Source organism: Cryptomeria japonica, chromosome 1 (genome assembly GCF_030272615.1).
Source record: "Cryptomeria japonica chromosome 1, Sugi_1.0, whole genome shotgun sequence".
Classification (NCBI taxonomy): domain Eukaryota; kingdom Viridiplantae; phylum Streptophyta; class Pinopsida; order Cupressales; family Cupressaceae; genus Cryptomeria; species Cryptomeria japonica.
Window position 1 is genome coordinate 251,682,133 of NC_081405.1, and position 72,089 is coordinate 251,754,221.

The 72,089-nt window shown below is 36.3% G+C and overlaps 1 protein-coding gene across 1 annotated transcript; it reads left to right on the forward strand.

Moving 5' to 3' along the window:
* Window positions 1-19,119: 19,119 nt before the first annotated feature.
* On the forward strand, window positions 19,120-20,577 carry LOC131050549 (leucine-rich repeat receptor-like protein kinase PEPR1). The gene has a single exon (XM_059209543.1). The coding sequence runs from the start codon at window positions 19,120-19,122 to the stop codon at window positions 20,575-20,577; it is 1,458 nt and encodes a 485-aa protein (XP_059065526.1).
* Window positions 20,578-72,089: the final 51,512 nt, after the last annotated feature.

Consider the following 72,089-nt stretch of genomic DNA (forward strand, 5'->3'; position numbering starts at 1 on the left):
TATAAGCTCACACCTGACCAAAACAAGGAGGTGGCAAGGCAAGTGCAGGAGTTGTTGGATCAAGGACTGATCAAGAAGAGCATCAGCCCATGTGCAGTCCCAGTAGTGCTAGCATCAAAGAAGGGAGGCAAGTGGAGACTTTGCACTAATTCAAGGGCAATAAATAGGATCACCATAAGGTACATATTTCCTATTCCTAGAATAAAGGATTTGATGGACTATTTAGGAGGTGCCATGTATTTTACCAAGTTGGACCTTAAAATTGGTTATCATCAGATTAGAATTAAGGAGGGTGATGAGTGGAAGACCACTTTTAAGACCATAGAAGGGTTGTATGAATGGCTTGTGATGCCATTTGGACTTACTAATTCCCCAAGCACCTTCATGAGATTGATGAATGAGGTATTAAAGGACTTCATAGGCAGGTTTGTGGTGGTGTGCCTAGATGACATACTCATCTATAGTAGAACCAAGGAGGAGCACCTAAAACATCTGAGGTTAGTCCTAGAGAGGTTGCATGAAGATAAGTTCACAATCAACTTAGAGAAGTGTGACTTTTTGAAGCAAGAGTTGGTCTACTTGGGATTTGTGGTGTCTAAGGGAACCTTGAAGATGGACCCAAGCAAAGTGGAGGCAATCTTGAATTGGCCTGCCCCTAAAACAGGGACTGAAGTTAGGAGTTTCCATGGTTTAGCCCAATTCTACAGAAAGTTTGTGAGGAACTTCAGTGGCATATGTGCACCAGTACTTGACACCATAAAAGGAGGCCTAAAAACCAAATTCAAGTGGATTGAATAGGTTGATAAAGCATTCCAATTATTGAAGTAAGAAGTAACCACAAAACCCATCCCACTCTTACCTACTTTTGACAAGCTATTTACATTGGAATGTGATGCAAGTGGCATTGAAGTAGGGGGTGTTTTGAGTCAAGAGGGAAGGCCAGTGGCATTTTTCAGTGAGAAGCTTAATGAAGCAAAGAAGAAGTACTCAGCCTATGACCTAGAGTTGTATGCACTAGTTTAGTCTCTCAAAAAGTGGAGGCATTACCTACTCCCAAAGGAATTTGTTGTGTTTTGTTGTGTTCACAGATGACCAGGCTTTGAGTTACATCAACACTCAAGAGAAGCTTAAAAATAGACATTTGAAATGGATGGAATACCTCCAATCCTTCACCTTCACCATCAAACACAAAAAGAGGCAACTCAACAAGGTGGCAGATGCTTTAAGTAGGAAGTTGTTGACTGTTCAAGAGTTACAATTGCAGAGCATAGGAATAGAAGATTTCAAGGACCTCTATGAAGTAGATGAAGACTTCTCATCAGCCTACAAGGTTTGCAAGGAGTTTGAGAATCATTTTCATGGTGAGTATGTAGAATACACTCTTCAAAGTGGTCTCTTGTTCAAAGGTAATCAGTTATGTGTGCCTAGAGGATCAAGTAATGTAGGCCTATATCAACCATTACCGGTCCCAAATAGGCCTTGGGAGTGTGTGAGCATGGACTTTGTAGTAGGACTCCCCAAGACAAAGACACATATGGATAGCATCTATGTGGTAGTAGACAGGTTTTCTAAGATGAGCCATTTCATTCCATGTAAAACTACTCATGATGCTAGCTATGTTGCACATCTATTCTTTAAGGAGATTGTAAGGATTCATGGACTCCCACTAAGTATTGTTTTAGATAGGGACAGCAAGTTCATGGGCCATTTTTGGCGAACCTTATGGAAAAGACTAGGGACCAATTTATCATTTAGCTCAGCTTACCATCCACAAACTGATGGTCAAACTGAAGTCATTAATAGGGTGTTAGGCAACTTGTTGAGGTGTCTAACCAAGGAGTATGGGCAGACATGGGATCTAGTCATTCCACAAGCGGAGTATGCCTACAATGACAGTGTAAATAGGACCACTGGAAGGAGTCCTTTTGAGGTTGTCTATGGTAGACATCCAAGGGGTGTGTGTGAACTAAGGGAACTTGGTCCCATGGAGATGAAGAGTGGCCAAGCTAAGGACTTCACTCAAACCATCAAGGAGGTCCAAGAACGGGTCAAGAGAGCCATCCTAGAGTTTACTCAAAAACTGAAAGCTAAAGTGGATGAGAAAAGGAGAGAGGTTCAATTCAAAGTGGGTGACTATGTGATGGTCCATCTGAGCAAAGCTAGAATGCAAAGTGGCAAGCCTACTAAACTACAAATGAAAAGGGTAGGACCTTGTAGAATTCTATCCAAATATGGTGAAAATGCCTACAAGGTGGATCTTCCTTCATATTTGGCTATATCACTAGTCTTTAATGTTGCTGACCTGATACTATGCAAGGGTGAAATAGCAGGACAAACTGAGAATCAAGCCAAGGTACTACAAGAATTGGATGTGAATGCTTTACCTCAAGTGAAGCAACCCATAGCAGAGGAGATCTTGGAGTCAAGGGTGAAAAAGTCTACTAGACACCAGGTCTATGTGGAACACTTGGTGAAGTGGGCAGGTCAACCTGAATCTGAAGCCACTTGGGTTGAAGAGGGTAGGCTCAAGAAACTTGGTATTGACCCAGCTCTCATTTCTCCCTTAGTTCCTTAATTTTGTGCAGAGGGGGAGTATGGTGTAGGAGCACCCTTCTAAGGTCCTCCTCCTTTTGGTTTTTGTTGGTGTTTTGCTTCTTTAAGAAGCCATTGTAAATGTAATAAGAGCCATGAGCTCATTAGTCTTAAATAGGTCCTAGTTTAGGTCATAGGTTCTCTTTTCTTGTGGAGGAGAGGTTATTTGTGCCATTGATAAGTTGGGGGTCCTTTTAGCATGGTGGTGTACATAGGATAACCCAATGTAGGCCTAGGAGTCAAGAAAAGCAACTTTGCAAAAGTTGCTCAAAAGTTGCAAAAAGTTGCATGACAATTTTTCAAAGTTGTCAAGTAACTTTTCCACCTAATAGGTCAAAAACCTTAGCTTAGCATGGAGAACTCTAATTTTGGCACACAGACTGAGGAAAGGATACTATATATAGTTTCAAACCCTAAAATGATCGGTTGGATGTTAGTTTTGGTACGGTCCAAGAAAAGAGACCTTGACTGTGACTATAACTTTGGTTGCCAGTCGGCACAAATGGAGCATTAGAGAGTGATAATGGATTGTTTTGTAGACTAAACTATGTTGAAATCTTTGTGTTGTGTTTACTCTTCCATTTTGAGCAATTATCTTTCGTGTGTTGTGCAGGTTTTGAGTCTTTTGTAAATATTTTGTAAAACACTCTTTCACTGTCTAGTTTTGGACTGTGTTGTGTCAATGGGTTAACAACTCCTATCCCCATTGTGGAATCATCATGAAACCATGGGGAATAGGATTATAAACCATGTACATTACCTTAGAGCAAGAAGGGCCTTTGAAGATGCAGGGAAGCCATCCAAAGACCCACTCCTAGGTGAGACTGGACAGTGCCCAGCTAGGAAGGGTTAAGGTTGCAGAGGTCCATGAGAGAAAGGAAGGTCAGATGAGGATGCACCCTTTGGAGGAGTTGTAGAGGGGTGTGTGGAGCACCATTTATGAGAAGGAGGAGATTCCATCAATCTAGACAAGGTGGTAAAAACACTAAGCCTTCATTGTGACACTAGCATGCCTAAAAACCCTTAAAAACCCCCAAATTCACCTAGGGCAGTGTACGGACACTTGGAGGCCTAAAACCTGGAAAATATTTGAGCTTTTTCCAATTGAACGACAGTCCTTTTGGGGAGTTTCACAATTTGGGTCATCATTTGCAAGAGGGATCCCGGAATGGAGGCCTAATTGGGCTCATTCCTTGTAGCCCTATTTTGCAGGATAGAGGCAAAATTGTGAGATCAGTAATAGATAGGGAGGCATAAAACTCTTGGGGGTACATGAATGGTTGGAAAACTATGCCTAGAACCTATCCTAACCTTGCTAGGACCTAAGAAGGTGTAGGATAAGCCAAACCCTTAAGAGCCTAAATAAGGGTTCTTTTGAATCTGATGAGTAGGTGAGACCTTAGGAGAAGTATTGCAAGTTGTTGGTGGGTGGATTGGGCAAGGTCAGGGGATTCCAAAAGCAAGGGAAGTCCTAGAGACCCTAGGGTGTGGTTAGAACACTTGGTGATCCAAGGAGAGGATCAAGAGCATAGACTAGGCTAGTCTATCCCATACCCATTCCCGTGACATATGTTGGGTCCATTGGTACCCATTGAATGGAGCCTTTCTTGAGTTAATATTTTCCTCTGGCAAGCCAACCAGGCAAAGGAACCCACTTGGGAAGGAGGTGTGGATGCCAAAAGAGATTAACATGCTAGTATTTTTTATCTATAGCCACTTTTTTCAGCTTGTAGCCAAAGCATACCTTGTATTTTCCATCAGAGGAGCCACACCACCTAATAATGTCCTTATCGAGGGAGGGGAAAATAATCCTTTTGTTGAGAATGTCAGTAAATAAGTCCTTCTGAACCTGATCCAAGTCCAACTCATCCAAGGAGTTTCATTTCCATTTAGAGATACCATTTTCTAGGATCGGATAAATGTAATCACAGATATTATTCCCCAAGAGGCAATAGGTTTCCTCCATAAAAGGTTGGAGAGAGGGGTTGTGACATAGGGCAGCTTCACCTGACCAAGAATAAAACCAAAAAGATGCATCCCTGCCATTCCTGACCTCCCAGGTAACTTGATCGCTTATGATTTCCCTACTATCCAAAATAAAATTCCTGATAGCTGAGCCCTAGGAGGGTTGTTTATAGTTAGAATCCTCTTAGGTTCTAGGGAGTCCAGATATTTATGTTTCAGGAGCCTTGCCCATTTTGTTTTCCCACCGCTACTGATTTCCCAAACCAGTTTAGCACCCATTGCTAAATTCATAATTGATATTTGGCTAATACCAGTACCACCTGCCAATTTTGGTTGACAGATCTTTTTCCAAGCTATCAGGGGGAATTTACCTTTATCATTTGACCCATTCCAAAGGAAATTTCTCATTAGAGAAGTCAATTCATCTTCAACCACCACTAGTAACCATAGGCAAGGCATGGAAAAAATCGGTAGCGCTGAAAGGACCGACTTTATCATAGTGAGTTTCCCAGCAGAAGATAGCCATTTGCATTTCCAAGTTGCAAGCTTGGATTTGCACTTATCAATGAGGTGCTTCTAGTAGCGAGCTCTATTACTACCAATGAAAAGCGGGGTACCAAGAAATTTCCCTGAGAAATTAGCAACTTTGAGTTTGAGAATCCTTGGTAATACCGTTTGCAAGTTGAGCGAAGTGTTGACAAAAAAATACTTCAGACTTATGCTAGTTGATTTTCTGACCAAAAGCCAAACAATAATCATCAAGGCAAGTTTTGATTGATCTGGCTTACCACCTACAGGCTGATCTAAATAGAATAGTGTCGTCAGGGAACTGAAGATGAGTCATTTTTTCAACCCCTATTGCCACATTAACTCCAACCCAAAGACCATCTTGGTGGAGAGCTCTTATGGATCGACCTAAAGCTTCGGCCATTATAATAAATAGAAAGGGTAATAATGGATCACCTTGTCTAATACCTCTTGTCGAAGAGAAGAAACCGTGGGATGAACCATTGACCAGAACAAAGAATTTGGGGGAAGAGAGACAACTCGTGACCCAAGTGAGCCATTCCTTGCAGAATCCAAATTTGTTGAGAACATCAAATAAGAAATCACTGTCCTCCATGTCATATGCTTTCAGAATGTCCAATTTTAAAATCATACAGGAATCCTTGGTTTTCCTGGTTGTGTGGAGTGTTTCATGAGAAACAATGATACCTTCTACAATGGATCTTCCAGGGGAAAACCCGCTTTGTTGCTCTGATATGATGTGCTTAAGGAGGGGCTTTAATCTATTGGCTATGATCTTTGTTACAATCTTATATACAGTATTGCATAGAGCAATAGGCCTGAAATCACTCATCTGTTGTGGATTCTGCTTCTTTGGAATTAGAGTCAAAAAGGTGTGATTGATGGCCCCTAACATGGTCATCTTATTTCTTGATTCTTCTACAACAAGGTGTAAATCTCGAGCAATGATATTCCAGTAATGATGGAAGAATGTGACAAAAGAAGCCATCCGGGCCAGGTGTCTTATCTGGCTTCAATTGGAAGGTGGTCTTCCTTACTTCATCTATAGAGATGGGTGCATAGAGAGTTGTATCTTGATTAGCAGAAATGATGGATGGGATTGAGTTCAGAATTTTGGCTCTTGCTTCATGATCGAACTGATGGTCCCCATTCAACAGATAATCAAAGAAACTTACAACATCCTGCGCAATGTCCTCGTAGTTCCTGATAATGACTCCACCCGACCTCATAATATCTGATATTTTGTTTCTGTTTCGATTGGCAATGGCCAACCGGTGGAAGAATTTGGTGTTTTTATCTCCTTCCTTTAACCATAATTCCCTTGATTTTCGTTGCCAGTGGATTTCCTCAAATCTATGGATTTCATTTAGGTCTGATTTGAGAGAATTTTCTTTGATGAATAGATCCTTAGTCATTCTGAAGACGTAACAAAATTAGTTAAATCAACCAATTCTGCCTTAATTCTTAATTTCTCCATATGAATATTCTTGAAGTGGTTGTTATTCCATTCTTTGATCTTAACCTTAATATACTTGAGCTTTTTTTTGAGAATGAGAAGTCTTGAATGATTCCCAAAAATTGGCTCATTTCACCAAGCCGCTATAAGATCATGTAGTTCTACCACTCTGAGCCACATTTTCTCAAACTAAAATGAAGTACCTCCCTCCGCTTGAGCCAAGGCAACCTCTAGATAGATCGGGTAGTGATCTAATCCGATGAGTGATAGAATCGATGATTCTAAGGCTAGATTTTGGCCTAGCCACTCACCAGAAACAAGGAAGCGGTCAAGCCACTCAGCAATATTAGTGAAGCCCAATCTTTGGTTCGACCATGTGAAAATTCCATTTTTCGGAGCAATGTCTAAGAGGTGATTTTTCTCAACAAAGTTCAAGAAGTCTTTTTGGGACGTACCAGTCCTCTGAATACCCCCACTTTTCTTAGTGCCAGAAAGGATCGCATTAAAATCCCCAGCTACCACACAACTATCACTGGTAATATTGTTTATCTTAATGGATAGGAGATCCCAGAGAGCTCGCTTATCACCAGCAGAAGAAGGTCCGTACATATTGAAGAGATTGAAGCTCTCATTACATCCAAGAATAGTGACCAAGCAATGTTGCCAATACTTATCTTCTCCCACAAGTGAGATCTTAACATTCATGGGGTTCCAAATAATTCCCAAGCCACCGAAAGCTCCATCCGATTGCCTAAAAGACCCATTCCACTGTTTTCAAACCCTCATTTTGGCCTCAATCTCAACCTTGGTCCATTTAGTTTCCTGTAGTAGCCAAATATCTCCTTTGGTGTCATCAATCTAGCACTTAATCAAGCACCATTTGTCAAGGGCATTGATACTCTTGACGTTCCAAGATAGGAGTCTCATGACTCCTAGGGAAGGGAATTTCCCTTCCCTAAATTAAGTTTGGTTTGACCACAGGTAGCACCAGCTACTGCTAGCATGACTTTTTTGGACTTACGCCCTCGCACACCTTTTGGTTTAAAATTTGTTTTATCAATAGTCGAATCTAATTTTCCAAAACCTTTTAAGGAACCCTCCATTATCATCTCTAAGTCAAGTTCAAAGTCCTCCTCCCCCTCCGAGGAGGAGGTTTCAATTTCGCCATCTTCTAGTTCAATGCCTATCGGAGAGTGAGTCTGCCCTTCCAACACCCCTATAGTGTCATTCTCCATAGCCTGAGCGAGTGGATTTCCATCTTCAATTGCCAATTAATTCATAGGCACAAAGGGGGAGGGTGGAAGAGAGTCCACTATCTTGGATTCAATGTCTGCCTGAAGGGATTTGGTCTTCTCTAGTAGTGTGAGAAGATCTTGCTGGCTCTCGCTTTGGCCAGAGGAGGGGAAAACTATGATCAAAGGGGTTTCTTCCATTAGCGTAACATTTTCCTTCTCAAGAGTATCGTTGTAGAGGGCATCCCCGATGTCATCAGTAGTGGGAGGTTCCAATTGCAAATTAACCTCAATAGGAGATTGCATACATGAATAATTTCGTAGTATCATAGCCAAGACATCACAGTTAATACTGGTATGATCCAAGGAGAAGCATTTAGGAAAAATATGCAGCTGATCTTCCCTGTTAATCTTCTGAATCCAGATCTTTCCAGCCCCAATAATTTGAACTTCATCAGGGATCTTGTTGATTTGGTTTGTGCTAATACAAATTCTGAGAAAGCTTCCCCATAGTCTATCTTCCAAGATGTCATTTGCTGATACAAAGGTGCCAAGGTTTTTGCATATGTCCTTAACAACATCAATGTGCCAATAATATTAGGGACAATTATACAATCTTATCCATACCTTGCTATCTGGCAAGACATATGGCCGAGGATTGAAATTGGGTTGCCAATCGATGGTGTGAACTTCAATGCCATCTAGGATATATGGACCTCTATTTTTTGCTTTTCACTTCTCCTTGTTGCTCATAAATTCAATCATATAGAAATCATTCGAAAGAATGTTAATATTAATATCCTTTCCCCACTACACTCTACACCAGGATTCAAAGCTGTCCTTAACCCACTTTCCCCCACCCCACTTGATAAAAAGGCAAGACTCAAGCAAATTTGACCGAGCATAATTAATTTTATTCTCATCCAGAAAGATAGTGGGTCTTGTGGTTTTACTTACTGGTTTATGAAAATGGGGCCATTGAGAGAGAGAGAGAGCCTTCTCTCCGATAATCTGGGCATCTTTCAAGATTCGGTCGAGGGTTTTGCTTAATCGGACGGAAGTTAGATCTCCAAAACCTGGCTTGGTCTGCCTTTGAGTTTTCTTGCCTGAATTGCCCATTCCATTTCTATAAATTGCCATGATCAGTTAGGGGAGCCAAAAAAGGGTCGGTATGAGGGATGTCCCTCTTGAGCGTCGCTTCAGAAGTGTTAGGTTTTGGATGCTAGTTTCTAGGGCCCTCGGATACAGGATGGTTAGCCTTGCAGAACCAGCCTTTGTTGTTCCAACTAAAACCATCTGCCTTCCATTTGTGTGGGTCAATAAGGCACAAATTACCACATGAATAGGGGTTTCCATGGTTTAACCATGGATTGGGATATTTGGAGCCCCGAAACCTATCTGTTACCCTAGCTTTAACCGGTTCCTGGACCACTTGCCTTCTACCAGTTTTGATGGGGAAAGCAATATCCGCTTCGTCGCTCCAAGAACCAACCTTTGCGGACTGGGAGCTAGAATACCTCAGATCAGTAGCCCTCTTCTGTTCACCAGCACCTCTCCTGCTACCAACCAGTGTCGCTATTTGGCTCCCGCCAATTCTCTCCATTTCAACCCTCCATGGGAAACCAAAAAAATGAATTATTTTTTAATAAATTTAAATTTATTTAAATGCAAGGGAGATTTTAATTAAATGTAGATTTAATTAAAATGGGAAAGGGGATAATTGATTTTTTTAGTTAAATGTGAATTGAATTAAAATGGCTAGAGGGGGGGGGGGGGAATTTAATTAAATTTCTTAGACAGAAGAAGGGTATATTAATTAAATTTTAATTTAATTAATAGGTGATTAGAAGAATATGGATATTAATTAAATCTTAATTTAATTAATTGGAAGAATTAAGAATAATTAAATGAATAAAATTCACTTAATTGGAAAAAATCCTTGGTGCAAATGACTATTGGTATAGGTATAAATCTTGCAACACTTTGATTTAAGATTTAACTCTTAGTCTTACTTTTCTTTTCTCTAAAAAATATCCTTGACCACTTATGAGTGGCAACATAGAAGCTCTACACATATATATGGTTTCATTTGGCTAGAAGGAGCACCTGATATTGACAAATTGCAATGGTATAACAATCAATCAATACAAAGTGCACTTGATTACATTGATATATATGTCTCTACATAAAAAACCCATGAACACTTGAATCAAGAAACCAAATATTTCATTGATCTATTATTGATGACACTTTCTTGATGGACACGGAAATGATTGTGTTAGCTAAACCTTCCATCGACTGTTGCGATTTGGTCAATCATGTTCAATGCCATACAAAGTGTGCTTCTAAAAAATGTCTTACGAGGAAGGGAGAATCTCTTCCATGTCATTATAAATCCCCTTGGACCATTCAAGAAAACTCAAGGGGCCAAAGCACAATGTTGTGTCACACTTGGGGCTAATTGGAGTAATTCGACCGAATGTTTTTGTTATCATGTGACACCCATTGGCGTAGTCGTGGTGCCTAGATGACACCAAAAGTTCGGTCGAACTATTTTTTATATAAACCTAGTTTGGTTGAATTGAGTTCGACCGAACTATCCTATGTGTCATGTGATGTGGGAGCAAAATCAACATTTTGTCTGCATTCTTGAAACTTTTCACTTCTACTTTATTTTTCTTCAGGAAAAATATGTTTTTACAAAAATCAAAATACCCTTTTGTAAAGATCTAAGTCATGAATCTAGACATATAATTTTTTTAATATTCTGATTAATTTTAATGTTTGTTATTTTTTAAACATTGCAAGTAGGTTTTTTAAGTTCAAAAAGAGGCTTATTTGAAATTAAAAAAAATAAAATAAAATGGTATTAAACATTATTATTAAAAGTAATTTTTACTAGAAGAGAGAATCTTCTCTATAAGGATGTAGTTTTCTTTTTGATAATGCTAAATTTAGTAGACAAAACGTGAAGCCAAATGAAAATTGCCAAATTTAGCTATGTTGGACTTCAAAATATTATTACGAGAAAAATATACATCAAAATTATTTTTTTAGCACTGCATATATATGTCCTCCATTTGGAAAGTTAAAATCAAGAAAAAATAGGTTTTTTTTTCTTTTTTTGATGATGTTGACTAAAACCCCTGATTTTCAACATTTTTTAGCAATAAAAAATCTGTTTTGAATATATAAAAAAAATATAATTTTTTTTTATAGACATTTAAATTTTATTAATATTTCTACATTTGGTCAGTTGACAACATTTTGAAATTCAATTTAGAAATATCTTTTATGTGGTCAAAATTAATATTTTTAGTTGTGTTGGCCACTTCCTTTATAAAAGGGTGACACAACATTGCGCTTTTACCCCAAGTCTTTCTAATACTGAAAATGGCCAACCTAAGCATGCCCCTACTCGCAGTGATGATTGGATAAATATTCACAACCCATTCATACTCTCTATATGGAGGTCCAATGTAGATAGTCAACTTGTTCTCTCAATTGATGTTGTGATCAAATATATTGAAAAACATGCTGCTAAAGTTGAAAACAAATCTGAAACATACCATGGAATGTTGTCTCGCATTTCAACCAACTTTGACTCTATGAGATTTTTCCAAGATCAAGAGGCAATAGAAAGCACAAATAAGAGAGAACAAAATAGATGATAGAAATAAACTATATTCTATCAAGATGAAAAAACTGATCAACTGGATCATCAATCGTTAGATACAATAATTGTCCGTACAAACAAAGTAGATGAGCCTACTTATATAGGAAAGGCTTATGGATATGTGAGCACACAAACATGACATGTGGCTCAATAATAAACAAGGGTAAGTAGGAAATAGGTGTGGGTAGGTAGGAGAAACAATATAATATTCCACATGAGGTGGATCACCCATTGAATGTGGAGTGTAACAACAAGATAAGTCCACAAAAGGTGGAAATTCTCCTACACACACTATCCCAATGTGGCACAAACACCCAAGTGTCTCGTAACCAAACTACTATGAAATGCATTTCCTAAGTAAACTTAAGTAAGGTGTAATAATATCCAAGATGAATGATTATTTACACCAACACCCCCCCTTAAGTGCAACTTAGGGGAATGCACTTAAGTCTACAATGCAACTAAGTAATGCAAGATGGGCCTTGGCTATGAGGCCATGTTAGGAACCCATGCACAAATACAAATGCATGCAAACTAATGCAATGAAATCTCTCACAAAGCGGGGAAAGAGAGAAAAACCCAATGGAAAAAAACCCTCCCCCAAAAGAGAGATGAAAACAATATACAAAGAACTCTCATAGAAGTATGTAAGGAAAAAAACCCCATGTGAGAAAAAAGTCTCCCCCATATGAGAGAAGAAGAAGAGAGATTAGGAAGCCCTCCCTCAATGTGGAATCTGCACCAATGATAGAAGCTCGATGATGAATGAAGAAACTACTCCATGAACATCGAACCACATTCCTCCCCTTAGGAAGAAACAAAACCAAAGGTGTATCCAAAAAGTCTCCCCAAACATGAAGGGAAGATGAAGCAAAAATACTCATGATGAAAGGAATCTCTGAAAACTGCTCAAGTGTTCCCATGTCGATGTTGAAGGTTACCCCCTCTAAAGGTGGTAAACTGCGCCACACTGCTGGAAAAGGCACTCCAAGATCTAGTGGAGATGAATGTAGAACAATGTCCAAAGACTCATATGTCTCCTCAAAAGATAAAGAGACCTCCTCCAAGTGTTGTACAAAAGTATCCACAATCATGTCAACCTCTAAAGATTGATCATGTAGAGAATGCACAAGAGGGTCAGAGTGATCCCTCGTAACAATTGAAGAAGGATCATCTTCATCAAAGAGAAGATGAATGTCATCAATGATGTCTCCCAAATCTATAATGTAGGACTCCACAAACAAACCTGCAATGTTTGTCAAGCAGGCATCCCAATCAACTGAAGCTGGAAGACATGAAATATCTTGCTGCACTGAATCATAAGAAGACAAAATTGTCGCACTAGCTGCATCATTAGGTGCAATAGGTGGTGTGATATCAATAGGAGGAGATGAAATGAAATTCTCAAGAATGGGATCACATGTGAGAATCCCCAAGTTCAAATGCCCGAAGTTCTCTTGAAAATCTGAATCATTAACATAGAAAGAATCAACCTCATCAATAGGACCAAAATCTGAAAAAGAGTACAACTGAGATGCATGATCAACCACCCCAGTCACAATGATAGCTCCGCTCACCAAGTCTCTTATGATAACTGAATCAGGTGTGAACTCCATAGTTTTCCTAGTTGCCCCATGTGTGATTTGATAGATGGAAAGAAGATTATTTGTTAAGTAGGGTACACACAACACATCATTGAAGGAGTTATCCCCAATGGAAATAGATCATTTCCCAATCACATCCATGTATGTATGATTGCCCATCAAAATATGCGGAATGTGGCAAGGCTCAAATGTAGAAAACATAGACTGTGAAGATGCATATGATGAGAAGCCCCTGAATCTAGAAGCCATCTCCTTGAATCATGACTTGTAGTAGCACAAAGAGCTTGTCCCTTTCCTTTATCTGTCCCAAAAGAGTGATCCTTTCCTTTATCCTTGGAAGAAGAAGCCGATGTAGACATTCTAGAGGTAGGTTGACTCTATTCTTCTCAAGAAGATTCTTCAACTCATCAATATCCTTCTTATAACAATGATGCTCATCATGTCCCAACTTCTTGCAATATCCACACAAAAGAATTGTCCTTATATGATTTCCTCTTAGGTGAGAATGGTGAATCACCTTGTTGTGGAGAGGAAGATTGTGCTCCATCTTGTTGTGGTTTTGACTTAGGTTGATTTTGATTCTTTCCTTTTCCTTGATTATTTTGATTCCCTTTGTTAGCCACCAAAGCTTGTGACTTTGAAGATTTGAGAATCCCCATTGTGGTCAACTTAGATTGCTCAAGTATCAACATCTCAGTGAATGAATCAAATGAGGGAGAAGTGTATGAGGAACCTTGAGCTAACCTATGGGTATGAAAGCTAGATACAAAGGCTGCATACTCTAAAGGAAGCTTGTCCAACAAGTTATAAACCAATTGAGCATCCTTTTTGTCAATTCCACAATCCTTTAGCTTTGCTCTTAGCTCAGTTGCTTTTGTGACATAATCTTGGATTGTATCAAAATCCTTGGGATCCAAAGTTGTGAGTTCACTATCAAGCTTGTAGCCCTTAATCTCATCAACTTGACCATACAATTTCTGAAAAATATCCCAAGCCTCTTTAATTGTTGTACACTTATCAATGTGAAAAATGAGGTCATTTGATACATACTTTCTAAGAGTTCCAAGTGCCATAGCATTTTTAGTAACCCATTCAATTTGAGCATTAGGATCAGCCTTAGGATTAGGTGGTGTTGTTATAGTTTCATTTACATATGAATGAGTCATTTTTCCTTTAGTTTACTCCATGCCTTAATCTTCCATGATGCATAATTATGAGGAGTTAAAAGTGGAAATTTAGGAGAATCCATAGCACCAAAATGAAAAAAACACAAGATAGAGAGAGAGAGACATAATCACACAAGACACCCCCCCAAAATACTCAATCAAGAACCCCCCCGCCCCCCAAAATGGTGATTTTGGCACTTTATACTTAGTGCATATACAATGGGCCACTTGCAAAACAAGGCAAAGTGGACTTCTAATTTCAATTTACAACTTCTCAAAATGAGATCTAAGAGACTTCAACAAATACTGCTAGTGATCTAAACTGAGATCCAAGCAAAATACAAGTACCAAATAGGTCAAAAATGACCAAATACTGAAAGTACAATTTCTACTTAAAATCACTGCAAACAAATGGCAGATTATGAAAGTAGACAAAAAATTATGCACTTTAAAAAACAAATGGCACCTGAAGAGGAGTCCATATGAGCCCAAATGAAGCCTCCAAAGTTGTAAAAATTGGGATTTCATGATTTCTGAAAAAACTTGTATCTGAAAAACAGAAAATTCCTGCACCAATGTACAGATCACGAATTTCTACCCCAAACCAAAAAAACTTCCTCGAAAAAAGGAGTTTGGATGAGTGAGATATCACTATTTGAAAATTGCCTGCAAAATTATAATTTCTAGAAAATTTCCGCCACACCTTCAAACTTCAAATGCCTCTAGCTTTGGCCTCCGAAGTCTAATTTGGATGAAACAAAAGGCAAAAATGACTCTCTTGGACCTCCTCAATCCAATGGTGACCTCATATTTGACCCATCAACCTTCAATAATAACCTGCAATAGAAAGCTTCAAAATATACAACCCCAAATAGCATCAAATTTCTCTCAATTGACAAACCAATGACACTCTAATGGCTCTAATTCCATGTGAGATTTTGCCAAGATCAAGAGGCAATGGAAAGCACAAATAAGAGAGTACAAAATAGATGATAGAAAAAAAATGTATTCTATCAAGATGAAAATATTGATCAATTGGATCATCAATTGTTACATACAATTATTGTTCATACAAACAAAGTAGATGAGCCTGCTTATATTGGCAAGGCTTATGGATATGTGAGCACACAAACATGACATGTGGCTCAATAAGAAACAAGGGTAGGTAGGAAATAGGTGTGGGTAGGTAGGAGAAACAATATAATATTCCACATGAGGTGGATCACACACTGAATGTGGAGTGTAACAACAAGATAAGTCCATAAAAGGTGGAAATTCTCCTACACACACTATCCCAATGTGGCACAAACACCCAAGTGTCTCATACCCAAACTACTATGAAATGCATTTCCTAAGTAAACTTAAGTAAGGTGTAATAATATCCAAGATGAATAATTATTTACACCAATAGACTTTGATAAGCCAGGTCTTAATGATTTTCGAAAAATGCTTATTGACAATCTCGTGGACCGATATATCGGTCCTCAAATTACCTCCCATCTTTTTACTATAGATACCACTATCCCTCTCTAGTTGAACATTTGTTTCTTTAAATGTGAACCAAAACAAATTCCAACCTGTATCAATCTCACCCACAACCACAACCACTAAACCAAACTATATTGCAACTTACATTGCACAACCTATACATCTAGAGAGAATGTCTCTTATTGAAGTAACTCAAAAATGGTCCTTCAATGCATCTAAAAAATATTCTCAATGGAAAGAGTGACCTAGAGTAGCCATTGTTCGAGTGTCCCCTTGATTCACATCCATCCCTACAAAGGAGGACAAGTCTTTCCAAGTATTTTTTTGGAGTGAACTAATGTTGTACCACCCATTCCATAATATTCAAATGGATTTTGGCTCATCAAATGATGAAATATAATCACAATGGGAGAGGTTCTCACAAACTACAATCCATGACATGTACAATGGACACCTTCATAAGAAGTCAACAAAACTAATGGTAGCACTCCTCCAAGTGAGCCAAAATAAATGCAAGAAAACTTCCTAAATGAATGGAAAGCCCTATCATATTTATACCCTAGCCTTCCTATTCACCTAGATGAACTTGAGATGCTTGACCAACGTGACATTGACTTAAACCACAATTGGGAAGAACATCAGTTTAGTTGGGAACAACAAGTGATAGCTACTACTTTTATACACTCCTATCAACCAAGATCCATGCCCAACATGTTCTTAATCAGAAGGCCCAATATAACCCGTCTATAAAACAACAAAAGGCATATGATATAGTTATTTCACATCTACATGCCAATACTTTACAACTACCATTGAAAATTATTGTTCAAGGTACTCTAGGTATAGGAAAGTCACACCTGAAAACAAGAATAAATTCTACACTCAAGATATCAACACCAAATGGATAATCTCCATTATTACTCCTTGTACTAACAGGCGTCACAACATTCAACATACAAGTGTCAACAATTCATTCTACCATCCAAATTCCAATCAAAGAAATGGTCCCTCTACAAGGACAAACACTAGCAACCTTCCAAGAAAGCATATACTTCAATCATTACATTCTAATTGATGAAATGAGCTTCACTGGTCCAAAGCTAATAGATTATGTCAATATTAGGTTATGTGAGGCATTCCCTACACATAACCAAATTCCATTTACAAGACGTTGTGTTCTTTGGAGACTTGGGCCAACTTCTACCTATCAAGGACATTCTGATGTATGCTTCAACTTCCTATTGAGGGACACTATGACATAGCTTCACAATAATTGTAACAATGAATAAAATATTTTTTCAAATTAGAGAGCAACCTGCCCAAATTGCTTTTCGTGCACTTCTCTCAAATTTACGAAATGGTCAACCTACAAATGCAGATTGGAAATTTTTAATGTCTCACTCAAATTCCTCACTCACCACTACAAAGCAGTCTATTTTCTTATCATCCGCACATTTATTTGCAACAAATGAAATGGTGTCATTGCATAATAAATGCATGTTATTGTCTAAGGAAAAGCTTACTTCCCTTTCTACTGTTGAACAACTCGGGGGATTCACATCCTCCAATCCAAGATGAAGAACAACTTCAATATAAGATCTTCTTATGTATTGGCCAACATGTTATGTTATGTACAATACAAAATTGTGGGTGAAAATAGGTCTCATGAATGGTGCACTTGGACAAGTCAAAGCAATTGTTTACAACGATGGTGAAAAACCACCTCAACTTCCCTTAATTATTGTTGTCCAATTCAAAAATTATATAGGTCTGACTTGGGATTAAGCCAACCCAAATAATATCCCTGTAACTCCAATAAGTCGTGGTCTCCAACATAATATACCAATAGAAATGGCATGGGGCTTAACAATAAACAAATCACAAGGGCTCACACTTCAAAGAGTGACAATCGACATTGGCAACATTGATCGACAAGGATTGACATTCACAGCTATTTCAAGGGTTCGAGAACTTGCAAATATTTGTATGCATCTTACCTTCACATTCCAAAGATATTCACAAATGAAACAAAGCCCATATGTTGCTTGCCGAAAGGAAGAAAAGGCATTCTTGACAGCATTATCAAATACAAACTCTTGAACCTATCAACCATAACTACAAAAAGCTCTAGGTTTGTTCCATCCTCTATTTCTTCATGCCTACTATTCAATCAATATCTTACCAAGAATGTATTATTGAACATTAGACAATACACTCCAAATAATTGATGCTGGTGATCAATGAATGATCTCTATATGCTAAATTATTAAACTTGTTCAAAATATAGTACAAATTTATTTCGCACTATGTCACTTTGTCAATTATTGTATTGGCCATTGTTCTTCTTTACAGTTTCAAATCAACTACACTCACTAGGAACTTACTTGAATGTGCATTTTCTTCAAAGCTTCCAACGATATTCCAAATGCTTATGTTTATGAAACAATAATGCAAACCATCTCTTCAATTCCACAATCTTTGTAATCAGATTATGCATTTTTTAGATATTTTATTTAGATTACGCATTTTTTACTATTACCCATTTACCTTTCTTTCATCTTTATATACACTACAAATTCTTGCATTTAAATCTCCCTATCCTCCTTTCCAATTACCCCATTTTACTGGGACATGAATTATGGCTATATGATACATTATTGAACTTGTTTCATTTATTAAAATAAACTACTCACACTATGCCACTTTACCATTTAGATTATGCCAATCTTCTCCTATTTCCCTTAATTATTGTCTTTCCTAGTCTTCTTTTATTCGGCGTACCCATTGCACACCAAAGTGCAATTACTAATTCATATATTGTTCATAAAACAATATGACATCTAATAGTGCGCAGCGAATACTTCTTTACATAGTTTGTTAAGAATGGCCAACCAATGCAATGTAAAGTAGTTTGATATTTGTAAACTAAAGTAGTTTAAATAAAATGAAACCATTTCCATACAATCTAGACCCAAATTTTATAAACTAATACCCGAAAAGAAAATTTAGAAGCCCCCTTCAGTAGGAGCACCTTAATTCATAATGCAAGGGTTTTAGGGTCTAAATTATGAAGAGATTGGTCCCATGTAATTGGGGAACAAATGATGCATGCTTGATCCTTTTCAAATTTGTTGTGGAAAAAGTGGAGACCATGCATTTCTTCCTCAGTTTTTCCTAAAGATTCAGAGTCCTATGTGGACCCTTGATGGTAAAAGATCGGTTAATTTTCTCAGCAATATGAGAAATTTCAAGTAGTCCCGCTTCATAGAAGTATCCCAGTTTGAAGGCTTCAAGACTGTTGTGATTCTCACACATAGAAGCAGGATAATGGCGTTGCCTCCCTCCTAAACACACACACTGCTTCTGAAACGGCTAATTGTTCGAAAAAATCAGAATGGGCTTACTTGCAGTCATGGCGTTTATGGTATTAACATTTCAAACACATTCCACTGAAGCAGTTAACAAGGATGGAGCCGTTCTGCTTTCTCTTCTCGACAAGTTCACTGCACCTCCCAAGTTTTTCAGCACTTGGAACTCCTCCGACAAGTACCCCTGCCACTGGAAAGGAGTCACCTGCCATCCTCATCACACGGTGCGTATACTTGATCTTTCTGAAAGCCAACTCTCTGGAACGTTGTCTTCAGGCATCTGTGGCTTACACAATTTGAAAGAACTGGATTTGAGCTTTAACAATCTCTCTGGGACCATTCCTTCTGAGCTAGGAAATTGCACAGAGTTAGAATCTTTAGATCTCTCAAACAATTATCTCCACGGGCAAATCCCTGCCCAACTGGGTAGCATAAAAAATTTAAGAGTTTTGTCAACCTATGATAATTTCCTCAGTGGAAGCATTCCGCTCTCCATTTTTGGCCTTCCCCTGCTGCAAGTGATTTATTTGTCTACCAATAATTTGACAGGAGAGATCCCGTCAAATGTTGGGAATCTCACCCACCTCTCCAAATTATGGTTGGGGGAAAATCTCTTGGTTGGAGAGATACCCTTCTCTATTACCAATTGTGAGCATCTAACAGAACTTTTTGTGCATGAGAATATGCTGATTGGGGAGTTGCCACAATCTCTGGGCCGGCTTTCAAAGTTACAAAATCTGCATGTTACTTCCAATAAGCTTAGAGGTCACATCCCCAAATCACTTGGTGACTGCACAAATCTCATTGAAGTTGAATTGTCGAACAACTCTTTCAGTGGAGAAATACCATGGGAATTCGGCAAGTGCAGCAATCTCACCATATTTTCTGCCACTCAGAATCAGTTTACAGGGCGCATACCATCCTCGCTTGGATCGCTGCACCGCTTGACCCAGCTTTATTTGAACCAGAATTTGCTCTCCGGCGCCATCCCAGCAGAGCTTGGGAATTGCAGTCTTCTGGAGGAACTCAGCTTGCATACAAACAAACTTGAGGGGTTGATTCCTCCCGAGTTGGGTCAACTGGGGCGTTTACAAATTTTGTTCTTATCTGACAATTCATTCATTGGCTCAATTCCTCCCCAGCTTTTCAGGGCAAGGAGCTTACGGGGACTGTATCTCTACAATAACAGTCTCACGGGAAGCATATCCCCAAAAATTTGCAACCTCACGCAGTTACATTACCTATATTTGGAGGAGAACCAGCTATCAGGCCCAATACCCGCAGAACTTGGGAATTGCAGTCTTTTGGAGGGGCTCAGCTTTCGTACAAACTTACTTGAGGGGTTCATTCCTCCCGACTTGGGTCGACTGGAGCATTTACAAGGTTTGTATCTAAACAACAATAGGCTCACTGGAAGCATTCCTCCAGAGATTGTTCAATGCCAGAGCTTGACGAATCTGAGTTTAGGACACAACAATCTAAGTGGCGTTATTCCCTGGTGATTTCAACATCGCAACAGTTGGATTCAACTTACTTTTGTATTTGGTAATTTGCAGCTCATATCATGATTTCTCAAGCGAAAGTTTAGAACTAAGGGATTATATTGTAATCTACTCTTAAAAATAATTAGTTATCTTAAAGTATATAGTCTGCAATGTTCTATAATGTTGAGAAGTTTCTGTAGGACTTAATCGTAAGTAGATTCTCTATTTTGTAATATATAGTTTGCTTCTAAAATTAAAATTTATTTTTTTATTTTTTTATTGATTTATTATGATAATTTATTATCCAAAAATATAATGGAAAATAGAAGAGATTTGAATTAATGTATTGTTTAGATGATTATACAAATATTTATAATCATATAGAAATATTAAATTAAATAATCATATTTTGAAGTTAAAAGATAAGAGCATTCTTTTGATAATATTTCTAAGTTATGCCACTCATTTAACATTTTAAGATATTTAGAGAGAAGTAAATTATCTTAAAATGATTTTTGTTGAAATACCAATGTTGTGTAGGTTTATTGTTGTGATATTTGACATAGTTCAAATCACTTTGCATCAATTTAATCTTGTGTCTACATCAAATGATCTTATCAATATGAGATATTATCTAGTCACTCTTTGTGTGTGCAAAGCAATATGAGATATTATCTAGTCTTAAAACTATTATTATTTGTGTCTTTAAGACATATGAAGCAATGACATTCAACTTTCATAATGACTTAACGATGCATTCTCATGATTTTATTGTTTCTTTAATGATCTCTATTTGACAATGCAACATTTAGATCAAAGTTTTTTCAATTGATAGATATTTTTTTCATACCAATCTCTCTCATATTATTATTTTTTCTATCAAATTTGATTGTGTTTGATGACATTTTTTATAAACCATTACAATTAGTAAACAAATATATTAAAATGATGTCTTTCTACTTATAATATAGAGATTATTACACTTAGAAAGATCTAGAGTGGTACAATTCAATCAATATACTTGCATTTTACACTTAAAAACTAAAACCTTTTTACTTGTATTTATTGAGTTATCAATCCTTTAAGAGAGGTCTATGTGAGTGAACAAATTGTTAGCATTTCTGAATCATGGTTTTTTTTATATAATTAGCTTTTTAATTATGTCATTGATTTAAAAAAAATGTATCTAGAAAGAAAAAATGGATTATATTTCATTCATATTAAAAATATTTTGAACATAAAAGGAATAAAAATATGAGATAGAGGGTAATACCAACCATGAATATTTGTATTTATGCTTTTTATAGAGCACTTTTTTCCTTTATTAATTAAAAATATGTGTAGTCGGTTAAACGTTGAAAAAAAAGAAACCTTTTATATTTGTATTCAATGATTTGTATATATTGATTTTAGTGTTTGATGATACAAAATATTTAATTTTGAGGTATGTCTCCATTGCATGCATCTGTTACATATTAATATTATTTTAGTTAAGAAAAAATAAGCAGTTATATTCATATTATTATACATTTTTTTAGAGACTTGTTGATCTGTTGAGAAAATGTAGGCAATATATTTTGTTATTGATGATGTTTGACAATTTGTGTTGTCACTTAATTTGGACAGATGGAGAATGTGTTAGTGATATTAATATTCCATACATTGATGTCGAAGTCAATTTGAAACCTAATTAGTGGACACCATATCAGCTCTGAGTTCATGGTTTAACTTATGTTCATAATGGGGACACTTTTGGTTAGAGAGTACATGCTTGGGGATGTCCTATTATTTGTCTTTCTTCAATTCCTTGACTATGAGTTTGAAGGAAATTATCTAAGTGTTGAATCAGTGAGTTTCTCTATGATTGTAGGTCATTTGTTTGCTCAGCATTGTATTGTTTTTTATTTGTTTTATAGTTAGGCTTGGTGATGGATTTTATGCATTGTATCAAGTTTTCAATTGATTTCATTGTCTACAATAAAAGCTATGTATATTTCATCTTTCAGACCCAATTTGACAAAGGAACATTTTTAGGTCATATGGAAGAAGAATTCTTTACATTTTCCTGCATTGTCAAATTTGATAGTATGCATTTGAAGACATGATAATGCCAGTGCCTTGGAATTGTGATGGGAATTTCAATGGTGAATGACTTTTTACTTACTATTGCTACACAATCTATCAGTTCTACATAGTGTTTGTTAGATCAATGATTTACTACTTGTGCATCAATTCTCAATGATAGAATATTAGCTCTGTATAACCTCAAGAGGCACGACTTCCAACTAGAAAATAGATACTCGTGCTTTGTGAAAATGAGGAGGAAAGTATTGAACAACTTTTGTTCCACTGTCCTTTTTCTTGGAATGTTAGACATAATATTATTGGCATGTTTTCACTGGACTGGGACTGAAACTCTACTGCTAAGGATAATCTCTTGGATGGTTTACCCTCTAGTCATCCCCTGCCTTTTAAACTTTGGAGGCAATCTTTCTTTCACACTAGTTGGAGCTTGTGGAAAGAGTGGACTAATAGAATCTTCAAGGAAATAAAGTGTGGATGGGAGGAACTATTGAATAGAATTATTTCTAATTTTAAGGAGAATATGATATATTTTGTGAAGTAGAAGCATACTCACCCTCCAATTCCTCTAGATTGGGTGATCACTAGATCCCAAGGTTTTGAGTCAATACATTCTCGCTTCTCTACCCCTCCCATTGGATTTTGCAATGCTATTAAATGGACCCCTTGACATTGGTTGGCTAAAATTGAATTTCGATGGGTCTTCCCATTGTAACCCAAGCCAAGCAAGAGGGGGTGCTGTGATTAGAGATTCACGTGACGATCTAATTCTTGCTTACATGGAAAATATTGGTGTAGAAATCTCAAGTGTGGTTGAAGTGGTTGTTGTGTTTCATGGGCTTGTTGCTACTAGGGATAAGGGTTTAAGAAAAATTATTTTGGAAGGTGACTCTCGCAACACAATATTGATGTTGAATGAGGTGGCCAAGCTGGATTGGAAGATTGCTTCTCTCATTGACAAGTATTGTGCCCTCCTTCCTACTTTGGGCAATGCTAGATTTTGCCACATTCACCGTGATGGAAACTGGGTGCTAGATAAGCTGGTAGGGCTTGGCATGATGGTTAATAATTTGAAAGTGTGGTCCCACATGAACGAAATCCTGATTTCGGTTTGTGCCATGATATCGAATAACTTACCCATTAATGATGTGCAATCCCAAGATTACCTTCTTGGTACTTTCTATACTTGCCTTCTCCTTTCCTTGTCTTCATCAATCTAGCTAAAATCTTAGAAGTGATCTGACTTTTCTTGGCTCTCATCTTGGTATAGACATTTGGAGTCTATACTTTGCAACAATCTATTCAACCCACAATGATTAAATTTTCATTGAGTTTACTATTTAAAGGGTTGTTTTTTCAGTAATATATTGTATTAAAAAAAATATGTTATCTTATGCATGTATCTAATGCAATCAATTTTTTAAGCTAATTGTTTTTTATAGATTGTAAAAATAATTTGCATTTATCGATATTTAATTTTTTTGTTCTCTTGCTCTCTCACTTGCTCTTTTGTCCTAATAATGTATCATGATATTTGATGCCAAACGTTAACAAAACAAAATCTCTATAGTCAATCTAAAAAAGTAAGAAGCAAATCATTTCTAATATTAAATAAAGCATTTTTATTTTTGCTAATTTTTTTTATAACCCCACTATATTATTTAAAATATATTTAACTATAGACTGCACCATCTTTTGGTGAAGTGCTAGTTTACAATATTTCTATTGTGCATCAACCCATCATCAGCTGACAGAATTTGAGCATGGAAGAGGTTTGATAGTTGAAGCTGGCTATGTCGCATGACTTCTTTAAGAGCGCTTGACTCGCCTCTTTCGTAACAACACGATAACTTCATTACCTAACAAAAGTATCCTTATGTTATTCCACACGCATAAATTTTATACTTCATTCAAACTGTAAGGATGGCCAAAGGGGGTGGAAGTGGAAAAGACTTGATTATTTAAGTCGACACAGTACGTAAAGAGAAAAGTCTTTTCTAGGACATGACTGACGGCTGTTTGGAAACTTTGACGATGACTTTGTCAAACTAAAAAAGTCTCGTTAGCTTCTTCCACGAGCAGATCATAACGCTATGGATCTCTGTATATACGAGCAAAAGCTATGTTGGTCCTGTTTATTAATTAATAAAAACTTAAAAATACGTCTGTATTTTTATTTTCAATTAAACATATATTATGATGAATAGAAAACATTAAAATTATACAATAGAGTGATGACACGTTTTCTTAACAATATTAGAAATTTTTATTATTTATAGAAGTATCTTGAAGGATAATGAGGATAATGAATATTAATAATGTGATTAATAAAAGATGTATTATGATATCTGAATAGACAGCATCAAAATTATTCAATAGAATAATCGCACATTTTCTTAGCAAAATCAAAAACTCTTATTATAATATTGTATAAAAGTATTCAATGTGAAGGTTGAAGGATAATGAATATTTATAATATGATTAATTATTTGTTTATGTGTAATTATAGATTTCAGTTATATATATGCATAACAATATATCTTAATGATGAATGAATGAATAATGACATATCCTTAAGTTTTATATTTTCTATTGTACATTGTGCTTTTGATTGATAAAGCAATGAGAATGAGAGCGTTGATCCTTAACATATCATACATATCCTTAAGTTTTATATTTTCTATTGTACATTGTGTTTTTTATTGATAAAGCAGTGAGAATGAGAGCGTTGACCCTTAACATAGCAAGAACTATAAACAACACCAAAACAACACTATAAACAACACTTAAACAACAATAATAAGAAATCTTTCAAAAATAAAAAACCATCAAAGAGTTTTTAACATCAAAATACAGGGAATAAACCCAACCAAAGCAAAAGACTAGAAAAGACCTAAGGGACTGGCTTTTGGACACGAATCCTATCAATAACTTTGTTCCAGTCATCAAACAAAAATTTAAAGAGCTCCTGGGCCGCTTCCTTGTCAACTTCATCCACCGTAGTATGCTCCTGCAGGAGGGAGAGAGTCACCACCGACACCTGCAGGTAGAACTTGTTTATACTAACCATCTGTCTATCACAATCCTCCATCCTACGCTTGATCTCCCTGATCTCCTCCTTGATAGGCTTCACCACCACAATCAGACCCATGTCATCAATTCAGCTCAGAAGCTCTCAGTCTTCATTGCTAATTTCTAGAATTTGTTCCATGGTAGGGTTCCCCTCAAGAACCTCACCCTCATCCCTGTGAGAAACCTTGTGTTCAAACTGATTGTGAGAACTCACGACCCTACATTTCTCATTATCACCTATGTTAGTCATGCCATTCTTGGCCACATCATCCCCATGAATAGTCACAGTTTGAGCTCCAGTAGTGTCTAGATCCACCATTTTTATTATTTCATTAGGGTATGCCAAGTTAATTTGACCAACGGGTTCCTCATTAGATTCCCAATTATCTGCACCAATAGGGGCCAGAACAACACACATCCACAACATGCATATGATATTTGGTAGTGGGCAACATATATCTTGCAAGAATATATTATAACTATTCTAATAGAAATATTATTTGTTATGATAACTACAATTACAAGTAACACAACCGAACAATTACCCTGCGTCAAAACTACTTATGAATACTTCTTTACATAGTTTGTTATGAATGGCCAACCAATAAAATGTAAAGTAATTTGATATTTGTAAAATTAAGTAATTTAAATAAAATGAAACCACTTCCATACAATCTAGACGCAAATTTTATAAACGAATACTCGAAGCGAAAATTTAGAAGCCCCCTTGGGTAGGAGCACCTTAATTCATAATGCAAGGGTTTTAGGGTCTAAATTATGAAGAGACTGGTCCCATGTAATTGGGGAACAAATGATGCATGCTTGATCATTTTCAAATTTATTGTGGAAAAAGTGGAGACCATGCATTTCTTCCTCAGTTTTTCATAAAGATTCATAGTCCTATGTGGACCCTTGATGGTAAAAGATCGGTTAATTTTCTCAGCAATATGAGAAATTTCAAGTAGTCCCGCTTCATAGAAGTATCCCAGTTTGAAGGATTCAAGACTGTTGTGATTGTAGACACCTAAAATTAATTAAATTAATAGTTAATTAATTTAACCCTATCAACATAATGTTAGTGAACAGATTTTTTTTTTCTTTTAATTGAATTAATTCAAAGCTCTGTTACCCTCTCTGAAAAACAAAAGTTCAACTAATAGTTGGGTAAGTGTGACATACATCACTTCCCTCTGAATTTTGGATAGGTACAACTCCCTCCATTAGTTATTCAAGGAATAATCTAACTAAATAAAACTGATATGCTTTTAACTTGAAAGCACGTGAGGCTACCTACTTCATTCTTAGATGAGAGGCCGATAATATGCAAATATTTTAGAAAAACCTTTCTTCAAGATGCTTCACCACGAAAATTAGAAGTAATCAAATCAAAGTTCAATAACACTGATTTCAGCACTTCATAAAAATAAACACAAGAAAAAAAGTCTCTTTTCAAACAAAAATCTTTCTAAACAGCACAGAAAGAAGCTCCAGATTAATAATAGCATTCACCATCAGAAAGATAATCACAGACACTTTGACCGGATTAATATTTGCAAAGAAATATTACTCCATGGATTCAAACTCAAAGATTTAAAACCTCAAAATGCATATGAACTTTATATGTATATTCCATGCAACAAAGACAAAAAGATACACACATAAGTTCCTTCCAAGTTCAGATTCTAGGAAAACTGATCACTCCCTTCCAACAAACCAAAATTTTCTAAATCTCTAAGTCTACCATTCTAACCCTTACTAAATCTATTTCATCCAACTTATAGTAGTCTTTTCAAAAATAGAGGAGGTCTCCCTGAAAACTCGACCTCCTCTGAAACAGTTATAAAACTAACAGAGTATTTAGGGGACAGATGTCCCAAAGTAATTGCAAGGTTTTTGAAAAGTATTTAAAAATAAAAACAAAACATAAGCATCAAATTATTCTTCATCTCCAGCATCATCTCCTCTTCCACTTTTCCAGGCATCATGGGCGGTTGTAAGCTCCTGAATCATAGACTGACTCGGATTCTTCATGGCATTAATTTTCGCCTTTGCAGCTTCCTTTTCCCACCTGTGTTTCACCATTTTCTTGGCATGTTTGGGTAACCGATCATTGCCAATGAACATCATGGATTCAATTCAGGCAATCTGTGTTATATCTTCAGAAGTAAAGTTTCCTTTGGCCCTAACTTTCTCCATGTGCAATTTAAATGCCTTTACCGCGTCCTGTGTATTTAGCCCACAAAGCCCTATTTGCCAATCATGATCTGGGTTAACCACTTTATTGTCATTGACGAAGCTAAATTCAAGATCTTGGAGATCGTAAATGGAGGCTTTGGCATCAAAGATTACAACCTTGAATGTAATTACCCGCCACGCTATGGTTTTCTTCAACACAAAGAGTTGGCACTCATCAGTTACCAATTTTATTGAGTTTTCTGCTAAAAACTCAATGGCTCCATATTTTTCTATCTTGGTGAACATGGGTAATATGTTTTCCCACTTACGCTCCTCCTTTTTCCATTGCACAAGCTGATTTTGAATCTACATAATTGTAAGGAAGTTAAGTAGCGGAAACAACTTCCTACACTAACCTTGAGAGGAGGGTAATGCAAAACTTTTTCAGATCGTTACAACAGTTACAGAAAATAGAAATAGATATAATAGCAATCATACCACAACACAATGATTTACGTGGGGAAAACCCTTTCGGGAGAAAAACCCCACCCTCCAAAAGCAGCTCAATATTTTATTCAGCAATCAAAAACAGATTACAAAATACTTGCAGAGCAAGCTCTTCGCAGGAGTACCACTAATCAGAGATTCAAAGGCAACTCAATAGCCATAAGACTCTCTTACACACAACCTCTATCTCACACACCTCATAAATAGGAGATACAATACAAGAAACCGTCAAACGGTATTACAAAACCATGGGCTAAAACCACCCAATAAGGTGTAGCCGACCTTATCTCCCTTCTAGATGCCCTATGACATGTTAAAGCACACATCAACACGTGTTGCTCCCTTTTACAGCTCATTTATGTATCCGATACAAATTATTTTTCCTATTTCAGGAGTACAAACTTCCGGAGGCCATAACTTGAGAACCGGGTGTCTGATTGATGAATCGTTTGAAGCGCCGGAAAGCTCGCGAAGTGCTCTATCACCTCGTAACCCGCTTCACCGGTTACGGCCACTTTTCAGGGCATTTCAGAGCCTCTAAAGTCCCCAAAATTAAGTTTAAATATTTTATTGCACCCCTCCAAGACGAAAACTTTAATATCTTCAAAACTAGCTATGACCTTGCGACGAAACTTTACCGGAATGCTTATCTAGCCAACCAGAAGCTTCAGGGAGAGTTTCGCACTATTTCGTGCTCAAATGAAAACTTACTATAAATAGTAACCTCACATAAATGCAAGGTTGAGACACCATTTTTCCCAACAATAATGAGGTTTTGCATTTCATCACATAGCTTCCTGGAATCTATAATATATTTTTTGCCATCCTTGATCACCCCTTCAATCCTTTTTTCTATGGCCTCTGTGATGCTCTTGGCTCACTGAACTTGATTCATTAGTTTCTTGTTCTCCGGTGAGGTGGGATCCAAGTTTTCTGAAGCTTGTGATATAGGGAGTGCTCCAAAATAGCCTAGGCTATCAATGAATTGGGCTAAAACTTTGACGTGCTATTTTAGTTCCCTTTTCTCTTGTCCGTCTTTCTCTGACTTGGTGAGCATTTTCTTAGCCATCACATTGAAAAGGTGGTTATCAGAGCCCCTACTCATGTTTCCAAGATCTACTTTGGTGACTTCAAAATCTTTTGCATTTATTTTTGTACTTTCATCCTTGGGTTTATAGGAAGCAATTTCAGCAACCCATCTCCCGATCTTTTCATCAGCATCCAACCTGGTGGTTATTTTGAACTCCTTTTGTTTAGGACCTTTTTCCATGTATTTGACCACCATGTCTTGAATTGGGATAGACACTGGGATCGAGCTTTGTTTCTTATTTACTAAAGTAGTTAACCATTTGGGAGTTGTTCTTGAACTAGTTGTTCCTCCTGTTACTTTAGGTGGTGGTGTCATGCCTATAGTGATTGTATGGGAATCCGTGGTGTTGACAATATCAGTATCAAGCTCTTCGACCTTTAAAATTTGAGGATCAAATGCCTTGTCCTTCACCTTTGTGTCTCTGGCTAGGTCCATTTTCTTCTATGTAACACTTCATAACCTTGTGAATCGAGGAGTAGGACAGTTCAAAGCAGGATTAGGCTCGTGCTTGTTGTGAGATGAGTTCTTATTTTTACCTTCATGAACAGGCATAGAAGTGGGGTTAGAAACGCTTTTTGGAGAATGCAGAGAAACTATATTATCTCTTGCAAGACTAATCCTGCCTGATTTCATGGCTCTTTTTTTATTAACCCAATTTGCAATTCTCTCCAAGACTCTTTTTGTTTTGAGCTGTATATCATCTTCTTCTTCCACATCCCAATTAATAGAGGATGTTTCACGTTTGGGTTGATCTAGATACCCAAGTTCAAATAGCTCTAGGTTATCTTCTTTGATCCCACTTATATCAAGTTTCACCTGTAGTGAAACTATCTATCCTAGAACCATTCTCATATTTTCTCTCCTAAACACTTCAAGTTCATCACAACAATCTTCCCAAAAGTCTTCCAAGTGTGAGATAGGAATATGTGCCATCAAACCAAGGCCCCGTGAAAAACCTTTATTATCAAAGCCATTCCTTCCTTCATGTAGTTTGAAATTAAAATTCTTCAAGTCAACTCCTATGCTCAATGCATCTGACATTGAACTACAAGATAAAGTGCCCAATTGAATAGGGAAATGATCTTCCCATTTATCTCTGGGTTGAGCTTTCTTAATTACAATAGACAACTATCTATAAATCTCAGCAAGGACAAAGCAATCTGAACAAAAATGAGGAAGTTTGAAAGGTTCTTCTTTGAAACCACGTACCCTTATATAACGGAAACAAGGAAATTGAACAAAGAAGCTACCATATCTTTTCACCAAGGCCTGGGCATCTTCAGACATTCTTTTTGATTTCATGTTCTTTAATTCATAGCACAGGTCTCCCAAGAAAGCATTATGCACTCTCTTCAAATCTTGTAATGCATTATCTCTTTGCAACATAGGGTAAAATTCATATACAGGAGCATCCCCTTCAGCAGGTTGCCTAGGAATTCCCATTATCTCTTTAGTACATGCCAAACAATATATCAAATAAGAAGACATGAATAAATTTTGTTTGAACTTCTTTGCCATGCTTAACTGTTCTCTCATAGAGTCATCAATAAGCTCTACCCAGTCAAGGAATTGCTTTCCCTCCAACACTAGTTGCACATAACAGTAAATCCAGTCATCAAAGTTGTAGGCTTCAGCTGAACCTCTAACTTGGTGTAACAACAACATAACATCATGAATATGGGGAAGCATGTGATTTTTGTTGGTGTAACAACAACCTCTAACTTGGTGTCCACTCTTGTCTGCATTGAACTCGGTGATCGATTGGGCATGGGAAAATTTTGAGAAGTTGTAATCCGGCAATTTGAAAATAGAAGAAATGACTTCCCTATTAATCGCGAGGAGGCTTTCACCATTGTCCCTCTTGATAGTTTCCAAAATAGGGTCATATCATGCAATGCACTCCCTAACTAATTTTGGGCAAGGAATAGCAAGTGGGAAGGATGTTGCCTCTATCAGGCCACTACTTAGAATTTCTAGACCAAAAGAACCATCGACACCTTTAAATGCCCTTTCCTTCAAGGCTTCCAAATTCTCCCCTTTCAGGTTTGTGTCACTGGCAATGGGTTCTGTGCAAGCAAGACTGAAAATATTTTTGAAAAGATGCAGAGTGGACTTCATAATTTATAACCAATAACCCTTATCTCTCCAAGCAATTTTATTACGAGAGAGCAAAACAGCTAAAATCACTAAAGAAGATAGGAATCAAAACTCACCTTCACGGCTAAAACCAATCGAACAACTACCAGCAGAAAAACCTTCGACTAGACACTCCGTAGCAAAGAAGAACAGGTTTCAAAAATAAATCACTTCATACCTTATAACAAATGAAGCACCAAAGCTCATTTAGTGCATTAATTTTGGTCGTCAACTCAAATGTGTCGAGCATTGGGATTTGACATCGCGTGTGTGTATTGAATGCACGATGGCACGCTCAGCGTAATTGCCAATTTCCAAAAATGATTACTTGCCTTCAAAAATCGGTTGGTTGACGTCACCCAAGATATGGCCAGATCTTCGTCACACTTAGCAATAAATGCTCCATCACGTTGTTTAGTCTTTTCTATGGGACCCACCTAATTTGAACATTGATGAACCATTTGAACTGACTTCATGAGGGTTCAAGTAGTTCAGAGCATACGCTACGCCAAGGAGATTTTTCTTTGGAAAAGATTAAATTTGTTGATTGTCGCTAGTCCTTTGAACTTCATCGAACATTGTGAACATCACTGAACTGTTTGAACTAGGTTGAAATGGTTCACAATCTGGAGAAAGAGGATATGAAACATCATTCGTGACTATGAAAAAGAGCTGTTGCAAAACACTTGATGTAAACGTTAGCCTGAAAATGTCTTAGACACAACTTAGAACCTGCGGTACCTAAATGAACACTATGAACTCTTTTTAGAATGGTTCGAGGGGTTCATCGAGTTCAAACAGACCATTGAAGTGTAATGCTAAGGATTTAGAAATGACTTACAAGCAGATTAGGGATTGAACCAACGAACTTTTAACAAGACAAGGACTCAACTTGAAATTTTGCAAGGCAGCTCACTCTTGTTATAGGGGACGAATGACAAGGTAACATTGGCTCTGACTAGGGATTGCATGTTGTGGAAAGTGCAAAGAACTCTAAACCTCTGGTTCACATAGCAAAATAGGAAAGAGATGAAAGGACACACACCAAAAAGACACAAAACAAACAACTAATCTACTATGTACAGGAACTCTTGATCATGGATTTCAAAGTTTATAGAGTTTCAGGTCTTGCCTATTATAGGTATAGGGCATAACCGTTTCATTAGGATAATTCAATCTGAATGCATTCGGTCCCACTACTTCATGGATTTTGAATGGACCTTTCCATAGTCAATCAAATTTTCCATGGGCACCCTTTGGTTCTCTTCTCTTGTCCCACAATAGTACTTCATCCCCTTTGAGGAAACCTCTTGGTCGAGCCTTCATATCGAATATTTTCTTCACCCTATTCTAATGTTCAGTATTTTTGTCCACTAACATCTCCCTTTCCTCCTCCAACTTCATCAAATACATGACGAGTTCAGTTTTCTAGAGCATTTTGGAAGAAGGAGTCCTCAATTACAGTTTGAAGCTTCGATGCTGCTAATTCCAGAGGTAAAGAAACCTTTGCACCAATCCCATACACTAGTTCATAAGGTGCCTTTTCAATTTCTCTTTTAGGAGTAATTCTATCTACCCATAAGGCTTCATATAACTTCTTATGCCAGTTCCAGGCATTATCATCAACTAACTTATTCATGATTGCTACTAGGTTCTTGTTGCTTGATTCTACCAACCCATTACCTTGCGGGAAGTAATTAGAGGAGTGTTAAAGAGTAATTTGATGTTCATAACAGAACATGGTCAATTCCTCAGAAGAGAAATATGATGCATTATCAGCAATAATCTTCTGAGGAACCCCAAAGCAGACTAAGATGCAATCTTTGAGAAAATTACATACTACCTCTGAGTTCACCTTCTTAGTGGGGATAGCCTCCACCCACTTAGTAAAAAAATGTTGCTGTCAAAATATACATATGGCCAGCACTGGAATGAGGATTTATTGGGCCTACGAAATCAATACCCCATTGTTTGAAAGGTTCATCCACTACCACAGGTTTTAAAGGTAGAGCTGCCAACTATGGTTTTCCAGAAAAGAGTTGACATTTTTCACATCCCTTAACATAGGTATATGTGTCACGGAACATGCCAGGCCAATAACAACAACTTCTTAAAATCTTAAAGGTAGTTACTGAGGATGAGAAATGTCCACCATAGGCTTCATCATGATAAACTTCTAGAAGCTTACGTTGTTGTGGCTTATCTACACATCTCAAATAGGTACCATCCAAGCCTTTTTTATACAAAATATCTTGCCAAATAACATACTTAGCTACTTTTAATTTGAGATTCCTTTGTTCTTTAGTTGACAAATGACTCGAGCAACTACCATAGGTCAAGTAATAAGCTACGTCAGAAAACCATGTATCTTGCAACCCAACAAACAGAGTCAATGGTAGCTCTTCATCTGTTTCCAACTTATTCTCTACTATCAATTTGCATAAACCCTGTCCTTTAACCATCTTTGTAGGACGAATATCCAGATTATATTCCTGAATTTTGGTTACCCATGTCGCTCTTTTGTTGAGCCCAACTTCTTGCACAGTCAAAATACTTTTCACTGCAGAATCCAGAACAAACACCACAGAGTGAGAATACAGAATATAATATCTTAATTGTTTTACAGCTTTAACCACGACAAAGGCTTGTTTTGCTGAGAGTGAATACTTAAGCTCATGTTTCTTAAGAGGGACACTCATGAATGCTATGGGTGCTTCAGTCCCAAGTTCACCTACCTGTAATAATATTCCTGACATTGTATGTTCTAAGGCATAGTAGTATATGATAAAATCCTTTTTAAAATCTAGGTTGATGAGGGTTGGTGCATTGGCAACTGAACTCTTAATCTTTTCAAAAGCTTCTTTGGCTTCATCAGTCCATTTAAAAGGGTACCTTTCACTCAACAAACCGATGATATGCTTAGTAGTTTCTGCAAATTCAGGTACAAACGTCCTTAGGAAATTTACCTGACCGAAAAATGACCTTACTCCAATCCAATTTGAAGGCAGGCTAAGGTGTTGGATCGTACTGACTCTTTCAGGATCAATCTTGATGCCTTCCTTCAAAACAATGTGCCCCAATAGTTTGCCTTCAGTTACACAGAACACTAACATTTTTGGATTCAAGGAGATACGATGTTCTCGACAATGTTGTAGAACTGCTCTCAGATCTTTGAGATGATTCTTCCTTTCTTTAGAGAACATGGTCAAGTCATCTAGGTAAATCACAATAATCCTGTCATAGAAATCTCTAAAAGAAGAATCCATGGCCCTTTGAAAAGTCGATCCAGCATTAATCAGACCAAAAGGCATATGATTATATGCAAACGTTCCCCAAGGGGTGATAAATGGTGTCTTATACTATTCATTTTCTACAACACTAATTTGATTGTAGCTAGAAAAACCATCTAACATTGATATCATTTTTGATCCAGCTACTGTCTGCAAAATATGGTCCATATTGGGTAAAGAATAGTTATCCTTAAGACTTGCCTGGTTTAGATTGCGAAAATCTAAACAAATCTGGATTTTCCCATTTTTCTTCCTTACAGGTACTATATTGGCTACCCATGTGGAGTGATGGATTGGGTATATAATTCTAGCTTTTAGCATTTTATCTACTTCTTTGAAAATTGCTTCTGCCATCATGGGATTGAAATTTCTCTGTTTTTGTCTAAAACGAGAAACACTAGGCTTCAATGGAATTTGATGTTGAAACTGACCATTCCTAAATTCCTTCAAATCGTCATAAAACCATGAAAACATGTCAATGTTTTCTTTCAATAACTCAATGAGCATCCACTTCTCCTCAAAAGAACAACATTTGTCGATTGTTACCATTTTAGGATTAGATTCATCACCATGATTGATCTTTTCGCAACCCACCTTGCTGTCATCATCAAGAATTTTCTTACTGGTAAACACATCATTACGGGTGAAAAACCTCTCTAGAGTCACCAAACCTTTCGGGATTTTGTTCCCTTTAAGCTGAATGAAATTCTTATCAGAATCAATACCAGGATCTAGACAAAAAATTTACAACTATCCTCAAAACCCTCAAAATATGACTTGACAAAGGAACGGGCACACTCCAAAAAATCTTTAATCTGAGCATCTGTATCAAATACTTGCCAATGATTCATATTGTTAGAAACACTAGGTCTATAAATCAGTTCAATTCTATAAGAATCATTCTTAAAGTCTGGGTGTGGTAACAAGAGAGAAGCTGAAACAACCAATGAATCTGCCCTAGTGTTCTGCTCTCTTCGTATAGCTTCACTTGAGAAAACATCAAAAAAATGTATCTCATCCCAAACTCTATTTCTATAATGCTTCAGTCTATCATTTTTAACAGAGTAAACATTTCTTACCTGTTTAACAATCAGCTCAGCATCACATTTCACCTTAAGCAATTTTATGCCCTTACATTTGGCTTCATTCAACCCTAAAAGTAATGCCTTGTACTGCGTAGGGTTATTTGTATTCTTGAAATCTAATTTGAAAGAAAAAAGGAAAAACATTACCATTAGGTGAAAGCAGAACTACCCCTGCTCATGAACCAGAGTTGGCACAACTTCCATTGAATTCCATTTGCAACAGTTCGTCTTGTTCATCAATTGCTTCTTCTAACTCCTTTTTATCAGGTGCAAGAATGAGATAATTTCCAAATTCACATTCCTGGAATAGAATCTGGGCTTTGGGATTATCTGAAGGAAAAACTATATATTTATTTGTCAGTTCAGGTTCAAGTTTGATCTTTTGTTTCCCTAGTGGAATGATAGCCTCTGACCAGTCTATTTGGATCTCACCCCCCCAAATCTCTACAGAAAGTCCTACTCAAAGCATCCCATAACTCGTGGGAATGTCAGCAACCAAAATGGTCAGCTTTACCCTTTTATCAGGACACACTGCAAGTACTGCTTGAGCATCCTTTACTTGCCCAATGAGAGGGACCTGCTTCCCATCCATCGAGTAACATCTCCCAAATGTCTTGGTAAGTGTTAAACCCAAAGCTCTGGCAATAGATGATGGCATTATGTTATCTGACGCCCTTGAATTTATAATATAGTTACTAAGCTTTTGACCATTCAAGAGGAGAGAGATATAAAAAGGTTTGGCTTTCAAAACTTCAGTGTCAAGCTTATCTTCAGTACTGTGAGATGCACATGGATTAATCGAATCAGTGAGAGGGCAAGGAGTAGATGTAGGTTTTTCAGCAACAAACAAATCATTATCAACCACACACTTATGCACTGAGGACTTTGAGGTAGGATCTCCTTTTACATATTTGACCAACTTGTCTAATTCCATCGGGTTCAGTTTCAAATATTCGGCAGCAAAAATTTGAATAGTTGAAGCTTTGCAAAATTCAATTATGTCAAAAGAGGTAGAAGGAGAAGAATTGTTTCTACTTTCAATATTTCTTTGCAAAATCTTAACTTCAAGAGTTTTTGCATGAAAGGAAGAATCATTACTTGCGAGACCCTTACCCTTGAAATTAGTTTCAGTGGAGTTTGCAAAAGGAGCAAGTTGGGGGGTTTATTGATTCCTTGTAAGGATTACACATGCAGGGTCTTCAAGAGTTACCAAAATATTACCACCTCTTCTGAATCTGATTCATATTCAAGGTAAAATGATCCAGAGTCGCTAGGTACTTCTTGAATCTTCTTTGTTTCAGTGAACTCCCCGAGTTCATCCTTTGTGCTTCCCATTTGGACATTCCTTATCATATCAGGACAAGAATTCCCATCATGATCCGAAGTAAGGTGAAAAGAGAACATAGCGCCTTTATCAGGAGGAGCTTCTATCTGCAACCTTTGTGGGATAGCAAGGAGTTGCAAAGTTCTCCCATAATTATGTTGTTTTAGTTGTTTCCTACTTATATCTTGATATGATTGTGGATAGGAACCTCCAGTTTTGAGAATTTGCCTCTTCAAGCCAATCATATCATTGACTAATCTTTGGACAACTGGATCAGTCGAAGAAGTGGAAGTTTGAGATTGACCTTGAGGAATTTGCGCATCTTTTCTCCACTTCCCTGCTATTATTAAATCATCTTCAAGCTCTATAGCCTGGTTCTGTGCAGTATCAAGATCAGCTGGCCTATTTCTTTTGAGATGGAAACCCTCATCATGAGGCATAGAGTTGATAAAGAAACATTGTTGGTTATCAGCAGTTGGTCTTTAAGCCTGGGGAATTCTATGAATAATCTTATTATACCTAGCCACATAATCTCTCATTGGCTCATGAATCTCCTTCTTCATTTGTGTGAGCTGAGCCAAAAGTGAGTGCTCATCATCAATGCTCTTGAACTGTTTCTCAAAAGCAGTTTTCATTATTTGCCAATCAGTTATAGTTCCTTCTGCAGATGATTGGACCAATCTATCACTCCCTCAGTAAGAGTTTGAGCGAAAAGCCTAACAACCACATCTTTGTGCTGCACTGCCAGTATCCCAGTCGCTACATTAAAGGAGTTCATGTTACTACTTATCAAATTGCCATTAGTTTTATATACAAAGTCATTCTATATACTCTAGTCGGTTACCACTACTGAAATATTTAGTCGGTATGAACAGTCTAGTTGGTTACAGAAGGAAAACTGTCACAAAGCCCAGTATACATCGAGCTGTCTACCGAGTGTTATTTCATGTCTACTGAGCAGTAAAGATAATACACCAAGTTGATATACACCGAGTGAAACATGTTACCAGATTCATTGAACCTGGACACACATATGAAAACATGTTACAAGATTGAGGCACACAGAACCGTTATCACATTGGAAATTGCACATATAGATTTTGTATAATTTTGAGGTCATCTAACCAATGAAATATTTTGCATGGTTATTTATTTGAGAAATCATGTTTGTAAGATCGAAGCAATGAATCAGATCACTGACATAAGAAGTCTATTTATACAGCATAAATTTAGGGTTAGAAATATGTGTGAATGTGAGAAATGTGTGTGCATATGTGTATGAAGCAAGACTTATGTGATACATGAGAAATCACAGAGTATTATGACTATTATAGAGACACAGAGGTCACCAAGAAGGTTATCAGAGAACAGTCGAGGAATAGAGTAAACATACGGGTTTACCAGGTTACTTTATGAGTTACCAAGGTATGCTATAGGCAAGGTAATCTTATTTTGAGCACATAGAATCTGCTACAACATTTTAGATGTAAAGTTGCAGATATTTGTAAAGTCTTATTGTAATATTTTGAAGTTGTAAGAGAAACCTTTAATAGGGTAAAAGACTCTAATCAATTCTATAAATTGTAAATCCTCTAACCAGGTGCAACATATATATAGTGTTGTAAAATCCTTTAGCAAGGTAGATCTAACAGATCTTGTTACTCCTAACAGGGTAAGCTATCAGAAATAGCTAAATATGTAGCTCTAACCAAGCACTCTTTATTATTACAGTAGTGAAGTTGTGGGTGCCATCCCCACCACAATTTTTCTCTCTAACCAAGAGTTTCTGTTTAACTAAGATATATGTGCTATGGAGTGAATCATGTATGATTGTTACTCATTTCTTTTAGCTTTATGTTATGTTATAGTAGTTTTTGGTTTATGCATAATAGTATAGATATTATTGGGAAAAGGATTTGAAGTCCTGATTCACCCCTCCCCTCTTAGTACATTAGCTTTCCATATTGGGCCTAACAATTGGTATCAGAGCTTGAATCTTGGAAAAGGGTTTAACTTCCTAGAGAGAAAGATCTTATCAATGGAAGGCTATAAACAATGTCGGAGGATTGTGTATCTACAAGAAGAGTTGGATAATGCAAATCAAGTGATTGCAGACATGCAAAGGCAAATGCAAAAATATCTAAAAGTAAGGAGAAGATTATCTAATGACTTGTAGGATTCTCAAAAGTTAGTGGAACAAATTGAGACATCATCTGAGAACAATATATCTGAAGAAACTGAAGAAATGATTGGAATGTTGAAAGAAAAGAACAAAGCATTGGCTGATCAACTAAAAGCAATGAAAAGAGAACATGAACATTTCAGTACACAAATGACTGAAAATCTAGATGCATTAAGGATAGCCGAGGATAAAGCAAGAGATCTACAAAGAGAGAAACAACAACTTGAAGTCTTAGTATATGATAAGAATGATGAAATCATAAGGCTAACTGGTATTCAACAAAATCTGATAGATCAACTAGGTTATACACATCATGAAGCAAATCTGAAAGATGATGAGAATCAAGCATTGAAATTTGAAGTATCAAGGTTGAGCAATAAACCTGAAATAGAGAAGAAATCCAAGGAAACACTGAAGAAGAGTTATGAAGCATCAAAGATGTTGGATGAGCAACTGAACACAAGATGACCCTACAAAGAAGGAGGACTCGGTTACAAAGGAAAAGACTCTACCGAGAAGGGAATCTGCACTACCAAGAGAGGAGAATCATCAAAACAAGCTAGAAAAAGGAATAACATCAAAAGGAAGAAGCCTATGTGCTACTACTGTGGAAATCAAGGTCATACTGCCAACATGTGTCAAATCAGAAAAGGTAAGCAACCGAATACCACTAAGACCAATGGTTATTGTTACAATTGCAATAAATATGGTCACACATCTAATCAATGTAGGACAAAGTCTATTAACAATTATTAGAAGGCAAAATTCAAAGGGTTTTGTAAAAACTACAATAGATATGGACATAGTACCGAGAAGTGTTGGTTTAAGCAAAAGAACCACATGTGGTCTACACACCGAGAAAACACTAGAGGTTACCGAACTCACACAGATCCTTACCGACAATATTCTGCAGTACCATGGGATTACAATACAAGGATATGGTGTGAATGTTGTGGAAGATATGGACATATAAGTGCCAACTACTTTATAAAGTTTGGAATGAATAACTGAAGATCATGGAGAAATCCTGGTATGGCATGTTTTCATTGTCACAAAGTTGGACACTTGGCTGGAGATTGTAAAGATCAACCTAGAGAAGACACTGAGGAAATAAAAGAGAAATTAAAGATGATTTGGAGAAAGAAGGAAATTGTGTCAAATAAAGAAAGCACCTTACCTACCGAGTCAGGTGCTCCCACTCCAAATTAATCGGTAAAGGTATGAAGGGACTACATTCTCACAAGGTTAAATCTTAAACAATTCCTATTTTAGTATGTACTGAATTCAAAATCTGCATAGTAAGATGTAGTAGTAAGTTTGAAATTCTATCAAAGCCTTTTGGAGCACTTTACAGGAAAACTATTAAGTCGGTGAATTCAGGAAGCCTGTCAAGTCGGTATATGAAGGAAATTTGGTTACTCGGTTAAAGCACAAAAAAAAAAGGGAAATAAAGTTAAGTGAACCGAGTGCATTTAATGTCTTTGACCTAACTTGCACAGAGCCCGATAAGGTATTTTTGAGTACTTAAAAGGTTTTTCGCGGTCATTTTCATTCACTAAGTTTTTGAGAAGTAGAGCAGAGAGAATCAAGGTGATCAAACCATCTTCAGAGGAAAATCTAAGGTATTTACATCTAATCTCATCGCATTGCTAAGCTGGTTTACCGAACTCATTAAGTTGTTATTATCTGCTGAGTGTAAAGCATCTGCCATTTGTTAAGTTCTCAAACCCTAAGGTTCCTATGTCAATTTTTATCTAAAATCAAAATGGCATCTAAGATCCAAGACCCCATTGTTGTCACAAATGTAGAAAAGCCCTCACTAAAATACTCTTTGACTCCCAAAATTGCATCTGAACCAGATGACAAAACTACTTTTTCACTCATCCCAGATCGAGTCTTGTTAGTCGAGGATGTGAGATTCTTCACAAAATGTCGTGTTGAAGAACTTGGTCATGTTGAGATCAAAGATGCATATGATGAAGTGTGCATAGATGGTAAAATGGATAGCAAGTATGAGCATATCAAAATCAAGGGATTGACTGAAGCCCTAACCCATCCCCGTCTGTTCAAACCCCAGTGGGTCAAGTTTGTACTAAGTCGAGTGCATGATGATTTCATGTGGCTACAAGAGCAACCGTTTAAGATCATTAAAGAAATAATTCATTTGATCACTGGTTATCCTATCTATGATCATTCTCGAGCACAAAAAATGATATCACAAAAGGAATTGATCAGTTTGATTGGAGTTGAATCGGATTGCAGAGGTCTGAAGTTGAACAATGTCACTAATCCTGAACTCAAATTTGCCATTAGAGTAATTGGTTACTGTTTCTTCCAATCGGCAAGGGAAAATAGTGTACCCTGTGCAGCAGTGGACTTAGCATACAAAATTGTTAAGAAAGGCATGAAAATTGACTTGTGTGAAGTATTGCTGAAGAACTTGTTTGAAAATATGAACACAATCAGGAAGCCGAAGAAAAACAACACGACAAATACTCTAAAATTTGGATCACTACTTGTATGTATGTTTTTCTACTTTGAGAAGTTTTTTCCAAAAGTCGGTAAAGTTGTTTGGGAACTACACTAACCAATCACCCATCAGATCAATGACTTCATCAAGAAGTTAGGTGATAACTTTAATGATATAATGGATGATTACTTTAGCAAGTTCCAAGAGAAAATGCATAACAGGTACCGGATTCCACCACAGCTGGTAGAAAAATACAAAGATGAAATATGTTTTGAGGTCGACACCGATTACTGTTATGTGAATGCTGTGGAATCGAGGACTCAATATTTGTCACCTATGGGTTACGAGATTGATTTTGATATCACACAACAACAAATTGATGCCTATCTATCATTGCTAAGGCATACTATCGAGCTGAGGTATGGAACCTATGAAGAGGTGAAGGAAATAGTAAAAATGAGCATTGTAGTACCTAAGGCTACAAGAAAAGCTACAAAGATGATTAAGGCATTAACTAAGAAATTTGGAGAAGAGTCTTCCTCCACACCTATCAAAGGAGTTCTAGCCATCACCGAAGAGGAGACAGAAGCCCAAGAAGAAGCCATAACACTTAGCACTGAATTGCCTAAGGGAAAAGTGTTGAAGAGAAAGAAACGGGACACTTCAATGGCCCTACCAACCTCTCCAACAAAGAGACCTAACACAAGGGCATCTGCTGCATCACCGAGTAAGAAACAAAAGACTGTTGCCATTCCTAAGGTAACTAGAACTTACAAGAAATCTACTCAAAGACTCATTTTGCCAAAAGAGTCGAGTGATACCAAATCTAAAGAAGCAAATAAATTTCAGATTGTGAAAAGCAAGAAGGTAGATGTACATAGTGTCAAATTTTTTTGTAATAATCTAAAGGAATATGGTGGATTTGGTGGATTCAGATTTGTCAAATATGAATCTAGATCTATCGATGAAAAGAGGCAAATTGAAGAAGCTATCATTTGCACACTTCTCAAATTCTGAGTGGTCCCATTAGAAGTATGTAATTCTATTCCTAAGGAATTATATGCACATATTGAAACCAGATGGCAATATGCCCTAGACTCGGAGAAACAAATCAAAGAAAGAAGTTTAGTGTATCTCTTTCCTGATATGTCAGTTGATGAAATAAAAGAACATCTGACAAACAACCAAACTCAATTTACAGTAAAACAAAAGGTCTTGAAATTGATGAATGGCCTATATATAGAAGTGGAGAAGGAAACAAAAGAGCAATGGAAGACCATCTTTCGAAGAAAGAATGCTGGTGAACAATCTATAGTGGAAATAGTCGATGTCACCGACCAAGAGCCTGGTGTCACTGAGCAAGACCCTATTGACACCATTCAAATAGATGAAGATATCATGGATGCAGAGGCACCTGAACAAGAAATGATAGAAGGCAATGCTTATGCAAAACTTGTCTCCAGTGAATCTATTTTGGAACAAGTTTAGCCTTACCCACTGATCAATCAACCTACCACAACCAAAGCTCCTCAGGCTACAGGTGAAGGAACCGAAGGTCAAAAGTCTACAACAGAAGGTACTTCACAAGAACAAACCTCTCAAGCACCTTCTAGCATGGAAAATGTTACAGCTGAGACACCAAGCACCGAGACACCGAAGGACACTACTGAGGCTAAAGAAACTGACAGAAGTGTTGTCTCTATCGAGCAACCTACTAAGGGTTCTCAAGCCTCTCAAGCTATTGTAGTGGTTCACCCGGTGAAAGGTAAAGAAAAGAAGTTGAAAAAGCATAGTTTCAAAATTGATTTATCAAAACCGATAGTGTTTCCCAATGTAGACATCTCCAAATTGAAAGGGAAAGCACTCACTGAATTCAGTGAACTGTGCAAAGCAAAGTCCAAACAGGAGAAGCAACTGGCCATACAAAAGAAGAATAAAGTACTTCAGAGGGTAAAGACCTTACTATCAGATATGCTACCTTCAGCTACAGTATCAACTGATGTAGCCATCCATATTCAATTGGATGAACTCCTAAATCAGATTGAGACATCTGGAGTAGATGCATCCGAATACTTGAGCAAACTAAAAGACAAGGAGCTAACTGCTAAAATGATAGAGGAAGTACAGAAATCCATTTCTGTTGGCAAGGTAAAACTTGTCAAATTTATTGCTGAGTTGTCCCCTCAACTCAAGCACATTCTTTCATTATTTCAGAAACTTTGCACATTTTCTTTATTTCTTAAGGACATTAAGAATAAAATAGAAGCAATTGAGAAAGAGATCACCGATCTCTCAAATAAGTTGACCCCCAAGCTCAATTCAGTTCAGAATTTTTATACTAAGCTACAATAGCTCATGGCTCAACAATTGGAACTGAGGAATGAAGAACACAAGATCAGCATGGACATAATGACACTTCAAACATTATTCCTTCCTCATCTTTCATCCGTTCAAGAATAGCTAAACCGAGCCACTTATCTCTCTACTACACAAGAGGGAAGCACTTTAGATGGCTTAATTTCATTATTGGTTGATATTAATGCACATAATTCTTTAATGGATAGTGTAAAGGATGCACTCTCTGTCGCTCTCACCGAAGCCAAGACAAAGTACAAATCCATTTTTGATCAGTTGCTAACTCCCAATGGTAACTAAATTTTGATGTTTGTCAAAAAGGGGGAGTATATTAGAGTATATCATCAAGAGTATATATAGCATCAAAGTACACAGGGGGAGTGTATAGTATTCAAAATATCAAACAACTAGAGTGTAGTATACAGGGGGAGTATATCAAGCAGAGAATGAGTAGAATATGCAGAGTATCCAAGAGTAGTGAACCAAGCAATGAACAGAGGAAAGAATAGTGATTGCAGAGTTTTGTATAACATATTGATAAGGGGAGTATATTTGATTATACTATTTCAATGACTAATATATATACTGCATGTTTAGTCAAATTTTGTAAAGTATACAGAGTTTTGAGTAATGACTTTGAAAGTAGTTTTGTCAAACATCTCAACTAATGTCAAAAGGGGAGATTGTTACTACTTATCAAATTGCCATTAGTTTTATATACAAAGTCATTCTATATACTCTAGTCGGTTACCACTACTGAAATATTTAGTCAATATGAACAGTCTAGTCAGTTACAGAAGGAAAACTGTCACAAAGCCCAGTATACACCGAGCTGTCTACCGAGTGTTATTTCATGTCTACCAAGCAGTAAAGATAATACACCGAGTTGATATACACCAAGTGAAACATGTTACCAGATTCATTGAACTTGGACACACATATGAAAACATGTTACAAGATCGAGGCACACAGAACCGTTATCACATTAGAAATTGCACATACATATTTTGTATAATTTTGAGGTCATCTAACCAATGAAATATTTTGCATGGTTATTTATTCGAGAAATCATTTTTGTAAGATTGAAGCAATGAATCAAGTCATCGACATAAGAAGTCTATTTATACAACATGAATTTAGGGTTAGAAATATGTGTGAATGTGAGAAATGTGTGTGCATATGTGTATGAAGCAAGACTTATGTGATACATGAGAAATCACAGAGTATTATGACTGTTACAGAGACACAGAGGTCACCGAGAAGGTTATCAGAGAACAGTCGAGGAATAGAGTAAACAGAAGGGTTTACCGAGTTACTTTTTGAGTTACCGAGGTATGCTATAGGCAAGGTAATCTTATTTTGAGCACATAGAATCTGCTACAACATTTCAGATGTAAAGTTGCAGATATTTGTAAAGTCTTATTGTAATATTTTGAAGTTGTAAGAGAAACCTTTAACAGGGTAAAAGACTCTAATCAAGTCTATAAATTGTAAATCCTCTAACTAGGTGCAACATATATATAGTGTTGTAAAATCCTTTAGCAAGGTAGATCTAACAGATCTTGTTACTCCTAATAGGGTAAGCTATCAGAAATAGCTAAATATGTAGCTCTAACCGAGCACTCTTTATTATTGCATTAGTGAAGTTGCGGGTGCCATCCCCACCGTAGTTTTTCTCTCTAACCAAGAGTTTATGCGTAACCAAAATATATGTGTTATGGAGTGAATCATGTATGATTGTTACTCATTTGTTTTAGCTTTATGTTATGTTACAGTAGTTTTTGGTTTATGCATAACAGTAAAGATATTGTTGGGAAAAGGATTTGAAGTAATGATTCACCCCTCCCCTCTCAGTACATTAGCTTTCCATATTGGGCCTAACAGTTCAAGTGTTCTTCAACTAAGATTTTCCCGTCTCCATTAAACCTAGGTAAAACATCCCTAGCCCCTTTCGGGAGAGGATTATGAGCATCGAGAGAAAGAGGCCTAACTGCAGCACCCCATGGTTGGGCCATGATGAAAATAGGGTAAATAGTTACAAGAGGAGGAGCTTGAATTCCAAAAAGCGTTGATGCTTGCCAATGGCTAGAAGAGAGAGGTACTTTGGGAGTAGTTTTAGTAGGGGAAGAAGGTCTACTTTTAGCATTCCTCTTGGGAGTCAAATTTGTAGAGAGTGATAACCCTTGCAGTTCTTCGAAAAAGTTATCAACAACTCCCTCTCCTTTGCGATCTAGTATAAGGATGAGAATCTGGTGCTATTTCTTCTAGGATATCTGAAAATGTAAGCCAAGTTGAAGCACAGATTGAAGTATGCATTGTCTAGGAATTCTATCAGTAGGTAAAACCTTGACTTACTCAGTTTTAACAAATATATAACATACTGATCTATTGAATGTTGACGATTCCCTCGTAGAGTCGCCAAAAATCTGTTAGTGAACAGATTTTGTTTTTCTTTTAATTGAATTAATTCAAAGCTCTGTAACCCTCTCTGGAAAAAAAAGTTCAACTAACAGTTGGGTAAGTGTGACATACATCACTTTCCTCTAAATTTTGGATAGGTACAACTCCCTCCATTAGTTATTCAGGGAATAATCTAACTAAATAAAACTGAAATGCTTTTAACCTGAAAGCACGTAAGGTTGCGTACTTCATTCTTAGATGAGAGGCCAGTAATATGCAAATATTTCAAAAAAACCTTTCTTCAAGATGCTTCACCACAATAATCAGAAGTAATCAAAGCAAAGTTCAATAACACTAATTTCAGCACTTCATAAAAATAAACAAGAGAAACAAAGTCTCTTTTCAAACAAAAATCTTTCTAAATAGCACGGAAAGAAGCTCCAGATTAATGATAGCATTCACCATCAGAAAGATAATCACAAACACTTTGACCAGATTAATATTTGCAAAGAAACATTACTCCATGGATTCAAACTTGAAGATTTAAAACCTCAAAATGCATATGAGCTTTATGCGTATATTCCATGCAACAAAGACAAAAAGATACACACATTAGTTCCTTCCAATTTCAAATTCTAGGAAAACTGATCACTCCCTTTTGACAAACCAAAATTTTCTAAATCTCTAAGTCTACCATTCTAACCCTTACTAAATCTATTTCATCCAACTTATAGTAGTCTTTTCAAGAATAGAGGAGGTCTCCCTAAAAACTCAACCTCCTCTGAAATAGTTATAAAACTAACAGAGTATTTAGGGGATAGATGTCCCAAAGTAATTGCAAGGTTTTTGAAAAGTATTTAAAAATAAAAACAAAGCATAAGCATCAAATCATGCTTCATCTCCAGCATCATCTCCTCTTCCACTTTTCTAGGCATCATGGGCAGTTGTAAGCTCCTGAATCATAGACTGACTCAGATTCTTCATGGCATTAATTTTTCGCCTTTGCAACTTCCTTTTCCCACCCGTGTTTCACCATTTTCTCACCATGTTTGGGTAACCGATCATTGCCAATGAACATCATGGATTCAATTCGGGCAATCTGTGTTATATCTTTAGAAGTAAAGTTTCCTTTGGCCCTAACTTTCTCCATGTGTAATTTAAATGCCTTTACCGTGTCTTGTGTATTCAGCCCACAAAGCCCTAGTTGCCAATCATGATCTGGGTTAACCACTTTTTTGTCATTGACCAAGCTAAATTGAAGATCCTGGAGCTCGTAAATGAAGGCTTTGGCATCAAATATTATAGACTTGAATGTAATTACCCGCCACGCTATGGTTTTCTTCAACACAAAGAGCTAACACTCATCAGTTAACCAATTTTATTGAGTTTTCTGCTAAAAACTCAGTGGCTCCATATTTTTCTATCTTGGTGAACATGGATAATACGTTTTCCCACTTATGCTCCTCCTTTTCCCATTGCACAACATGATTTTGAATCTCCATAATGAGGTTTTGAATTTCATCGCATAACTTCCTGGAATCTGTAATATATTTTCCGTCATCCTTGATCACCCCTTCAATCCATTTTTCTATGGCCTCTGCAATGCTCTTGGCTCGCTGAACTTGATTCATCAGTTTCTTGTTCTTTGGTGAGGTGGGCTCAAAGTTTTCTGAAGCCTGTGATATAGGGAGTGCTCCAAAACAACCTAGGCTATCAATGAATTGGGCTGAAACTTTGATGTGTTGTTTTAGTTCCCTTTTCTCTTGTTTGTCTTTCTTTGACCTGGTGAGCATTTTCTTAGCCATCACATTGAAAAGGTGGTTATCAGAGTCCTTGCTCATGTTTCCAAGATCTACTTTGGTGACTTCAAAATCTTCTGCATTTATTTCTTTACTTTCATCCTTGGGTTTATAGGAAGCAATTTCAGCAACCCATCTCCTAGTCTTTTTAGCAGCGTCCAACCTGGTGGTTGTTTTGAACTTCTTCTGTTTAGGACCTCTTTCCATTTATTTGACCACCATGGCTTGAATTGGGATAGACACTAGCATCAAGCTTCGTTTCTTACTTACTGAAGTAGTTAACCATTTGGGAGTTGTGTTTGAACTAGCTGTTCCTCCAGTTACTTTAGGTGGTGGTGTCATGGCTACAGTGATTGCATGGGAATCTGTGGTGTTGACAATATCAGTATGAGGGTCTTCAACCTCAAAAATATGAGGATCAAGGGCCTTGTCCTTCACCTTTGTGTCTCTGGCCAGGTCCATTTTCTTCTATGTAACACTTCGTAAGCTTGTGAATCGAGGAGCAGGACAGTTCAAAGCAGGATTAGGCTCGTGCTTGTTGTGAGATGAGTTCTTATTTTTACCTTCATGAACAGGCATAGAAGTGGGGTTAGAAAGGCTTTTTGGAGAACGTAGAGAAACTACATTATCTCTTGCAGGACTAAACCTGCCTGATTTCATGGCTCTTTTCTTATTAACCCAATTTGCAGTTCTCTCCAAGACTCTTTTTGTTCTGACCTGTATATCATCTTCTTCTTCCACATCCCAATTAATAGAGGATGTTTTAGGTTCAAGTTGATCTAGATACCCAAGTTCAAATAGCTCTTGGTTATCTTCTTTGATCCCACTTATATCAAGTTTCACCCACAGTGAAACTATCCGTCCCATAACCATTCTCATATTTTCTCTCTTGAACACTTCAACTTCATCACATCAATCTTCCCAAAAGTCTTCCAAGTGTGAGATAGGAAGATGTGCCATCAAACCAAGGCCCCGTGAAAAACCTTTATTATCAAAGTTATTCCTTCCTTGATACAGTTTGAAATTAAAATTCTTCAAGTCAGCTCCTATGCTCAATGCATCTGACATTGATCTACAAGATAAAGTGCCCAATTGAATAGGGAAATGATCTTCCCATTTATCTCTGGGTTGAGGTTTCTTAATTACAGTAGACAACTATCTACAAATCTCAGCAAGGACAAAGCAATTTGAACAAAAATGAGGAAGTCTGAAAGGTTCTTCTTCGAAACCACCTACCCTTATATAACAGAAATGAGGAAATTGAACAAAGAAGCTGCCATATCTTTTCACCAAGGCGTGGGCATGTTCAGACATTCTTTCTGATTTCATGTTCTTCAATTCATAGTATAGGTCTCCCAGGAAAGCATTATGCACTCTCCTGAAATCTTGTAATGCATCATCTCTTTGCAGAATAGGGTAAAAGTCATATACAAGAACATCCCCTTTAGTAGGTTGCCTAGGAATTCCCATTATCTCTTTGGTACATGCCAAACAATATATCAAATAAGAAGACATGAAAAAAATTGTTTGAACTTCTTTGCCATGCTCAACTGTTCTCTCATAGAGTCAGCAATAAGCTCTGCCCAGTCAAGGAACTGCTTTCCCTCCAACACTAGTTGCACATAATAGTAAATCCAGTCATCAAAGCTGTAGGATTCAACTTAACCTCTAACTCGGTGTAACAACAACATAACATCATGAATATGGGAAGCATGTGATTTTTGTTGGGGTATTTAGGTAGCCTAGAGCCACCTCTTTGAGGAACTATCAACCAATGCTTCACTATATTGTTTCGATGTCCACTCTTGTCTACATTGAACTCGGTGATCGATTGGGCAGGGGAAAAATTTGAGAAGTTGTAATCCAGTGATTTGAAGACAAAAGAAATGACTTCCCTATTAATTGTGAGGAGGGTTTCACCATTGTCCCTCTTGATAGTTTCAGAAATAGGGTCATATCGTGCAATGCACTCCCTAACTAATTCTGGGCAAGGAATAGCAGGTGGGAAGGTTGCCGCCTCTATCAGGCCACTACTTAGAATTTCTAGACAAAAAGAACCATCAACACCTTTAAATGCCCTTTCCTTCAAGGGTTCCAAATTCTCCCCTTTCAGGTTTGTGTCACTGATAATGGGTTCTGTGCAAGAAAGACTAAAAATATTTCAAAAAAGATGTAGAGTGGACTTCATAATTTATAACCAACAACCCTTATCTCTCCAAGCAATTTTATTACGAGAGAGAAAAACAACTAAAAACCACTGAAGAAGATAGGAATCAAAACTCACCTTCATGGCTGAAACCAATTAAACGACTACCAGCAGAAAAACCTTCGACCAGACACTCTGCAACAAAGAAGAATAGGTTTAAAAAATAAATCACTTCATACCTTATAACAAATGAAGCACCAAAGCTCATTTAGTGCATTAATTTTAGCCGTCAACTCAAATGTGTCGAGCATTGGGATTTGACATCGCACATGTGTATTGAATGCACGATGGTGCACTCGGCATAACTGCCAATTCCCAAAAATGATTGCTTGCCTTCAAAAATCAGCTGGTTGACGTCACCTGAGATATGGCCAGATCTTTGTCACACTTAGCAATAAATGCACCATCACGTTGTTTAGTATTTTCTATGGGACCCACCTAATTTGAACATTGATGAACCATTTGAACTGACTTCATGAGGGTTCAGGTAGTTCAAAGCATATGCTATGCCAAGGAGATTTTCCTTTGGAAAAAGATTAACTTTGTTGATTGTTGTTGGTCCTTTGAACTTCATCTAACATTGTGAACATCACTGAACTGTTTGAACTAGGTTCAAATGGTTCGTAGTCTAGAGAAAGAGGATATGAAACATCATCAGTGACTATGAAAAAGAGTTGCTGCAAAACACTTGATTTAAATGTTAGTTTGAAAATGCCTTAGAGACAACTTAGAACCCACAGTACCTAAATGAACACTATGAACTCTTTTCAAAATGGTTCGAGGGGTTCATGGGATTCAAATAGACCATTGAAGCGTAATGCTAAGGATTTAGAAATGACTTACAAGCAGATTAGGGATTGAACCAACAAACTTTAACAAGACAAAGACTCAACTTGAAATTTTGCATGGCGGCTCACTCTTGCTATGGGGGAGGAATGACAAGGTAACACATAATTAATTAATTTAATTGTGTTATCCTTATTCCTCTCAGAATCAATTAAATATAATTTAATTAATCCTGTCACTATTGTCCAATAATTAATTTATTAAATAAATTAATTATTCCCCTATTCTTCTAAATTCCCCTCCAATAATTATTTCCTCTAAACCCACTCAATTAATTAACCTAGTCATGTGATTCCTACAAATCACTTTTCCTAAACCCATTCAACCTAATTAATCCTACTTGAATCTCTCATAATCATGCTTATCATGATTATTCTCCTATTTTTAATTCCCACTCATGTCATATCAACATTGAGCGTCTCAAAGAAATTCAAATTTCTTTGAATCTCTCAATGCATCCTTATTTTGGAATTTTCAATTCCTCATATTTGAAATTCAAGTTTCTCCCCCCTTTTTCCAAGGAATTTTATTTTCATGTTTATTTTCCCAAGGCACCCTTGATCCATGTCTTCTATCTAAAATCAATCTTGGTCCTTCATTGGCCTTCTCCAATCTATAAATTGGAGCTTATTCTCCTCACAAATCATCCACTTCTTATGCATTGCCATGCTGCTATTTTCTCCTCTCTCTTCATAATCCTCTTTCAAATCCATCATTCAAATCCAATCCTATCAAATCCACTTACTTTGTTGAGCATTGGGAGAGCATTCTACATCCATCAAGAAGGAGCCCATCCAATCAAGTTGAAGAGAGGTGCTATTCAACTTCACAAAAGGCTCAATCCGAGGGAGAAGGTAAAGGTTTGCAAGGTATAAACATTATCTTCATGTTTTTATGTGGTTTTATGCATGTTTCATGTTTGAATATCTTTTAGTGTTTTGTTTGTGCACTAACCACTTGAATCCACCTTGCTGGTTTTTCCATCTTCATTTTGGCATGCCAAGTGGGACCCACGTCTTGAATTTAAGAAATAATTGAGTTTTTTGTGAAGGTTTCTAGGAGGTTCACGCTTTAGCACGAGCGCACGCACATCAACATAGCTATTTCTAGATTAACACAACCGCCTACTAATCAGTGTAGCTGTCTCGGCTTCGGCGTGATTGCAGGAAATTTCAAAAAAAAAAATTGGCACCTCACTGTGCTTCAGTGTGACTGCCTCGGTTTCAACGCGACTATTGTAGAAATTCTTCTATCTCCTCCTCATTCTTCCTCTTCTGCATTCTTCTATCTTCTCAATTCTATTTCTTTTTAGTTATCGCTTCAGCGCGACCACTCTGCGATTAGCATGAGCATTTTTTGTGAAAAAATTATATTTGAATTTTTGGGCACTAACTCTAGTTGTTTTGACACGAGCGCTCGCGTATCAGCATGAGCACCCACGCATCAATGCAAGTACATGATAATCAGGGCTACTGCAATTTTTCTTTTTTCTGTTATTTGTCTATTTAAATATTAATATTCTGTCTGTTAGCATGAATGCTTGCGCATTAGCGCGACTATCTGCTATTCAGTGTGGCCATAGGGATAAATCAGCGCATTTATTCTATTTTTTCCCCATATCTTCTTTATCTTCACTCTTTTTTCCTCCAAACTTCACTAGATCCCCCGCAATTTCATTTTGCACATTTCCTCCCTTGAGGACCTTATCCCAAATTCCACTTTTTGAAGCCCAAAATCTCACATTCCTCTACTTTTAGGGTTTGCCATAACTTCTTCCAGTTTTATCCAATCACCTCGAAATTTTTCCATATTTTCTATCTCCAATTTTTGCTTCTTTGTCCCTCTTGGACAAATTTTTCCATTCCTTCACCTCTCCTCTAAAATCCCCATTTTATGTTTGCCTATCCCTTAGAAAGTGGCAAAAACATAGTCAAACCCCATTTACCCATCAAAGTTTCCTCCAAATCCACATTTGTCATTAGTAGAAAAGTTTTTACTCTTGTTTTTCTACTCATTTCCAAAAAATTTAAAAAAAATATATATTTGTCATTCTTTTGTCTTTTGCAGGACGCTTGTTTAAGACTTCATTTTCAAACTACTAATCCACTTTTTTTGCAGGTTGCCTAAGGAAATCAAACCAAACATTATGTTTTTTAATCTTTTTATTCTAGGAACCTAGATTTTAATTAGGGGTAAAATAATTCTTTCTTTTGTGTTTGAGGAAAGTGTAGAGGTAGGAGAGTATGCTCTTGTCTACATAGACAATCAGAAATCCCGACCCTCGAACCTTTTCTTGTTTTATTGCATTCTTACTGTTAGCGGGTCTGCCCTCCCAACTTTCTCTTTGAGAAGGTAAGAGGGGAATGACCCAAGTGAGTACACCTAGACTTGGGGTTCCCAACTTACTATAATAAATAGGCCATTGATGATGAAAGGGTCAATGGTTGGGGCTACATGAGAGTTCACTTTCACATTGAGTGCTTAGTAGGATCCTAGAGATCTCAATCATGCTTGTGTGACTACTATGTTCTTGGTGCTTGATTGGGCTATAGGCCTCAATTGCGCTTGTGCAACTACGAAGGGTAGCTCCTAATGGGAAGCCATACTAAACACCTTGTGCATAGTGACCAAAAACCTTCTAGTCATTGGTGCAGGAGGTCGGACCTCTGAAGTCACCCATATTTTTATGGACCTTAGTAGAGACACAAAGTTTGCCATGAGGAGTTTTAATGGGAATTGATGTTTGGCTGCCCTGGAGAAGTGAGTGTCATGGAGGGGAGCCAATGGGGTCAAGCATCTAAGTGTCCGCTTTGGGTAAGTGTAGCTCGGAAACCAATTGGGATCCATTGACTATTGTCTTTTCTTGCCATAAGATATGTTGTGAAGGAGCATGAGTGTCTTTTGAGTCTAACTTCTTTTGACCATTGTGTTTTCTTTACTTGACATCTCTTGCCAAGTCCATCCCCCACAACCAATCAATCCAAATTCCATCTTGTCATCATCAAATCTTTAATCCATTTCTATCTATCCAAGAAATTCTCCAATCCCAAATCCACTTTCATCCATTCAAACAATCATCCTTCCTCAACTAATATTCATTCTTCCTCTAGTCCAATCAAATCTCCAAAATTCCAATCAATCAAATCCATCCATCTTCCTATTCCGGTTATCCAATCCAACCAATCAACCAATCTAATCTAATCCAAATCCAATCAATTCCTAATCCAAGGACCAATCCAATCAAGTCCAAATCCAATCCAATCCGATCGAACCAATTCCAATCCAAATCAAATAAAATCCAATCCAAATCAAATCCAATCCAATCCAATTCAATTCAATTCAATCGAATCCAATCCAATCCAATCCAAATCAAATCTAATCCATCATCATTCCAAGCCAAGTCCTAATCCTCATCTTCATTTAACATCATAATCTTTCCCCTCCAAAACATATTCATCCAATTACAATCTAATCCTTCACTCTCAACATGACTACCCAAAATTTCAAAGCTCGGTATGAGAAGATGCTCATGGAAGTTCACGAATCTGCCTACCAAGTTAATCCCATAATCTCCCACTCGCCTATCATACCTTCATCCATCCCATCTCCACACATTATACCCAATCCCAATCTATACCATATCTCTTATCCTTCCTCAACCTTCGACAAGGGAAATCCATCTTATTCCACACCCATATCTCCATATTATCCCTTAGCCACCTACTCCTCTAACCCAATAAGTATACCTCCATCTCCCCTCCCATCCATATCTCAACTCCCATCCTTTCACAACACATTCATTACCTCTACTCCCCATCCAAATCCTTTACTCTATATTCCTCCAATCATTAATCCTAATTTGCCAATCCATTATCCTAATCCTCCATCTAATCCAAGTATATAGTCTGCAATGTTCTATAATGTTGAGAAGTTTCTGTAGGACTTAATCGTAAGTAGTTCTCTATTTTGTAATATATAGTTTGTTTCTAAAATTTAAAATTTATTTTTTATTGATTTACTATGATAATTTATTATCCAAAAATATAATGGAAAATGGAAGAGATTTGAATTAATGTATTGTTTAGATGATTACAAAAATATTTATAATCATATAGAAATATTAAATTAAATAATCATATTTTGAAGTTAAAAGATAAGAGCATTCTTTTGATAAGATTTCTAAGTTATGACACTCATTTAACATATTAAAATATTTAGAGAGAAGTGAATTATCTTAAAATGATTTTTGTTGAAATATCAATGTTGTGTAGGTTTATTGTTGTGGTATTTGACATAGTTCAAATCACTTTGCATCAATTTAATCTCATGTCTACATCAAATAATATTGATGACTCTTCAATTAAATGTGCAAAAGAATATAAGATGCTACCATACGTATCTCTTAAACAATTTACATTAGTGCCCTTGTACGTGTATTTTTTAAATATGAGAGGTGATGAAATTCAACCTTAATGATGAATTAATGATAAATTTGATAAATTATTCATTATCTTTTACAGAGTTCACAAGGCAATGACACTATATCAAAATCTTTCCCATTATTAAATAAAAAATTTATGCACAAAAATCTTTCTTCCATGTAAAAATGAAGTCATTTAAGTGGAAAACACCATTTATAAAATGTTACAACTAGAAAAAATTCTATCAAAAAGACATCTTGTAAATTAAAAATGTTGAAATTATTAGATGAAAAATATAGGTTGACATGAGCAAAAATAAGTTGCAAGAAAGAAAACCATGAGCCTTGGGCACTGTAAAAATCTGAGCTCCATTGACCTCTCTGTGAATTGACTGAATGGTAGCCTTCTAGTAGAATTAGGATAACTCTCTAAGCTATAGCACTTGAACCTTTCCTCTAATGCACTAACTGGCCCTCTTCATCAAGAGCTAGGTAAAAATTATCTTTAATTCATTCAATGGTTCTCTGCCAGACCAATTAGCCAGTCTTAGTATCTATTTTACAAGGAAAGCTAGAGAGAATGGATTTGTCATCCAACAACCTCTCTGGCATCATCCCTTCTGCACTGGACAGTCTGTTGTCCCTCGATGCAATCAACATCTCCAATAATCAGCATAGTGGATGCATAAATGACAATTCAGGATTGTGCTATTTATAGAAATTGATGGCCGTTTATTGATTTTTTTATTTTATTATTATTGTTAATTTTTTAATTTTAATTCAAGAATTTTTGAAAAATGAAAGACATGATTTGTCTTGTATTTAAAAATTTCCTTTAGAGAATTACATTTACTGATAATATATAAATTATAAGTGAGAAGGTTGTGATTTAATTATAAGTGAGAAGGTTCTGATTTAAATCTACAAGATATGAAAATAGTATCCAAGAAAAAACTTATTAAATAGTCACACATATTCAGTATATTTAGACATTGATAGTAGTGAATTATCTTTATAGTTCAAAAGCTTGTATTTGTTGAACTAGTAATGGTGTAGGTTTATTACATTTTATATGATCTTTGTGTAAATTATTTCATGTCATTGAACTTTTATGTTAACATTGAATGGACTTGGTCACTCTTTGTGTCTGTAAAGCAAAACTATTATTATTTGTGTTTTTGTATTTGTGTCTTTAAGATATATGAAGCAATGACATTCAACTTTAGTAGTGATTTAACGATGCATTCTAATGATTTTATTATTTCTTTAATGATCTCTATTTGACAATGCAACATTTAGATCAATGTTTTTTCAATTGATAGATTTTTTTTTTCATACTAATCCCTTTCATTTATTATTTTTTTCTATCAACTTTGATTGTGTTTCATACCATTTTTTATAAACCATTGCAATTAGTAAACCAATATATTAAAATAATATCTTTTCACTTATAATGCAAAGATTATTACACTTAGAAAGATCTAGAGTGGTACAATTCAATCAATATACTTGCATTTTACACTTCAAAACTAAAACCTTTTACTTGTATATATTGAGTTATCAATCCTTTAAGAGAGGTCTATGTGAGTGAACAAATTGTTAGCATTTTTGAATCATGATTTTTTATATATATAATTAACTTTTTAATTATGTCATTGATTTTTTTAAAAAAATGTATCTAGAAAAAAAATATGGATTATATTTCATTCATATTAAAATTATTTTGAACATAAAAGGAATAAAAATATGAGATAGAGGGAAATATCAACCATGAATCTTTGTATTTATGCTTTCTATAGAGCATTTTTTCCCCTTTATTAATTAAAAATATGTGTAGTCAGTTAAAGGTTGAAAAAAAAGAAACCTTTTATCTTTGTATTCAATGCTTTGTATATATTGATTTGAGTGTTTGATGATACAAAATATTTAATTTTGAGGTATGTCTCCATTGCATGCATCTGTTACATATTAATATTATTTTAGTTAAGAAAAAATAAGCAGTTATATTCATTATTATACATTTTTTAGAGACTTGTTGATTTGTTGAGAAAATGTAGGCAATGTATTTTGTCATTGATGATGCTTGACAATTTATGTTGTCACTTAGTTTGGACAGATGGAGAATGTGTTAGTGATATTGATATTCCATACATTGATATAGAAGTATATTGGAAACTTAATTAGTGGACACCATATTAGCTCTGAGTTCATGGTTTAACTTATGTTCATAATGTGGACACGTTAGAGGGTACATGCTTGGGGATGTCCTGTTATTTGTCTTTCTCCAATTCCTTGACTATGAGTTTGAAGGAAATTATATCTAAGTGTTGAATCAGTGAGTTTATCTATGATTGGAGGTCATTTTTTTTCTCAACATTGTATCATTTTTTAATTTGTTTTATAGTTAGGCTTGGTGATTGATTTTATGCATTGTATCAAGTTTTCAATTGATTTCATTGTCTACAATAAAAGTTATGTATATTTCATCTTTCAGACCCAATTTGACAGAGGAACATTTTTAGGTCATATAGAAGAAGAATGCTTTGCATTTTCTTGCATTGTCAAATCTGATAGTATGCATTTGAAGACATGATAATGTCAGTGCCTTGGACTTGTGATGGGAATTTCAAGCCTATTAGTGAAATGGTGAATGATTTTTTACTTAAACTATTGCTACACAATCTATCAGTTCTACTTAATGTTTGTTAGATCAATGATTTACTACTTGTGCATCAATTTTCAATGATAGAGTATTAGCTCTGTATAACCTCAAGAGGCACGACTTCCAGCTGGAAAATAAATACACATGCTTTGTGAAAATGAGGAGGAAAGTATTGAACAACTTTTGTTTCACTATCGTTTTTTCTTGGAATGTTAGAAATAATATTATTGGCATGTTTTCCCTGGACTGGGCTTGAAACTCTACTGCTAAGGATAATCTTTTGGGTGGTTTTCCCTCTAGTCATCCCCTACCTCTTAAGCTTTGGAGGCAATCTTTCTTTCACACTAGTTGGAGCTTGTGGAAAGAGTGGAATAATAGAATCTTCAAGGAAAGAAAGTGTGGATGGGAGGAACTATTGAATAGAATTATTTCTAATTTTAAGGAGAGTATGATCTATTTTGTGTAGTAGAAGCATACTCACCCTCCAATTCCTCTAGATTGGGTGATCGCTAGATCCCAAGATTTTGAGTCAATACTTTTTGGCTTCTCTACCCCTCCCATTGGATTTTGCAATGCTATTAAATGGACCCCTTGACATTGGTTGGCTAAAATTGAATTTTGATGGGTCTTCCCATTGTAATTCAAGTTGGGCAAGAGGGGGTGGTGTGATTAGAGATTCATGTCACGATCTAATTCTTGCTTAAATGGAAAATATTGGTGTACAAATCTCTAGTGTGGCTGAAGTGGTTGTTGTGTTTCATGGGCTTGTTGCCTCTAGGGATAAGGGTTTAAGAAAAAATATTTTTGAAGGTGACTCTCGCAACACATTGTTGATGTTGAATGAGGTGGCCAAGATGGATTGGAAGATTGCTTCTCTCATTGACAAGTGTTGTGCCCTCCTTCCTACTTTGGGCAATGCAAGATTTGCCACATTCACCGTGATGGAAACTGGGTGCCAGATAAGCTGGTAGGGCTTGGCATGATGGTTAATAATTTGAAAGTATGGCCCCACATGTGTGAAATCTTGATTTCAGTTTGTGCCATGATATCGAATAACTTACCCATTAATGATGTGCAATCCCAAGATTACCTTTTTGGTACTTTCTATACTTGCCTTCTCCTTTTCTTGTCTTCATCGATCTAGCTAAAATCTTAGAAGTGATCTGACTTTTCTTGGCTCTCATCTTGGTATAGACATTTGGAGTCTACACTTTGCAACAATCTATTCAACCCACAATGATTAAATTTACATTGAGTTTACCATTTAAAGGGTCATTTTTTCAGTAACATATTGTATTAAAAAAATTATGTTATCTTACGCATGTATCTAATGTACTCAATTTTTTAAGCTAATAGTTTTTATAGATTGTAAAAACATTTTATATTATAAAAATATTTTATACAAATTAATATTTATGATTAATTTACATTTACTGATATTTAATTTTTTTGTTCTCTTGATCTCTCACTTGCTCTTTTGTCCTAATGATAGATCATGATGTTTGATCCCAAATATTAACAAAACAAAATCTACATAGTGAATCTAAAATAATGAATCCAAAAAAATAAGAAGCAAATCATTTATAATATTTAAAATCATTTTTATTTTTGCTATCAATATATTATTTAAAATATATTTAGCTATAGACTTTAAAGATTGCAACAGCTTTTGGTGAAGTGCTAGTTTACAATATTTCCATTGTACATTAACTCGCCATCAGCTGACAGAATTTGATAGTTGAAGCTGGCTGTGTCGCATGACTCCTTTAGAGCGCGAAACTATCGCTTGACTCGCCTCTTTTGCAACAACACGGCAACTTAGTTACCTAAAAAAAGGTATTCTTTAGTTTATTCCAAGTTTATTCCACACGCATAAATTTTATACTTCATTCAAACTGTATGGAAGGCCAAATGGAGTGGAAGTGGAAAAGACTTGATTATTTAAGTCTACACAGTACGAAAAGAGAAAGGGTCTTTTCTAGGACATGACTGACGGCTGTCCAATAACTTTGACGATGACTTTGTCAAACTAAAAAAAGTCTCGTTAGCTTCTTCCATGACCAAATCATAACGCTTTGGATCTCCATCTATATGAGCAAAAGCTATGATGAATATTTGGTTCTGTTTATTAATTAATTAAAAAAAAAAAACGTCTTTATTTTTATTTTCAATTAAACATAAATTAAAGATATATTATGATGAATAGAAAACATTAAAATTATACAATATAGAGTGATGACACATTTTCTTAACAATATTAGAAATTTTTATTATTTATAGAAGTATGTTGAAGGATAATGAATATTAATAATGTGATTAATAAAAGATGTATTATGATATCAGAATAGACAACACCAAAATTATTCAATAAAGCAATGGCACATTTTCTAAGCAAAATCAAAAATATTTATTATAATTCTATATAAAAGTATTCAATTTGAAGGTTGAAGGATAATGAATATTAATAATATGATTAATTATTTTTTTATGTGTAATTATAGATTTCAGTTATATATATGCATAACAATATATCTTAATGAATGAATGAATAATGAAATATCCATAACTTTTATATTTTCTATCATACATTATGTTTTTGATTGATAAAGCAACAAGAATGAGGATGCTGACCCTTAACATAGAAAGAACTATTAACCACACCAAAACAACACTACAAACAACACTTAATCAACACTAATAAGCAGTCTTTCAAAAATCAAAAACCATCAAAGAGTTTTTAACATCAAAACACAGGGAATAAACCCAACCAAAGCAAAAGACCAGAAGAGACCTAAGGGGTTGGCTTGCGGACCCCAATCCTATCAATAACTTTGTTTCAGCCATCAAATAAAAATTTATAGAGCTCCTGGGTTGCTTCTTTGTTAGCTTCATCCACCGTAGTACGCTCTCATGGGAGAGAGAGAGTCACCATCAAGTTGTGCAACACCTACAGGTAGAACTTGTTTATACTAACCATCTATCTGTCACAATCCTCCATCCTGCACTTGATCTCCCTGATCTCCTCCTTGAGAGCCTTCGCCTCCACAAATGGACCCATGTCATCGATTTAGTTCAGAACCTCTTGATCTTCATTGCTAATTTCCTGAATCTATTCCATGGTAGGTTTGCCCTCAAGAACCCCACCCTCATCCCTATGAGCAACCTTGTATTCAAATTGATTGTGAGAACTCACGACCCTACATTTCTCATTATCACCTATGTTAGTCATGTCATTCTTGGCCACATCATCCCCAAGAATAGTCATAGTTCGAGCTCCAGTAGTGTCAAGATTCACCATTTTCATTATTTCATTAGAGTCCACCAAGTTTATTTGACCAATAGGTTCCTCATTAGACTCCCAATTATCCGCACCAATAGGGGGCCCAGAACAATCCACATCCACACCATGCATAGGGACATTAATAGCCACTTCACCAGCCATCTCATGCAAAATACCACGTTCCCTATCCTCAATGTGCTCCTCCTCAGAGTCAGAGTCTCATTCTAGTTTTTCTCCTTATTCTTAGAGGAGCCTTTGGAAGCCAACCTTCTAGACCTCCTTCTTCCTTAAGCTTTAGGATAACGGTCCTCATCATCCAGGTCATCCAAGGATGAATTACCAATGACAATTCTCTTGCATTTACTAGTGGATTTCCGCTTTCCCTTAGTAGGAGTAGGTTTCTTATCTTTCCTGGTTGAGGAAGATGGCAAGAGCGAGGGGAAATCTCTATAATCAACATAGGGGAGTGGAACCGGGGGGAAGCAAAGGCTTCATTTGATAGATGGAACATTCTACGGAGGTCAAGGCTGCTAGAAAATGCTGCAAGAGGATGAGAGGCAACCAACGGGGGTTGGAAGAACATTAGGTTCCTCAGAGGACAGATGGACAAGTGGTAGTTATACAACCTGCAAATGAGACCTTGATGCAGAGGGATAGGCGGATTATCCCCATTCTTAGGGTCAAGAGCTTCCTTGACAGAGATCTCTAGAGAATGCACCAGGTAAAATGGAAGACAATGGAGATAATTGTTACGAAAGTGGTTAAGTAGAGGCATATGGTAATAGTAAAATACCTTATAGCAGTCCTTGAGGGTAAATAATTTCATGATCATTAGTTAAATTTAGTTCCAAGGATACTTGAGCTCTTCTCTGGCGAACCCTCCTTGCAGCTTTACTGGTTCTTCTCTTCCTTCAAAAAATATATTCAACCCCTCATTATTAGCAACGTGAAAGGTCCACATCCATCTACGACCATCCAGGGATAGGCTTGTCGCCTAAGAAATAATCTCTTCTGAGACCTCAAAACAAACCCCACCAACATTAACCCTTTTGCCAAACCAAGAATTCACAAATTGCGTAGAAATTTGTTCGTCATGGCCATGGAGGCTTTCCATAAATTCTACAACCCCACCTTCGACACAATAGTCCAAACCACAACATCCTATTTGAAATCATTAGGTTTGTCAGGCTCATAATGAATTCTTTGTACATTATGTTGATTTTCAATTCTGTTATTGTTTTTCTATCCTTTTAAAGGCTTTGATAGTTGTGTTGGATAAAGGTCTTAAGTAGCCTCCCTTCAAGTTACACTCACTGCTTAGGAAACAACTAATTGCTCAAAAATTCTAGGATGAGCTCACCTGCAGTCATGGTGTTTATAGTAGTAGCATTTCAGACACACTGCATTGAAGAAGTTAACAATGATGGGGCCATTCTACTTTCTCTTCTTGACAAGTTCAGTGCACCAGCCAACTTTTCTAGAAGTTGGAACTCCTCTGACAAGTACCCCTGCCACTGGAAAAGGAATCATCTACCATCCAGATTACATGGTGCATACACTTAATATTTCTCAAGCCCAACTCTTTGGAATTTTGTCTTCAGCCATCTGTGGCTTACACAATTTGACAAAATTGGATTTGACCTTTAACAATCTCTTTGGGACCATTCCTCCTGAGCTAGGAAATTACATAGTATTAGGGTCTTTAGATCTCTGAAAAAATAGTCTTCACAGACAAATCCCTATCAAACTGGGTAGCATTAGAAACCTCAATTATTTGTCGATCTATGATAATTTCCTTAGCAAAAGCATTCTGCTCTCCATTTTTGGGCTTCCCTCAGTGGAGGTCATTTATTTGTCTAACAATAATTTGAGAGGAGAGATCATGTTAAATGTTGGGAATCTCACCCAAATCTCCAAGCTATGGTTGGGGGAAAATGCCTTAGTAGGAGAGATACCTTCATCTATTTCCAATTGTGGGCGTCTAATAGAGCTTTATCTGCACAACAATGAGTTGGTTGGGGAGTTGCCACAATCTCTAGGTCAGATTTCCAAATTATAATATCTATATGTTACTTACAATAAGCTTGGAACTCCCATCCTCATATCACTTGGTGATTGCACAAATCTCATTAAAGTTGAATTGTCCAACAACTCTTTCAATGGGGAAATATGATGGGAATTTGGCAAAGGCAACAATCTCACCATGATTTCTAGCACTCAAAATCAGCTCATAGGGTGCATATTATCCTCCCTTGGATCACTGAAATCCTTCAAGTAGCTTTATTTGAACCAAAACTTCCTCTATAGCATCATCCTAGTTGATTTTTGGGAATTTCAAAGAGGAGATCAACTTACATACAAATAGACTTGAGCGGTTCATTCTTCTCCAGTTGGGTGGACTCAGGTGTTTACAAATTTTGTTCTTATCCAAAAAAATTCATTCCGTGGTCCAATTTCTCTTGATCTTTTCAGTGCAAGGAGCTTACGAGAACTATATCTCTATAGGAATAGTCTTAGGGGAAGCATATCTGAAAGAATTTGTAATCTCACACAGTTAGAAAAGCTATTTTTGTTTAATAACCAGCTATCAGGCTGAATACTTGCACAATTGGGTGCCAATAATAATCTCACAAGAATTTATCTAATGGTTAATCAACTCACAAGGACAATACCTCTATCCCTTTTCTCTTCTGGACATTTGGAGATCCTAGATATGGGGAATAATCTATTGGAAGGGAACATTCCTCTAGAGATTGGTTGATGTCGAAGCTTGAGGCGGCTGATCCTGAGTCACAACAATCTAACTAGTGTTATTCCCTCAAATTTTCTAGGTTCAAATTCCATTATTCATTATGTGGACATGAGTGCTAATAAGTTACAAGGAAGAATACATCCAACACTTCTCCTATCCAAGTTTTTACAAGGTTTGCATCTCCACAACAACAATCTCACTAGAGGCATTCCTCCAAATATTGTTCAATGTCAGAGGTTGACAATTTGAGTCTAGCGTACAACAATTCGTTGGTAGTGGGCTAGCGTCCCTCGCGGGGATTCGCAACATGGTTTAATAGCCTCATGTGGATTCTATAAGTCTAGTGGTTGTATCGGGCATTGAAAGGTCAATCTTTTGGTGCAATGACAACCCTAGCTTGTAACAAGTGGTATCAGAGCTTGGTCACAGGTTCAAATCATGTAGGCCACAATGAGTGACGTTGGGAGGGGGATTGTTGGCAGTGGGCCAATGTCCCTCGTGGGGATTCACGACATGGTTTAACAAATTCCTATGGATTCTATAAATCTAATGGTTTTATTGGGCACTGAAATGTTGATATTTTGGTGCAACGACAAACCTAGCTTGTAACACAATCTTGGTGGTGTTATCCCTTGGTGGTTTTGCATTGCTAATAGTTGGGACACTATTTATTTTGTATAGGGTAATTTATAGCTCATATTATAATTAGAATGTTGTAATTAGAATTTTTCTTTGGATTTGTTTGTGTAAGTATATTTTGTTTGCATCAACATGATGCAAACAAAAATACTCACACAATCAAATCATTTCATGCAAACTATCTGATTGTTGCTTCTAGGTTTAAATATTTAGAAGTTTCCACAATAGTTGCTTTGATATTGTAACTTCTTATTAAGAAAATATTAATTATCTTAAACTTTATATAGCTTGCAATTTTCTATATTGTGAAGAAGTTTGGTAAGTTCTCTATAATTAAAATAGAAAAATAATGTATATATATTTTTTTATTTTATTTTTATTTTTTAATTAATAATTATTATATTAAAATATTTTGGAAGATGAAAGGGACCTATATTTATTGATTTTATTTGATGAATATATAAATATTTATAATTATATAAAAACACTAAACTAAATAGTCATATTTTGAAGTTATAAGATGACAACAATATCTAGAATTTTTTTTTTAAGTAATGACAATCAAAATATTTAGATATTAATGAATCATCTTAACTATAAGGAATTGTTCTTGTTGAATTAGCAATGTTGTGTTGGTCTATTGTTATGATATTTGAACTTGTCTAGATTACTTCTTGTCAATGGAATTTTATGTCTGTATACAATGAACTTGATTACTCTTCTAAGTATGTAAAGCAATGTAATATGCCACTACGTGTATCCTTCAAACTATTAACGGTTATGTCTTCATAATCATATTATTAATTTTTAAAAGAATATACAGAGACAAAATAAAATATATTTGATTCATAAATACTATTTTGAATCTATACTGTTGAATATTCGGGCAACTAAGAGGGAGAGGGTGAATCAATTGATAATAAAAAACCCCTTTTTAAACTTTATTCACAAATCTAGGACAACTAGTAGAACTAATTAAAATAGATAAACATGAAAGCATATGCATATAATAGATCAAATACAAGAAACACCAGAATTTATGTGGAAAACCCAATACAAGAAAAACCACAGAGAATGCTAATTCTCAATATATAAACACCGGTTAAGGTGGCACTAGTTAAGGTGATTTTAACAAAGGATGGCTCACTATTGAGATGCTCGCTATGGGAGGGCTCACTGCCCAGAAAGGCTCACTATCACATGGCTTATTGTCGAAGAGAGAAAGATACAAGAGAATCCACCATTGAAAAACATAGTCTGCACTGCTCAAACTGCTTCCAGTATCAATCTGCAACACAAATCAGCCCAACAATTGGATTCTTTCAATCTCACTTATCTTCAAAACAAAAAGCCACACACCAACTCATCTAGATCAAACTCTTATGGATGTTGTCTTCGAAAAAACATAATCCTCAATGTCAGCCAAGATACAGATCTAAAATAGGTCTCTACTAAACATTCCAGTGGTGGGAAGGAATGAGAAGTAAACCTCATCACAACGTTCCTCATCAAACACATCAACGTGCTATGAACATTGCTTAAGCTAGACCTAAAACATTATCCACACGCTAAATAATCATCATAGCACAATCTCAACTTTTGGGCCAAAACCTTGACTTTTGGATTAATTTGAACCCAAGAATAACATTGAATAATATTAGCAACACATCTTTTGACAAGCCAAGACATCTAGGAAATATGAGAAATCTCCAAACGCTCAATATCAACACATACATACACTATTGCTCAACATACCACATCCAGACCTAATCCGGACCACAAGAACATACATACGCTGCTACTCAACATACCACATCTGGACCACATAATTTGACATCAATGACAACATATAACATAATTCTAACAATTCCCCCCTTTTTTATTGATGACAACATCCATCAACGACATCCATCAATAAATAAACATTATACTCTCTCCCCCCTTTAACAACAATGACAAAGGCATGCAATACTCCCTCTATGAAACTCACTCTTGCTTCCACTAAGAGGAAGCACCCAAGCATCAGTCCAAAAAAGAATATGCAAGCTGCTCACTAGACCAATACATATCAAAATGCACATTAGTTCAAACTAGAAAGGGGTAATACCTCCAACTTCTATTAGAGACACTCAAAAGTATCTTTGCACAATGCCTTAGTGAATATGTTTGGAATCTATTTTTTTGTAGGGACATACGCAAGTCTGACTTCATTGTCCAACACTTTTTCCCTCAAGAAGTTGTACTTGATGGATATATGTTTTGTTCTGGAATGTTGATTTACATCCATCTAATAGACCTTGAAGTCCTTGAATGCTAAAAATGCCACAAACATCTTAATTGCCTCTATCCGAGCAAACAAGGCGTAAGTTTCATCAAAGTCAATGCCTTCAATTTGAGTATATCCTTTGCAAACTAACCTTGTCTTGTTTCTTACTTGTACCTTTCTATCTCCATCTAGCTTGTTCTGGAATACCCATTTAGTCCCAATCACATTCTTGTCATTTGATTTGTTGACTAGTTCCCATGTTTGATTTTTCTCAATTTGATATAGTTCCTCTTTCATTGCCTTCATCCAATTCTGATCATTACAATCCTCTTCTATAGTCTTTGGCTTAATTTCAGATAGTAAACATTAAAAAACTTGATCTTTAGCTGCTTTGCTTCTTGTGATGATACATTTTCTCTTATCTCCAATACTCTGATCTTCTGAATGATTCCTCTTAACATACCTTGGAGTTTTCGATGTAGATGCTGGAGCATCTTGATCATTATTTTCTTCATTTTTATTTTGTTCTTCTATAGTGTCATAAAATTGTGACCCTTTCAATTTTAACCACATTTGAGGCCCTCACCTTGGCGATGATATCTTCTTCTCCGACAGAGACACCTTTTCTGCACCTTCACCCTTGAATTTCTCCTGTTTGAGCCCCAAGATTGCCTCAAGACATGGGTGTGGCACCCCTATCCCCCCCCTCTTAGAGTGGACCCACGATAGGTCCCCCGAGTCCTATCTAATTTTCAGGATTCCAAACTTCCCCGATGTCAACCTTTGGTGAGACAAATTAATTCTCTAAGGCATGTATAAAGGGAGTTAGTCTTCTCATTTGCATGTACACAAAATACACAATAGGCAAAATTCAAGCGAAAGGTCTTCATTAAGCATTCAAGTCTTCAAGCATCCATCAAGTCTTCTTCTTCATGTGTCTTCTTCATTCATCCATTGGAACAACATTACAACATTCATTTGCAAGCATATGTGTGTGTTAGGGTTTTGTCATGTTACATGCCATTTTATGCAAACACTTGTGATTACATTCAAGAAGCAAAGTAACTATCATCAACAAATTGCATATCTACAAGGTATACATTTTCATTATTTACATTTAAGCATTTGTAATTACTTTCTTTTAAGGTTGATTCCTCAACTGGGGTTTGACTAAGGCAAACTCCTATCCAAAACCCTTGTTCTCTTCTTTTATGTGTGTAGGTTGCAGGTGTGCAACTATAATTGCAAGTTTGGGCTTCATTTGTAGAGACAGAAAAATCCTTTCCATTTCGCAGATTTTTCAGAGGATTGTGTGCACTTTCAACATGATCCCAATGACTTTTCTCCAAATTTGGAGGACAAATCCATATCAGTCTAAATATCTCAGATCCTAAGTTAAAGTTTGATCTCGAACCAGTAGCTCCTCCTTTCACCCATTTTATCTCTCTTTTCTGCATAGTCAACAAGTCAACTCTTCTACTTACAAAAGAGGGAAAATTACATTCCAACACTTGCAATCCACTTAGAATTCACATCCTTGTTTCCCTTGGATTTGGATCTAGTGGATTCAACCCCTCTTTTGAATGTAAAGTATCTCCCAAGTGAAAATCATCCTAGTGATTTCCTTTCTCTATCCTGGATGGGGAATCACTAGGGTTCAATTTTCCACTTTACATCTTCCTTTTTCCTTTCTCCAAACTCATCAGACTCATATTCTACTACTGTTCTTGAGGTTTTTGAAGTACTTCCATTAACTCTCACATTTTCACTTTCAACGATCTTATTCAACCTTTTGTTGTAATAGCGATATGCCTTTCTCTTGGTTGAGTAGCCTAAGAATACGCCTTCATCTACTCTACTATCAAATTTTCCAAGATTATCCTCATCTCTCTAGATATAGCATTTGCTTCCAAATACGTTGAAATATTTTTCTATCAGAGTTCTACCATACCAAATTTCATAAGATGTATTCTCATATTTCCTTTGATATATGATTTTGTTAAGAGTGTATTCTACTGTATGAATTGCTTCTCTCTAGTAGACTTCCAATAACTCTTCTCCTTTTATCATAGTTTTGTTGATAAGGTTGAAAGCACCAGAATACTAAGAGGGGGGCAGTGAATTAGTATTCCCAAGTAAATATAACAATAAAATTTTTACCAATTGAAGCTTTCCTCAAACTTAAAACATATAATGCAGAATAAACAAGAAGAACACAACCACAAGATGAACACCATAATTTGTACGTGTAAAACTAAAAAAGGAAAAAAACACAAAGATTGTTAACTCTTAAGACAATATAACTAGTTATAGTTGAGTTTGCAAATAGGTGACTCTCTATCGGGTGGCTCACTTCTAGATTAAAAAAATGGCTCATTGCCAGATTGGTCACTACAGATACAAAATAAATGGCTAACTGTCGAAATGCTCACTACAATTGAAAGGGTTGAACTGAGAAAGTTTGCGTCTCCAAATGCATGGGATTAGTTTCAAGTTAAGCTCATATCACAAACCTCAGTCTACTTTATAGAAGATCTAGTTAGAGATCTCTACACTATTGTTCCACAGTAGGGTCGGTAAAGGACTACTACACTATTGATTTCCTTCATTGTCTGCAACTCGCACATACACTACTTTTGTTGCCAACTATCTTTTTCACATCACACACACTCACTCTTGATCAATTTACTTCTTATTCATTCATCACTCATGAACATATATATATATATATATATATATATATATATATATATCAAAGGGCACAAATACAAAATAGTGTGTTGACTAAGCCCAACACGTTATCAATAAGCTCATGTTTCCCTCCACAATACTTCTACACAATTATTTTACATACTTTTGATTACCAAAGCATATACCGTGATTACTAGAAAAGGGCAAGGGTCATTCGGACCTAAGAGAATAGACCTATCGCCACATGATCACACTTAATATTTCTAAAATATAGACTCCACATGTACTAATGAAACCACAATTGCAAAAATTAAAGAGATACTTTTGATAGATACCAAAGTTGTAAGTTGTTGAAATCGGGACACATAATTGATACCGGGATCAACTAGAATACCTTCATCCAAAACTATCCATGCTACATAATAACTTTTAACCAAAAACATCCATAACGTCGGTACTGATATTCGAGGCTGCATACATTATCAGGTACAAAATCGGATGACTAGTTTGACATCAATGATAATATTATTCACACAAGTATAACAAGTTTTAGCTGCCTTCTGTATAGTTTAGTTCATCCTTTCCACTACACCATTTTGTAGTGATTTCCAAGGGGAAAATAACTGTCTTTTAATGCCATGTTTCTCACATAAGTCATTCAAGCCATCAGAAATAAATTCTCCAACTCTATCAGATCTTAAACACTTGATTTTCCTATCAACCTCATTCTCAACTTTTGCTTTGAATATCTTGAACTTCTCTAATGCCTCAAACTTCTCTCTTAGAAATGCAACCCAACTCATCCTAGAATAATCATCAATTAGTAACATGAAATACCTCTCACCTTGGAAGCTCATTGTTTTGGTTGAACCACATAGATCTATGTGAACCAAATTTGGTTATCCAGTGCACGAGTACTCCTTTCCTTTGAGTGCACTCTTAGTCTATTTTCCTACTTGATATTCCCTGCAAATATTGTTCTTTGATTTATTCAATCTTTGTAAATCTCTCACTGCACTCCTTGAGTTGATCTATACCAAGTTGTCAAATTTTATATGACACATCCACCAGTGCCATAGCTAGCTATCATCAAGTTGAGATATTAAAAAGTGTCTTATAGCTCCTTCCAGATGATGCATATTTCCATTTGCCCTCCTTCTAGATGCAATAATTGTTTTGGACTCCTTTCGGATCTCACATCCATTATCCTGAAAAACAACATTTTGTCCACTTTCACACATATGTCCAACACTCAAAATATTATGATGTAAATCTTTCGCATAGTAAACATTGTCAGTGTTATGTTTTCCATCAAAAATAATTGAACCAATTCCAACAATTTGTGTTGTTTGATAATATTGGAACCTAATAGAACCCCCATCATATTTTTCAAGCTTTATGAACTTACTCTTATCACTAGTCATATGATTTGAATACCCACTATTAATTGACTGTTCAATCTTATTTCATCTAGCATGAAATGTAGTAGAAAAAATCTTAGAGATGTCAAACCTAGGAACATCCTTTTCTACTATAAATAATCAATCACCTTCTTCATATTCTGACTCATCATCTGAGATACCAACATCATCTTAACATAATAAGCTTTCTTATTGAACTTTCCCTTGTTATCTCGAAACTTTTGTCTAGCTTTGTTTTCTAGACATCTAGTAGCTATATCATAAATCTTTCCACACCTAAAAAAATTTAAAGGGTAACATACCTTTGTACTTTTTGGTACCTTTCTTCAGTTTCCTCACAAAATTTTCTTACATCTCATCTGGGCTCTCATCATCATCTG

Excerpts from the sequence above, each read along its gene's own strand:
- LOC131050549 (XM_059209543.1), top strand. The coding sequence starts at position 19,120 with ATGGCGTTTATGGTATTAACATTTCAAACACATTCCACTGAAGCAGTT.